At 41.4% G+C, this 72,089-nt stretch overlaps 1 protein-coding gene and 1 pseudogene across 2 annotated transcripts; both read left to right on the top strand.

Annotated features, from left to right (window-relative positions):
- Positions 1-16,753: 16,753 nt before the first annotated feature.
- Positions 16,754-24,399, top strand: LOC306855971 (olfactory receptor 2A12-like; annotated as a pseudogene). The gene is made up of 5 exons: positions 16,754-17,572; positions 17,704-17,805; positions 19,529-19,556; positions 19,628-19,742; positions 24,132-24,399. The product of its transcript is annotated as an olfactory receptor 2A12-like (transcript).
- Positions 24,400-40,807: 16,408 nt separating this feature from the next.
- Positions 40,808-67,164, top strand: LOC306855970 (olfactory receptor 5M3-like; the record flags this gene model as incomplete). The annotated part of the gene is made up of 2 exons (XM_079394938.1): positions 40,808-41,418; positions 66,834-67,164. The coding sequence occupies 2 exons, from the start codon at positions 40,808-40,810 to the stop codon at positions 67,162-67,164; spliced, it is 942 nt and encodes a 313-aa protein (XP_079251064.1).
- Positions 67,165-72,089: the final 4,925 nt, after the last annotated feature.

Genomic DNA, 72,089 nt, shown 5'->3' with positions numbered 1-72,089 from the left:
TAGAGGGGGTAAACTTTTTTTTTTTTTTTTTCTACAACATCTTACGAATGTAAATGTTTTGTCTCACGCAGAGCGAGCAAATGAGAAACTGTGTTGCGCGTCTGGCCGCATGACCACTGAAACGGTGTTATCTAAACTTTCTGGGGATTCAACTCATTTGCAATCTAATGAGTTTTTGAGGGGCTCTGGCGTCATAAACTTTGTTAGAACGTGGTTCATTGATTAAAACAGATCGTCTTTCTAACATGTTCAGCGATCAAAGGATATCCGCTTTAAGCATTTATGAGGCGCACCTGCATGTGTGTCTGTGCCCCTCTGTCAAAGGTTTAGGCAAAAGTTCGCGGCCCGGTCAAAGGAAGCTTTTCATGACACACATCTGGTGAAGTTAGATGTAGTTGAGAATTGTGTATTTATAATGAGATGAGATGGCACAAAAGAAGAACCACAAACTTAAACAAATAGAGGTCCCCAAAGATGATGGTTTTAATAAGACGGTCTTTGTTGTAGGAAAACGTTGTTTAATTTACTTCATTTTACTTTATTTCTTTTTTCACTCATATATTTTTCAACCCTCAGCACACACACACACACACATACACACAAACAACCATACAGTTAAATATTTAGACTTTTATGATGTCTTTTTATGACTTTTAGAATCACACTGGGTGTCTTTACAAGGTGATGAAAAGCAGCATGATTAAACAATGATATAACTTTTGTTTTAACAAATACGTTTTTAGATCTTCCAAACCTAAAACCACAATGTTCTAAAGCAAGGATTAGAAGCAGTCAAATGATCCTCTGATTAACGCAAGACTCTTACAGAGATTTTTCTTTATGAATTTGACCTATATTAGACTGAAAATTACTTAAGGTTGTCTGCAACAAAAGTATAAGGTCCCACAAATGCTTCTCAGAATCTTTACAACAGATTAGACTTTCTTTCTCACCTTAAAAACGGTATTATTAACCGCAGAGTTTAAATGTGGCATTTGTTCACAGTATAATGTTCTATTAAAATAAAAACAACTGGTCTATATAGGTTTATTTGACTAAGATTTGATCAAATAACTGATATAAGAAACATGCAAATATTTGATAAGTCCATCTTATCACACCACAACCTGACGTGTCTGATGGTTTATGATGATATCTTACCGATACAGATGTGTTAAGTGTCTGTAAAATAGTTTAAAAAGTCATCTTTTTAGCTTTCACGTAGGATTTGTGTCCACCCTCAAGTGGTTTTTGTGTAACAGAATCCTGAGACAAATGAAAATAGAATGTGTGAAAGGCTTTACTCTTTAAGATATTTGTAATGACAGACTAAAAGCTTTATAAAACAATTGTGTGTATGCATTTCTCTTGTACATGTATACAGTAACCGATGAATACACAAAACAGTATTAATACAGCGTGATTCTATCATATCAATCAATAATAAAAGATTTAATTTATATACCGCATCTGACTTGCTCTTCAAAACACAATAAACTTTCTTACGACTTTTTTAAATGTGTTGAACAACCGGTTTTGGGGAAAAACCGTATAGTTTTGTGTTTCTAATTTAGGACGCTTGTAGTTAATCCCGTCTTTATCTAAAACATTTTTGTATTCAAACTGTCTCACGCACACACACACACACACACACATGTTGGTTTTAGTGTTTTCTGGGGACTCTCCATAGCCGTAATGGTTTTTATACTGAACAAACTGTGTGCACTATTGCCCTACACCGACCCTACACCTAAACCTACCCCCTCACAGGAGACTTTGTGCATTTTTAGATTTTCAAAAAAACACCATTTAGTATGTTTTTTTTTTTTTTTTTAAGCCTTTTGAATTACGGGGACATAGGCAGTGTCCTCATAAACCACCTCCATATTGTAATAACTCTGTCATACCCACGTCATTATACAAATTTGTGTCCTCATAAACCACATAAACATGTACACACACACACACAGCTTTCCCGGTCACCCGCAAATTGCCAACAAATTATTTTCTTTGTTCTATCATTCAGCTGTAGCTAAAACCCTATAACGGAGTTATGCTATAGATGCTGAAAGAGCTCATTAACCTGTTTAACTCTAAAAATGTTAACAATGTCGATTACGACTAGTTTAACAAACAAGGGAACGTTCATAAAACAAGTCTGGAAGCGATTTGAAGCATTCTAACAACAAGTTCAACCGCTGCAGAAAATAGCCCCGCAGTAAACTCCGGATGTGATATCGACCGACTTATCAGATGTTCAACATATTATTACAAGGTCTTGCTTATAGTTTATGATGAAGCTAGAAAAATATAAGAACACAACCAAATCCTAATGCTATTTCACGAAATAAGGCAACAACGGGTGCTCCGTTTCAACATATACATGTCAAATCTGTTTTACCCTAAGTATATCCTATTCTTCTTATATATTTGTTTAGGCTAAATAGCTACGTTTTAACAATTCTTTTTGTTTTTACAAAGATGTTATATTGAACGCGTGTAACTAATACCTCCTTCAAACGTTGCGGCCTTTCAGATCAGCGAACCACAATACCCAGCATACACCTCAGACTACAAACGTGGCCGTCGGGGATCCATATCCCAAAATGCTCGTGCGTGACAGAGCTCTAAACCGTAGGACTTCTGATTATACGGGCGCACAGATGGCGTATATAAAAAGACACGCATTTCCACACTTTTTGTGAAGTACACGTACCTTTCCGTGTTGTGATGATGTAAACCCTTTTTGTGGTTTCTGTTAGCGACGCGAAGTCCGATTCATTTCTGCGAAACGATTCTTTCCCACAGTTCGGTTCAAATAACCAATTCTTTGTCTCATTAAGTCATCTCGCTGTAATCAAAATGCGTGTGAAAGGTGGGATAACATATTAACGTGATGTTTTGGTACGTGTCTTACACAACTGCGCGTTACTTAATGTTTTTATTAAGTTTTAATGTAAAAGGTAATAGTCTGTTAACAATTTTGATGGTTTTATTATGAAATCGTACAAAGAACCACTAAAGTACGCACTGTTTGTTAACACAGCATTAATAATCAAAATAATATCCTACTACAAGCTTTATTTACAGCATGCCGAATGTAATACAGTTAAACAGAAACATTAAAACATTTCAAACTTGTTAAACAACAGCTTCAATACATACCTCTTATGAAAACGGTTAAAATCGAATGCCGTCAAACAGAATGTTGTCTGCAAGTTCCCGACGTGTAAATTACCAACAAGTTCTCAAAGAGAAACATAGCCTACTTATACCGAGCTTGAAAATATGTTCAAAACACATAAATATCCATCACGCATATAGTTTGTGCGTCGATTTAACACATTCTGTACATTCAATCAAAAACACGACCGACAGACCGACAGACAGACAAAACCTCAACGATAGCTGAGATGGATCGGGAGGGAGGACAAAATTATTATTCTTCGTCACAATAACATACCGGGTCCGAGAAATTTGATACCCTTACTACAGATTTTCGCGACATTCTTTATTCTAGTTGTTATTTTCCTCTTATTCAATCATAAACCTGCAAGAGTTAAATTAATTGATAACATTTGAACAAATTCTCTAAGTGAAAAACATGAAATCCTGTGTTTTACGTTCAGATTTGTCTGATCGTTTTGCGATATTGCATTATTCTGTAATTCGGGTTAACGGGGTTAAATTCTCAAAAGAAATACAATAACGATTAAATGACAGTCCTTCTACATGACACCGCTTAAGACTAAACAACACTAAAGGACATCTTTCTGGTCTGTCTACGATGTGTACGTTCACAAGACAAACCTCCACTTCAAATTATTTCCCTTGAGGCGTTTGTCCACTGAATCTTTTTTCAACACAACGACATTAAACATTAAAGAGTGTTATCGGTCACTATCGCCATCTTCTGTGAGTCAAATAAAGCAACATCTCTGGCGTACCTAAGCATCTACAATGCGTGCATGCGGTAAACATCTTTGTTTCTCCACTTCTGTCATATTTGTTAGATGTAATGCAAACAATATTTTGAGAACTATGATGTTCCACGCTTTTGTAAAGGTTATAGAAAGAATACAAACATAATTTTTACATAGGAATTATCTTTGCGCAAAGCCGATTGACTAAAAATCATTGAATTACAAAATGCAAAACTGTATACACCATTTAAGAAAAATTGCTCTAATGCCTACAGAATACAGAAATCCTCCTGTTGATCTATTGCGACTGGCATTTTACTAAGTCAGACGATCGGGATTACGGATGACGCGGGTCACATTTTGTTTGCTGGACTGCATATGCCATTACTATGACTGTACTGTAGGTGAGGCCCTCCCTCTGAGAACCATCAGCATTCGGTGTTTATAGAAATAAATGAAAATTAAGAAAAATTTATTGTGAGTGTTTGACTAAGTCGGTATTTCTTTTTAGGACAATTATACATCTATTTGATGTGAGACTTCATTAAGGCGTGCTGTTTTACACTGTTTTACACTGCAACGTATCTCACCATCGTACTCAAAGCTACACATTCAGTAAATCTGAAGTTGTACGCGATCTTGAAGAGGCTACAGACACAAAATATTAAGGATTTTTATGCTTCCTATGTAACGCAAGAGTCCGAGTCACTAAGAAAATTATCATATGAATACAGAAAACCCACTCATGATCATCTGGGTTTATTTTTGTAAATGTTGTTTTAAATTACTTTTTTCTCATAACAAACAACTAATACTGAAATCCTCTCTTCTAAATATATTGATACCACTCTATACTTTTTCATTGTTTTTAGATGAAGACTATTCTCTGAATTCGGTCAATCATGTCGCGAGTGCTTGCTGGAAAACATGAACAAATGCATTATAAGATAATAAAAGAATAATCCTTCTACAAGAGTTTGTTTAAACCGAGATTGTGATGTAATGCAGATCTTTTTCTGCTCTGTCTACAAAGCGGCCATCAGACACAAGCATCCCCGATCTTACCGTTTCTCCGTTACATGTACATCTATGTCATTTAGAACACAAAGTTGCACATTACAAGTTGAAGATAGTGTGGAAACACTATTTTCTTTGTACGCGTCTCTAAACAGGTCTTTAATAAATAAATCACAGACGTCATGTAGTTGAATTCATTGAAAGGTGCGCATTTTTGGCCGTTTTAGACGGTCTGCTCCAGCACACAGACACGTTTTAGGTATTCATCTGACCAAAAGGTTTGATCCTGGGGAAACACGCACAACAGCGGCTGTGTTTTGTCACGATTGTCTTCATAATTGATCCGCTTTTATTAAAACAATGCAGTGCGAAGTTACTGTATTCAACAGTACGGTCCCTTGAAATATTTTAGTATATATATTTTTTTTTTTCCCCCTTCTAAATATCTTAACATGTATTTAGCTTAAATATTGTTTGTTAAGCGTTTACAAAGTTGTCATGCCTGTCGTTGAATTTTATAACATATATTTCACCAAACCTAAAGGACAGAAAATTAGGTTTAGCATAAGTCCGCGTTTCAGCTGTTAGCCTGAAAACGCAAGCGAACTGAGATTTCTTCACTGAGATAATCTACAGAATGTGAAACAAACTCATTAGAGTTACATTAGAGTTTTGGATTCTAGCGCATGTCGAATATTGTTTGTTACTGTTTCACAGGTTTAACACCTCATTATTTGAAGACTCATAGGCTACTGTATAAATCACAAAGTTTTCCACTGTAGTAGGGCGACTCTGAAACCAGACCAAAAAAATAAATAAATTAGCTTGAGACTTAGTCGTAGCAGTATGACAATTGTTGTTTTTATCTTTCTATGATTTGTTTGTGTTGTTCCGAACCACGGTTTCATTTTACCTATTGTATCGTCATGTGTGATTGTAAAAGTTTTGTCTGTGAGTGTCTTGTTTTTTTTGCAAACAGTACTGCTGTAATGTTAGCGAACTCTTTGCGTTCGTCAATATTTATGCAAATTTGCTTGATGAAATAAATATAGCCTCTTCATTCGAGACATTTACGCTACAATATTGTATCAGGTATAAGATTCAAGATCCTTTCTTATTAAATTGATAACAAACAAACAAAAAACCTACTATCTGTACCGCTTAAATAGTTACATTTAAACGTTTTAAATAAAGACATTTTTATGAAGTCAGAGAATAGAATAAGGAGTTGAGACAACCTTTTATTTCAACAATATTGAGTATACAATCATACATTGAAGTAGTGAGGAAAATGATCAAATTTACAAACAAGTAGTAACGACATTACTACTTAAAACAGGTGGTCTAGCCAGAAAAGAAAATATCTGCAGATAAACATGTTTTGCTCAAATATAAAATCAACCAGCGATTCAACAATTTCACACGTTATAGAATCACAATTTTTTGCAGCCAACGACGTGCATAAATCTGTTATGCACGTACACAGACAGAGAACCTCGTTAATGTCCATTTCATCCTCACATTCAGACGTTACATCCAGAATTTTTCTGGTTATTAAAAAGGCAGACTCTTTGCTGGTGAGAAACATGCTACTCAAATCAGGCCATGGGTTATTTTTCAGGCTTCTTACAACGTCCGTTTCGTTCTTGAGATTTTTTACACGCTCTGTATCCCCCGCACAATCGTGATTCGGATCGCAAGCATGCTCGATGACCGTTTGCATCAGTATTATCATCTGTCCTCGGTAATGCGGTTTAACAGCGGGGTCTATGACGTCTTTTACAAGACACGTTTTTCCAGTACCGTAGTCGCACTCCAGTCGCACATCCGCAACATCTCCAGAACTCCGGTCACGATCCATTAGCTTTTGCGCAGCGTCAGACGATTTTTTGAGAATTTGATTCTTTCCAAGAGATACGTTTTGTCCCCTAACCGATATAGAGCGTTGTCGCCGTTTCCCAAAATCTTGATTGACCGTTTTAATCCGCGACGGTCCTGTGGAATTTCGCTTTCAGTTTCAGTTTCCGGTTTATGGTTCAGATCCGCCGAAGCGTTATCAGTAGAAAAATTGCGGAGCGCGTCAGGCTCAGATGAATTGGATTCTTGAAGCTGATTCTGTCGATCCATGTATATAACGTTTTGATTGACGCAGCTCCGCCGTCTGCACTTTCAAACCTGGTAGCAACGCCGTAACTGAGTTTGTCAGACCAGTCATCGTCGGTTTTAGATTTCGGAACCGCCCTCAATCTGTTGGCCGGTGTACAGGGTGGGGGTTGTCGCCAGGAATTCCTAAACATTGGCCTCGGCTAAGATAAGTTTTTTTGTTTGTTATCAATTTAATAAGAAAGGATCTTGTATCTTATACCTGATACAATATTGTAGCGTAAATGTATCGAATGAAGAGGCTATATTTATTTCATCAAGCAAATTTGCATAAATATTGACGAACGCAAAGAGTTCGCTAACATTACAGCAGTACTGTTTGCAAAAAAAACAAGACACTCACAGACAAAACTTTTACAATCACACATGACGATACAATAGGTAAAATGAAACCGTGGTTCGGAACAACACAAACAAATCATAGAAAGATAAAAACAACAATTGTCATACTGCTACGACTAAGTCTCAAGCTAATTTATTTATTTTTTGGTCTGGTTTCAGAGTCGCCCTACTACAGTGGAAAACTTTGTGATTTATACAGTAGCCTATGAGTCTTCAAATAATGAGGTGTTAAACCTGTGAAACAGTAACAAACAATATTCGACATGCGCTAGAATCCAAAACTCTAATGTAACTCTAATGAGTTTGTTTCACATTCTGTAGATTATCTCAGTGAAGAAATCTCAGTTCGCTTGCGTTTTCAGGCTAACAGCTGAAATGCGGACTTATGCTAAACCTAATTTTCTGTCCTTTAGGTTTGGTGAAATATATGTTATAAAATTCAACGACAGGCATGACAACTTTGTAAACGCTTAACAAACAATATTTAAGCTAAATACATGTTAAGATATTTAGAAGGGGGAAAAAAAAAAATATATATACTAAAATATTTCAAGGGACCGTACTGTTGAATACAGTAACTTCGCACTGCATTGTTTTAATAAAAGCGGATCAATTATGAAGACAATCGTGACAAAACACAGCCACTGTTGTGCGTGTTTCCCCAGGATCAAACCTTTTGGTCAGATGAATACCTAAAACGTGTCTGTGTGCTGGAGCAGACCGTCTAAAACGGCCAAAAATGCGCACCTTTCAATGAATTCAACTACATGACGTCTGTGATTTATTTATTAAAGACCTGTTTAGAGACGCGTACAAAGAAAATAGTGTTTCCACACTATCTTCAACTTGTAATGTGCAACTTTGTGTTCTAAATGACATAGATGTACATGTAACGGAGAAACGGTAAGATCGGGGATGCTTGTGTCTGATGGCCGCTTTGTAGACAGAGCAGAAAAAGATCTGCATTACATCACAATCTCGGTTTAAACAAACTCTTGTAGAAGGATTATTCTTTTATTATCTTATAATGCATTTGTTAATGTTTTCCAGCAAGCACTCGCGACATGATTGACCGAATTCAGAGAATAGTCTTCATCTAAAAACAATGAAAAAGTATAGAGTGGTATCAATATATTTAGAAGAGAGGATTTCAGTATTAGTTGTTTGTTATAAGAAAAAAGTAATTTAAAACAACATTTACAAAAATAAACCCAGATGATCATGAGTGGGTTTTCTGTATTCATATGATAATTTTCTTAGTGACTCGGACTCTTGCGTTACATAGGAAGCATAAAAATCCTTAATATTTTGTGTCTGTAGCCTCTTCAAGATCGCGTACAACTTCAGACTTTACTGAATGTGTAGCTTTGAGTACGATGGTGAGATACGTTGCAGTGTAAAACAGTGTAAAACAGCACGCCTTAATGAAGTCTCACATCAAATAGATGTATAATTGTCCTAAAAAGAAATACCGACTTAGTCAAACACTCACAATAAATTTTTCTTAATTTTCATTTATTTCTATAAACACCGAATGCTGATGGTTCTCAGAGGGAGGGCCTCACCTACAGTACAGTCATAGTAATGGCATATGCAGTCCAGCAAACAAAATGTGACCCGCGTCATCCGTAATCCCGATCGTCTGACTTAGTAAAATGCCAGTCGCAATAGATCAACAGGAGGATTTCTGTATTCTGTAGGCATTAGAGCAATTTTTCTTAAATGGTGTATACAGTTTTGCATTTTGTAATTCAATGATTTTTAGTCAATCGGCTTTGCGCAAAGATAATTCCTATGTAAAAATTATGTTTGTATTCTTTCTATAACCTTTACAAAAGCGTGGAACATCATAGTTCTCAAAATATTGTTTGCATTACATCTAACAAATATGACAGAAGTGGAGAAACAAAGATGTTTACCGCATGCACGCATTGTAGATGCTTAGGTACGCCAGAGATGTTGCTTTATTTGACTCACAGAAGATGGCGATAGTGACCGATAACACTCTTTAATGTTTAATGTCGTTGTGTTGAAAAAAGATTCAGTGGACAAACGCCTCAAGGGAAATAATTTGAAGTGGAGGTTTGTCTTGTGAACGTACACATCGTAGACAGACCAGAAAGATGTCCTTTAGTGTTGTTTAGTCTTAAGCGGTGTCATGTAGAAGGACTGTCATTTAATCGTTATTGTATTTCTTTTGAGAATTTAACCCCGTTAACCCGAATTACAGAATAATGCAATATCGCAAAACGATCAGACAAATCTGAACGTAAAACACAGGATTTCATTTTTTCACTTAGAGAATTTGTTCAAATGTTATCAATTAATTTAACTCTTGCAGGTTTATGATTGAATAAGAGGAAAATAACAACTAGAATAAAGAATGTCGCGAAAATCTGTAGTAAGGGTATCAAATTTCTCGGACCCGGTATGTTATTGTGACGAAGAATAATAATTTTGTCCTCCCTCCCGATCCATCTCAGCTATCGTTGAGGTTTTGTCTGTCTGTCGGTCTGTCGGTCGTGTTTTTGATTGAATGTACAGAATGTGTTAAATCGACGCACAAACTATATGCGTGATGGATATTTATGTGTTTTGAACATATTTTCAAGCTCGGTATAAGTAGGCTATGTTTCTCTTTGAGAACTTGTTGGTAATTTACACGTCGGGAACTTGCAGACAACATTCTGTTTGACGGCATTCGATTTTAACCGTTTTCATAAGAGGTATGTATTGAAGCTGTTGTTTAACAAGTTTGAAATGTTTTAATGTTTCTGTTTAACTGTATTACATTCGGCATGCTGTAAATAAAGCTTGTAGTAGGATATTATTTTGATTATTAATGCTGTGTTAACAAACAGTGCGTACTTTAGTGGTTCTTTGTACGATTTCATAATAAAACCATCAAAATTGTTAACAGACTATTACCTTTTACATTAAAGCTTAATAAAAACATTAAGTAACGCGCAGTTGTGTAAGACACGTACCAAAACATCACGTTAATATGTTATCCCACCTTTCACACGCATTTTGATTACAGCGAGATGACTTAATGAGACAAAGAATTGGTTATTTGAACCGAACTGTGGGAAAGAATCGTTTCGCAGAAATGAATCGGACTTCGCGTCGCTAACAGAAACCACAAAAAGGGTTTACATCATCACAACACGGAAAGGTACGTGTACTTCACAAAAAGTGTGGAAATGCGTGTCTTTTTATATACGCCATCTGTGCGCCCGTATAATCAGAAGTCCTACGGTTTAGAGCTCTGTCACGCACGAGCATTTTGGGATATGGATCCCCGACGGCCACGTTTGTAGTCTGAGGTGTATGCTGGGTATTGTGGTTCGCTGATCTGAAAGGCCGCAACGTTTGAAGGAGGTATTAGTTACACGCGTTCAATATAACATCTTTGTAAAAACAAAAAGAATTGTTAAAACGTAGCTATTTAGCCTAAACAAATATATAAGAAGAATAGGATATACTTAGGGTAAAACAGATTTGACATGTATATGTTGAAACGGAGCACCCGTTGTTGCCTTATTTCGTGAAATAGCATTAGGATTTGGTTGTGTTCTTATATTTTTCTAGCTTCATCATAAACTATAAGCAAGACCTTGTAATAATATGTTGAACATCTGATAAGTCGGTCGATATCACATCCGGAGTTTACTGCGGGGCTATTTTCTGCAGCGGTTGAACTTGTTGTTAGAATGCTTCAAATCGCTTCCAGACTTGTTTTATGAACGTTCCCTTGTTTGTTAAACTAGTCGTAATCGACATTGTTAACATTTTTAGAGTTAAACAGGTTAATGAGCTCTTTCAGCATCTATAGCATAACTCCGTTATAGGGTTTTAGCTACAGCTGAATGATAGAACAAAGAAAATAATTTGTTGGCAATTTGCGGGTGACCGGGAAAGCTGTGTGTGTGTGTGTACATGTTTATGTGGTTTATGAGGACACAAATTTGTATAATGACGTGGGTATGACAGAGTTATTACAATATGGAGGTGGTTTATGAGGACACTGCCTATGTCCCCGTAATTCAAAAGGCTTAAAAAAAAAAAAAAAACATACTAAATGGTGTTTTTTTGAAAATCTAAAAATGCACAAAGTCTCCTGTGAGGGGGTAGGTTTAGGTGTAGGGTCGGTGTAGGGCAATAGTGCACACAGTTTGTTCAGTATAAAAACCATTACGGCTATGGAGAGTCCCCAGAAAACACTAAAACCAACATGTGTGTGTGTGTGTGTGTGTGTGTGCGTGAGACAGTTTGAATACAAAAATGTTTTAGATAAAGACGGGATTAACTACAAGCGTCCTAAATTAGAAACACAAAACTATACGGTTTTTCCCCAAAACCGGTTGTTCAACACATTTAAAAAAGTCGTAAGAAAGTTTATTGTGTTTTGAAGAGCAAGTCAGATGCGGTATATAAATTAAATCTTTTATTATTGATTGATATGATAGAATCACGCTGTATTAATACTGTTTTGTGTATTCATCGGTTACTGTATACATGTACAAGAGAAATGCATACACACAATTGTTTTATAAAGCTTTTAGTCTGTCATTACAAATATCTTAAAGAGTAAAGCCTTTCACACATTCTATTTTCATTTGTCTCAGGATTCTGTTACACAAAAACCACTTGAGGGTGGACACAAATCCTACGTGAAAGCTAAAAAGATGACTTTTTAAACTATTTTACAGACACTTAACACATCTGTATCGGTAAGATATCATCATAAACCATCAGACACGTCAGGTTGTGGTGTGATAAGATGGACTTATCAAATATTTGCATGTTTCTTATATCAGTTATTTGATCAAATCTTAGTCAAATAAACCTATATAGACCAGTTGTTTTTATTTTAATAGAACATTATACTGTGAACAAATGCCACATTTAAACTCTGCGGTTAATAATACCGTTTTTAAGGTGAGAAAGAAAGTCTAATCTGTTGTAAAGATTCTGAGAAGCATTTGTGGGACCTTATACTTTTGTTGCAGACAACCTTAAGTAATTTTCAGTCTAATATAGGTCAAATTCATAAAGAAAAATCTCTGTAAGAGTCTTGCGTTAATCAGAGGATCATTTGACTGCTTCTAATCCTTGCTTTAGAACATTGTGGTTTTAGGTTTGGAAGATCTAAAAACGTATTTGTTAAAACAAAAGTTATATCATTGTTTAATCATGCTGCTTTTCATCACCTTGTAAAGATACCCAGTGTGATTCTAAAAGTCATAAAAAGACATCATAAAAGTCTAAATATTTAACTGTATGGTTGTTTGTGTGTATGTGTGTGTGTGTGTGTGCTGAGGGTTGAAAAATATATGAGTGAAAAAAGAAATAAAGTAAAATGAAGTAAATTAAACAACGTTTTCCTACAACAAAGACCGTCTTATTAAAACCATCATCTTTGGGGACCTCTATTTGTTTAAGTTTGTGGTTCTTCTTTTGTGCCATCTCATCTCATTATAAATACACAATTCTCAACTACATCTAACTTCACCAGATGTGTGTCATGAAAAGCTTCCTTTGACCGGGCCGCGAACTTTTGCCTAAACCTTTGACAGAGGGGCACAGACACACATGCAGGTGCGCCTCATAAATGCTTAAAGCGGATATCCTTTGATCGCTGAACATGTTAGAAAGACGATCTGTTTTAATCAATGAACCACGTTCTAACAAAGTTTATGACGCCAGAGCCCCTCAAAAACTCATTAGATTGCAAATGAGTTGAATCCCCAGAAAGTTTAGATAACACCGTTTCAGTGGTCATGCGGCCAGACGCGCAACACAGTTTCTCATTTGCTCGCTCTGCGTGAGACAAAACATTTACATTCGTAAGATGTTGTAGAAAAAAAAAAAAAAAAAATTTACCCCCTCTAATTATGACTGAAAACCCAAAACATTTGCTATCATTTCAGTTTCTTCTCGCGCATGTGTATTTTAACCGACACAGCATCCTAGAAGTTTTAAGATTGACAATATCAAAGAGTAAATAAATAAAAGGTGTTAAGTGTAAATAACTAAAATAAAATAAAACGACACTTTCCTGTGGGTTAGAGGTGAATGTTTAAAAGAAAACTTGTGTAACCTCATTTTTAAAACTAAAAAAGTCTGGGTTATATAGTACGATAGAAGTCTTAAGCTTGACAGAAATCGAAGGTCTATTATAGGAATTAAGACGCTTAAATAAAATAAGACAAACAAACAACATTTTTTTTCCTGTGGGGCGTTTGTTTAGAAGAAAATTTGTGTAACCTTTTAAAGTGAAAAGCTTTATGATGAATAGTGAACGGTTTCATTCATTGAGAAATGATAAAGGTTTATTAAAAATAACTTTGTTCTAATGTTAAAACATTACTTTAATTCTTTTAACACGCAAATCTTCAGACCGGTCTCTCCTTACAGCGTTAGAGGGCGGTGATGTGGGTGTGGCCTGACAGCGGCCCGCGAGCTCATTCTGAGTTTGACACAGAAGCGTGAGGTTGTGTAAACGATCGCCGTAAGATAGACATTTGTTTAACTTTTCTAAGTCGGGACAAAGGCTAGGTTTTCAATTGTAATGTCAGAAGATTTTTACAGCTATCTTATACTGTTGTTTAATGGTCTGATATTTTTTATTTCACTTCACGGTAAGAGAACTTGTCTCTATATTATTTAACTTTGTATCTGTTATAAAGTCAAACTTTTTTTAAAAAAAAGCAAGACATAGTTTTTGATATCTTATTGTTTTAACTAACGCATCCGATTCTTTTTTGTTATAGATAAACGAACGCGCTCGCAACTCTTCTATTTATTTAACTTTGTCAAAGGAACTAGTTTTAAATTCTAATGATAGGAAAAATAGTGTATCTAATGCTTTTTTTTGTTTGTTTTAGTTTTTCCTAAAACTGTTTTAACAACACTAGTCTCCACTTGTAGGGGAAAAACAGGCGTACCATCGTAAGATAAAAACGATTCTATATTATTTAACTTCGTATCTGTTATAAACTCACAACTTTTTAAAAACCACAAAATAGGTTTTGATAAACGAACGCGCTCACTACTTCTATTTAACTTTGTCAAACGAACTAGTTTTAAGATAGGAAAGATAGTATCTAATGCTTTTTGTTTTATTTTCTACGTTTTCCTGTTTTAACAACAGTCTCCACTTGTAGGGAAATAAACAGTCTTTGTACGTTTTACGTACATGTTTGATGTTTTTTCTTGATATGTATGTGAAAACACTTTAATAAAAACTTCCCTTTACCCCATTTAACACAAATTCACCATTTAAAGTTTAAACCACATAACATCGCCCCCCCCCCCCCCCCCCCCCCCACACACACACAAACACATTGTCATAAATTCTTAAGTTCACTATAAGGTCAATAAGATGGCCGCTTAGACGGGGGGGTGTACAAAACAGGTGTCCAAACAGGTGTCCAGTTATGGGAGGGGGGTGGAATTTTTATGAGGGTAATAAATCAATAATCCTGACACAAAGTATACTACATCCTCTCTTACCTTATACTACAGTTCTTTCTTGGGTTTCTGACACATCAGGTGAATTTATTAAAATGTTACATTCAACACAATGAATTGAAAGTGCCAACACTTACTTTAAAACAATATTTAATCAGCTAGACAGACAATTCAATTTAACTATATTAATAAAATTATTATAAGGCTACCAGTGGCAAATATTGTTTATTCTGAATACTATGCATCTAAATATATAAAGGAAAAAAGACTGACCAGGTTGCTGTATCGTAGATGTTTATTGCATAGCTCTGAAATCTCAGTGATATAATTCATTAAAACTGATTTGATTTACTTCTGAGTACATGAATTCTATGATCCTCAGGTGCTAAACAGTTGCTAATTGAAAGCAAAATGGTTAACTTTACATGTTTATTTCAATTTCTGTAACGTACTGTATTGCAGCATGGCATACTAGATGGTATGATGACTAAATTATTAAACCCAAACGGATCCATGGTCTTATGATACATTTAATACATTTTATGGTAGACATTTCCTTTGTTTTATTTCAAAAATAAAATACATATTTAAATTGCTTAGATATAGCTTATGTATAATACAGTCTTTTACAGTAGATTAAAATGTTAAATGTCAGTAGATCTCAAACAGAGCTCATTTAATATTCTCTCAAGTTTATTTTCTACAGCCTTACACATAATTTGCTTGGAATAGTAATGTTATACATGCCAGTAGTCAGTTCTAAATCAAACAGACATGTATATTTTACATGCTTTTTGTTCCTTTTATATTATGAAACTGTTTGTGAACATTTGGCTCAGTGTGGTCATTGTCTAGGAGAAAGCCCTTCGTGAACCAATGTACATTTTTGTACTGTAATCTGTGTAAATGGAACATGTGGAGCCACTGGATTCTTTCCAAAATTCCTGCATGATTTAATTATGGAATTCATATGTGATTCCTTGTATGCGTGCCTTTTTGTAATCTACTTCAGCAATGTGTGAATATTGTGCATTAGCAGTGATGGCATATTCCTTTCACTATCACTCAAAGATGAACACATTTTCATATGGCATATTACTTGCCTTCTGTTGAATTGCACAATTCATTATGATGCTCATTGCACATTTATTGTCAAATAGGATAAGACTGTGTTAATTTAATAGTGATCAAATATATTGTGACAACTGGTCAATGGTAAAACTCTCAAATGAAACAATTTTCATCAATATGGATTCTTTTCGGTGTCAATTTATTTGGGCCTCTTTGTTGTAATTATCGTGTATGTAAAGCATCATTAGAATGCAGAAGGAAATTATGGCAGACACGTGTGCCTAATTTTTCTGTTATTTTAATTCCTTTAGCTTGTATTTGAGAATACATGAATTTATTTAATCTTTTAAGAATTTTTTTATGAATATGTAATTAGAAAAACTGATTTTATAGTCAAGGCAAAACGGGACAATAGAGAAACTGAATTTAAATTATATTTCAATCCACTTTAGCACAGCACAAAGACTAGCAACGTTTATTGAAACCCTGGGGTTTATTAGGGACCTCAGAGAATTTACCAGAGCATTATAAAAGTTATTTATATGCACATCAATGAACTTTAATGCCTCCATTTCATGATTTTCAACATGCAAGATAGCAACTCACCAGCAATGGTTTACTAATTGTGTTTATAGAGAATGTGTGTCATTTTTGTGGTCATATTTTCAAGCTGGAATATTGCTGTTAGTGTTGATCAAGGACTGTTGGTCTCAACCTGGAAACATTTAGGAATCCAGTTTTAGGATTAACATAAATAGACTATGGACAACCAGACCTATTTTGCAATCTACAGTCTGATGGAACCAAAAGGCTCCAAATCATATCGGCATATATATTTTACATTTTTTTTTGCTTCTCTATGCTTTGATACTGTTAATGAACATTTGGCTCAGTGTAGTCATTGTTTTGGAGAGAGCCCTTCATGAACCAATGTACATTTTCCTGTGCAATTTATGTGTCAATTATCTATATGGAGCAGCAGGATTTTATCCTAAATTCCTGCATGATTTAATTCTGGATTCATATGTGATTCCTTCTTTTTTGTGCGGCCTCCAAGCTTTCGTGATCTACAGTTCAGCTATGTGTGAGTGTACAACATTAGCAGTGATGGCATATGACAGACATGTCAACCTTTGGCCTATCACTCAAAACTGACCAAAAATACATGTGGCATATTACTCCTATTCTGTTGGACTGTACCATTTACTTGTTTGCTCATTGGAGTAGTGCTGTTAAATAGGTTGGCAGTGTGTAAATATCATATTGACAAATTATACTGTGACAACTGGTCAATTGTAAAACTCTCATGGGAATCAGTGGATATTAATAACCTCATGGCATTGATTGTTTTATTATTTTATATTTGTCTTACAGCTTTAATTATTTTGTCTTATATAAAACTTATTGTTGCATGTAAAGCATCTCTAGAAAACAGAAGAAAATTTTGGCAGACATGTGTTCCACATTTATTTTCAATAATGAATTGTAGTTTTACTGTGTTTTTTGATGCAGTGTATGGCTCAAGCAGATATGGCTCAAGCAATGTTCCAGAGTGTTATGAACGCAGCCAGACAACACGGGTAAGTAAAAACACTGTGACTTTTATTTATAGGTGCGGGTGCTGGAGATCGTGGAAAGAGGTGAGTGGCTTCCAAGTGGACAGTTTGGATGTGTCCGATAGTCGTTCTGACTTCGTCTTCCTGCTTTACAGGTTCGAGGTTCGGGGCAGAGGATGAGGACCAGAATCCGAGGACACCGTTCTCAGATGAGGCAGGTCTGGAGACAGAGGAGACAACGAGGCGGAGAACAGGAGGTAAGTCTAAGAGGTAAATGTATATAAGGTATACTCATCGATCCGTGGGATGCGGGAGTAGAGTCCACGTTGTACAAACGAGATCGGACAGGTTCTGTGACTGGGGTGAGTGCATATGTAGTGTCCATGATGAGGGTGATGACGAGGTGCAGGTGCGCGTGATTAATGACTGAGGGAGACCAGGTGAGGGCGTGCATCCGGATTGGTCCCGCACCGTAACAGTGACATCGGGGAGGGGGGGGGCGGGCGCCCTGGAGGCCGGAACAGGGCCAGGACACCCAGGAGACTCGGGAAGCCTCCAGGGTGGATCAGGAGACTCAGGGAGCCATGGCGGGACTGGAGACTTGGAAGGCCATGGCGGGTCAGGAGACTCAGGGAGCCAGGGCGGGACTGGAGACTTGGAAGGCCATGGCGGGTCAGGAGACTCAGGGAGCCATGGCGGGACTGGAGACTTGGAAGGCCGCGGCGGATCAGGGAGCTTGGACGGCCACGTCGGATCGGGGTCCTCGGGAGGCCATGAAGGATCGGGGTCCTCGGGCGGCCTTGGCGGATCGGGGCCCTTGGGCGGCCTTGGCGGATCGGGGCCCTTGGGCGGCCTTGGCGGATCGGGGCCCTTGGGCGGCCTTGGCGGATCGGGGCCCTTGGGCGGCCTTGGCGGATCGGGGTCCTTGGGCGGCCTGGGCGAATCGGGGTCCTTGGGCGGCCTGGGCGGATCGGGCGCATGAGGGCGCTCTGGAGGAGCGGACTCTTGGGGGCGCTCTGGAGGAGCGGGCACTTGAGGGCGCTCTGGAGGAGCGGGCACTGGAGGGCGCTCTGGAGGAGCGGACCCTTGGGGGCGCTCTGGAGGAGCGGACTCTTGGGGGCGCTCTGGAGGAGCGGGCGCTTGGGGGCGCTCTGGAGGAGCGGACTCTTGAGGGCGCTCTTGCAGCGCGGACACTTGAGGGCGCTCTTGCAGCGCGGCCACTTGAGGGCGCTCTTGCAGCGCGGACACTTGAGGGCGCACGGGAGGCACGAAGCTGGATGGTACCAGCGGAGACGAAGGAGAGCTGGACGGGACCAGCGGAGATGCAGGAGGGCGCTCTTGCAGCACGAACACTTGGGGGCGCTCTTGCAGCGCGGATTCAAAGGGGCGCTCTTGTAGCGCGGACCGTAGAGGGCGCTCTTGCAGCGCGGACATTAGAGGGCGCGCTTGCAGCGCGGACATGAGAGGGCGCGCTTGCCGCGCGGACATTAGAGGGCGCTCTTGCAGCGCGGACATTAGAGGGCGCACGGGAGGTGCGGGGCTGGACGGGACCAGCGGGAAATCAGGTGGGCTGGACGGGACCATCATCGCCGTAAACGGCGCAACGTTCATCGCCTGTTGCGGCGGTTTCCACATCGCCGCGGGTGGAACATCCTTCGCCGTGGATAAGGCTCTGGCTCGGGGTCGGAGACTCTCCAGACACCGGATGATGGCTTCTCTCCAAGTGAGGTCGGAGGTGTCTGGGAGCTCTCGCTGCTGGTGGTGCGTGAGCCGGAGCAGCATCTTGAGGGTCCCATCTTCGAGTGAGCTGGTGAGGGCAAGAGGTGCAAAAGCCAACAAAAAACTCACTGGATCCTGGATGGCGTGGGCTAAATCAAAAAACTGTGCGAGTTCGCCCATCTTCTGTGTAGGTCCGATCTTCTGTTATGAACGCAGCCAGACAACACGGGTAAGTAAAAACACTGTGACTTTTATTTATAGGTGCGGGTGCTGGAGATCGTGGAAAGAGGTGAGTGGCTTCCAAGTGGACAGTTTGGATGTGTCCGATAGTCGTTCTGACTTCGTCTTCCTGCTTTACAGGTTCGAGGTTTGGGGCAGAGGATGAGGACCGGAATCCGAGGACACCGTTCTCAGATGAGGCAGGTCTGGAGACAGAGGAGACAACGAGGCGGAGAACAGGAGGTAAGTCTAAGAGGTAAATGTATATAAGGTATACTCATCGATCCGTGGGATGCGAGAGTAGAGTCCACGTTGTACAAACGAGATCGGACAGTTTCTGTGACTGGGGTGAGTGCATATGTAGTGTCCATGATGAGGGTGATGACGAGGTGCAGGTGCGCGTGATTAATGACTGAGGGAGACCAGGTGAGGGCGTGCATCCGGATTGGAGAGAGGGAAGGACAGGCAGACTCGTGACACAGAGAGTGTCTATGTTGTTTTTGCCTTGCTGCTGCTGATATTGCCACCTCTTTTCAATCCTTTAGTCTATGTATTAAAACTCAAAGAGATTCGTAAAAGAAGTTTAAAATCATGTGTAAATACTATATCATGAAATAAAGAATTATACTTAGTGAATGACATGTCATAATAATATATACAGGTAGACTTAAATTCAGACTGATGAGGCATTTAATGCCAAAATGTGCTCTTTATGTGAGTGAAAAGATCATAGAAAGCTGGTCTGGAGAGGCAGATGAATTTTTTTTTTTTTTTTTTTTTTATCTAATACCAAGTTCTAAGACCAGTATCACAGATACGACCCCATTCCCAATATATCTATTAAACTGAACACTTATGTAAGTTCTGGATATAGATCATTTTATATAGCCATTTAACATTAAATATTGACCCTTTAAATATTCCTAAACTATCCATGTACATTTGAAATATTTTTGAACATACTAAACAACATTATAGAACATGATCAGTAGTTTATTAATTGAAAAATAAGTTATTTTGACTTATTTAAATAGCATAGTTGTTATTCTAAAATAAATTGTACGTAACCTCTCAATACAATATCATTATTGTACGTATTGATAATTTTGCCCACCACATCACCGATTTAGTTTGTTTTGTTTGCGTCTTCCATGAAACATAGCTTTCTGTTAATAATGTATATACTCAAATTAAATTCTTTTAAATAAGGTGGTGGGCAACGATTAACAATTTTAATCGCAATTAATCACATCGTTATGCACAAAAGTCAATAATGAATTCAAAAGTAGTGTGCAATTTTTTTATTTAAACGTACTGCTATATGAACAAAAGTGCAATAACATTTGGTTTGCAAACACTTTAAACAAATAAGGTGCTTTTTTTACAGCAGTATTCCTTTTACATAGTGGCAGTTCAAATATTTATTGTAAATCTGAACTTATAACATTAATGTAATCAAATTAAATATAAAACCAAAGTTATTTGCCACTGCCAGTGTACGTTTTCATAGAAAATATTTTATAGCTTGTTATAGAAAAACAAGTTATGCTCAGAGTCTAGAGCCTCAATCATAACATTTTAACAGGAACCTTCCGAGTAGAGACCTGCTGGACGTACGGGACCCAACGCAGCAACTGCATTGTTGTATAATGTAATATTGTATAATGTTGTAATATATAATATAATTGTAATGTAAACGTCACGGGTTGGTGTGCTAAACAAGGCGCACGACAAAGGAGTATCATCCAAGAGAGTTCTTTAATAATCCACAGGAGAAAACAAGCACAACCAAACTCAAATCAAATCGATAGCAGACAAAGGAACAGGGGAGAACACAGGCTTTAAATACTAGGAACGTAATCAGGGAGAAACAGAAAGTGTAGGATATCAGAGACCGAATCAGACAAATTTAAGATTCGATCAGAAACATGAACATAGAAACATGAGGATCTGAAATTCCACAGAGAGGCCCCAAGAAAACAGGACAACGTCATAAATTAGATTCTGGCGCCACTAGTCTGAAGCAAGCGAACCAACCAACTCTTTCACAAAACAGCTTACAACATTAAAACAAAAGAATACTTATTGATAATTCCAACCAGGAAGGAGATCGTCAAATTTGGGGGCAAGTAATCAAGACTGATGGTCAAAGAGATGGCCATCACGTGTTCCACGATTGAAATCACAAGCTTCCTTAGACTGACTGTTCCCTCACACATAGAAGACGAACAACCAGACTGACATTCCTTTGTTCACAGAGACTATCTTTTACATATGCACCTAAAATCATCTTAAAAGGACTCATGAGCAACTAATTATTTTCTATGCAGAACCCCATATTATGTATGTAACCCACACATTAGACTATCATGTTTTAATCAAATATTATGTTTGTCTTTTTAATCATTATTGAATAGCTGAAGGATTCATATGCGTGTTTGGTATGTATGAGTTTGAAAAATCATGCTTTAAATGTTTCTTCCAATCAATTATTTGTCAAATGTATCATAGTCTTGTTATAGAAATCATGTCCAAAATTATACTTTACAAGAGCGGGAAAATTAGGACCATGTGACTGATACAGGATTTATGATGGGGAAGAAACAGAGCAACACCCCTAGTTAAGATCATTTCTAATTGGTAAAGAAAAGCATCTGGAAGTGTCCGCAAGTCGAGTTTAAAAACTCAGCACACCATAAAATCACTCTTCTTTTTTTTTTTTTGCTCTACTTTGTTTGCTTTTGCCACCGCGTTTTGACGCTGCTCTTTGAGCGCCATTCCAGCATGCTCTGGCCTACATGCCAGCGGCTCCTTGCTACCACAATGAGAAGATTACACCGAATGAGAATATTCTTTTTACTTTAGTTTATTTTCTTTCTGTGGAGTTTTGTGTTCTAACCTGTTAACCTTCGCCCCCCATTTTGGGCCTCACAGGTGAAAATAACCTACCTAAATTAAAATGGTAACAGTTCCTGACAAAGTGTGCTACACAAACAAATTAGGTATCTTTGGAAAGAAGACACTCTAGGCTTTACTATCCATCATCCAGAGTTGATAATGCTCAAATAGATAAAAAGTTATAGACACTGACGTGCCTTGAAAAATGTTTTTCCACACTGAATGTTTTTTTTATTTCATAAACAAATACATGAAATAAGTCAGAAAAGTAATGGGTTGAAAGCCTCATGTCTCATGAGTTTATATTTCAAATTTGAAGACGAGACCATGAAAAATGAGATTCCTGCAATATTTTTTTCTGAAAATATTTATAGTCCCCCCAGCCCCTCTGTTTGAGGACAAATAACCACCAGAATTGCAGTATTGCAGAATTATACAAACTATTTTAGTCATTATACATATTCATGACATGGTCATACAGTCAGTAATCGCACGCTGATGTGCTTCCATACAGATGATAATCATACAGATGGGCCATATAATCAATAATAGCTGATCAATGAATCACAATGATAGCCATCATAGAGTCGGTAATAAACACGCTGATGTGCGTCCATACATATGATAATCATGCAGATACAGCTACATTCCCCACACACACATATAAAAAATGTAGAACAAAAAAAAAACAGTTTTTTATGTAAAAAGCAGATCGCTAAGTTACGGCACCCTCAGATGACAGCGTCACAGCGTGCGTCACGCTTTCAGGAGAGAGCGCCAAATTCAAATAATATATATTTCGCTTTTCTGAGACTTTTTTTCCGTGGATGGTCTCATTCTGTTTGTAAAACTGTATGCTACAGCACCGTGTTGTTTTTTTTTACCACCAAGACGCTGTTTTTGAGCATAATTTATTCCATAAGGGATGCAAACAATAACTCTCCCGAAGAAATGAAATGTAAACAAAGGAATATTCATCCTTATTACAACGATATTGTTTTGCTGGACTAAAAGTGCTCACTGGGATGTTGTTCTGTAGACCCTTACCTGTCTAACTAAACTGGGATTTCAGCAGTGGACTCGTTTGTGACTCGTTATTACTATGAATCTGGTACGTACTGCTTTTTTATTCTGCATGTTTTGATGTGTACTGCTTACACAAATGTAGCAAATACATTCCTTATAAGCTTTCCATCGGAAAACAGCGATCTGTCGTCGATGCTTGAGGCTTAGACCTTCAGAATGATATATAGTTTGTCAAGATTAATGATATTCTTTCATGTTAAATTCATTCATAAACATTAAACTAGTGGAGAAAAAAACGCTTCAGTGCGCCGTCGCTCTGGCAAACGTTAACAGGCTAATGTAAGTTTGCTCCAAAGTTCAGCTCCGACTGCACTCGCTTCAAACTTCAACCAGACCAACTCCGCATCTTCAGCCAATGCCCAAGAAGTCACTTCAAAGACTATTGAACTTCCAGCCAATCAGCAACTTTGGGGAACCCCCTTTCTGCAACAAGGCCGACATAAGGGAACGTCTCGGTTACGTATTGTGACAAACGTCCCGAGCGCCTATCAGCGTCGCCCTGGCAACAGAGCAGGAGCACCTGCACACAATCACCGCGGGCTGGTCGGCTACACCTGAAGCTCGTCACGGGAGAGCTTTATAAGCAGACCAGGCAACCACGACGGTGAGCAACGACTCCAATGGTGGAAACTCTAACCGTGTGTCTCTCTTGCTCTCTTAGACAGCAGTGGCTAACCGACCAACCCGACACCTCACTCACCGAAGCGGCACGGATCACGGAGGAACGGGGCACAGGACGGACCACTCATCACGGGGCACAGGACGGATCACTCATCACGGGACAAGGACACGGACCTCATCGGCCCTTCCACCCCTTCTTTGGCACCAACCCTTCAATAAAAACACCCTCCGGGGATTTTTCTTCAGCCCCCCTTTGTCGTGTGATTCTTCAGCCCGCCAGGAGGGAACGGAGACATCACGTCGGATGACTGACGAAATTGGGATCTCGCCAGAGAGACCAATCCACTTTGAGTGTAACTAAACGAGCCAATGGACATCATTGCATCATTGCGTCATTGCATCCAGCTGCCGCTGATCACAGCGTGAGCATAAGAGGCAGCAGGTGCACCGCATTAATTCATGCTTTCGCTGAGGAGCCGAGCCGGTGACCCAGCAGCTCAGCGGTGGTACAACGACAGTGGCGACTGGACGTCACATCTCCGTTCCCTCATTCAGGGAACGAGGGTTACATACGTAACTGAGTCGTTACCTTTCAGTCGGTCACTCCGAGACGAAATTGGGATCCCTACCAAAGCGTCACAGAAGCTGCCCCTTCCAGTGCCCTGTGTAGGCCTCCTGATCCTTACTATAAGGCAGACGATAGGACTGGGCTCTACACAGAGAAGGTCGACTACTGTTGTTCCTTGAGCAACCCACCAGTAGGACTTGGATAACACTGGGAAGCGTGCCCTTCTGCTTGGAAGAGGCACACTGCGGAGTCACTCCCTCCCAGAGGGGGTTAAGTGACATTTAGACATGTGAAGTAACCCCGTAGGGCCCTAAAGCACATGGAAGTCTCTGAGATGGCTTGGGCTACATCATTAGAGAACGTGGTCTGCCAGGGGAAACATGGCTCTAATAAGCATACCGTGGGATAAACATATGGGATCCCGACAGGGTCTCTCACATGGGCACTAGACTCACACCAGATTTCAAGAATTCATTGGCTGAAAGGCCTGGCGCCGGACGCTCCGCCACGTCTGGACGCCGGAGTGCTGGAGGACTCGACAGGGTTTACCTGGTTAAGGAACTCTCTGGAGAATTAGGCGTAAGGACACCGCAAGCCGACTCTGAACCGGGCCTCTCAGTGCCACTACCTGTTTGAGGTGAGAACACAGGAGGAAACCAGTTCGACACGTAGGCTAAAAAACCTAGCGAACGTGTTGGGAGTCGCCCAACCCGCAGCTCTACAGATGTCTGCTAGCGAGGCACCACGAGCCAGCGCCCAGGACGATGCGACACCCCTAGTCGAGTGAGCACGCAAACTGAGCGGGCAGGGCACACCTTGTGCTTCATAGGCCAAGGTGATGGCATCCACCATCCTGTGGGCCATCCTCTGCATTGAGACAGCCTTCCCCTTCTGCACGATTCGTCAACCGAAAATTGCCTGCAGGTCCCCCACCCTCTTGATCAAGGCCAACGCAGTCAGGAGTAGGGTTTTCATAGAGAGAAACTTCAACTCGACTGACTGTAAAGGCTCAAAGGGGGCAGTTTGTAGGGCTCTTAGCACCAATGCCAAATCCCAAGAGGGTGGGGAGGGAGGCCTAGGAGGGTTTAACCTCCTGGCCCCCCTAAGAAACCTGACAACCAGATCGTGCTTCCCCACTGACCTCCCCTCCACAGGGTCGTGGTGAGCGGAAATGCCAGCAAAATAAAACTTAAGGGTGGAGGGGGACAGCCTACGCTCCAACCCTTGTTGCAAAAAGGAAAGCACGGCTCTGATCGAACATCTCCGGGGGTCCTCATGGTGAGAGGAACACCAATCGCGAACAGGTTCCACTTCAGAGCATAGGCCCGTCTTGTGGATGGTGCACGTGCTGAAGCGATAGGGAGTGCTACCTCCTGGGGTAGGTCACCTAGAACCTCCGCGTCCCATCCAGGGACCATACGTGGAGTTTCAGGTCCGGACGCAGGTGCCAGAGGGTGCCCCGTCTCTGAGAAAGCAGATCCTTTCTCAGAGGAATCGGCCAGGGAGGGGCTGTCACAAGGAGCATGAGTTCCGGGAACCAGGTCCTGTTGGGCCAATATGGAGCCACTAACAAGACCTGCTCCTCGTCCTCCCTGACCTTGCACAGTGTCTGTGCTAGTAGGCTCACTGGGGGGAACGCATATTTGCGCAGGCCCTGGGGCCAGCTGTGTGCCATTGCATCCGTGCCGAGTGTTGCCTCGGTTAGGGAGTATAACCACTGGCAGTGGGTGGTTTCCGGAGATGCAAACAGGTCTACCTGAGCAACTCCGAACCGACTCCAAATTAGCTGGACCACCTGGGGATGGAGTCTCCACTCCCCTGGAAGTGCTGGTCGAGACAGCTCGTCGGCTGCCCGACTGAACACTCCTGGGATGTGGATGGCACGAAGGGACCTCAGATGCTTCTGACTCCAGAGGAGGAGGTGGCGAGCGAGTTGCGACATGCGACGGGAGCGTAAACCGCCTTGCCGGTTGATATACGCAACGGTCGCAGTGTTGTCCGCATAGACCAGAACGTCCTTGCCCTGAAGGCGCCCTCTGAGGCGGCTCAAGGCAATGCGTACTGCCAGCAGCTCGAGGCAATTGATATGCGAACACAGTTGGGGACCCGTCCAAACACCAGACACTGCATGCCCGTTGTACGTGGCTCCCCAGCCGGTGGCTGAGGCATCTGTGACTACCACAGCATGCCTGGATACATGCTCCAGGGGCACTCCTGCCCGAAGGAACAAGGGATCTGGCTGAGGCATCTGTGACTACCACAGCATGCCTGGATACATGCTCCAGGGGCACTCCTGCCCGAAGGAACAAGGGATCTGACCACAGACTGAAGGTTTTGCGGCAGGCCGGTGTAATCTGAACCCGGTGAGTACCGCGTTTCCACGCCCACCTCGGGATTCAGCCAGTGCTGAAGCGGTCTCATATGGAGCTGACCGAGCGGAACTATGGCCGCAGCTGCAGCCATATGCCCTAGGAGCCTCTGAAAGAGTTTCAGTGGGACCACCGTCCTGCCTGATAAAGTCTTGAGGCAGTTCAGCACCGACTGAGCACGTTCCTGGGTGAGGCGTGCTGTCTGGTTGACCGAATCCAATTCCATGCCGAGAAAAGATATCCTCTGCGTTGGCACGAGTTTGCACTTTTCCCAATTGACCCGAAGGCCCAACTGGCTGAGGTGCCTGGGCACCAGGTCCCTGTGTGCGCACAACTGCTCTTGAGACTGTGCAAGTATGAGCCAGTCGTCGAGATTGAGGATGCGCACACCCTGTTCTCTCAGGGGAACAAGGGCCGCCTCTGCGACTTTGGTGAAGACGCGAGGCGAAGGGGACAGCCCAAAGGGCAGGACCTTGTACTGATATGCAATGAAGTAAGGGCTATAAAAGCCAGACCTCATATCGGCTGGAGGGACCGGCTCTATCACGTCCTTCGCCAGCAGGACTGCGATTTCTTCATGCAAGACAGGGGCATCGAAGGCCTTGAATGAAGTGAACCGCATGCCCCTGAACTTGGGGGGACGCCGGGCGAACTGAATCGCGTAGCCGAGTCTGATGGTCCGCAGGAGCCACCGAGACGGACTGGGGAGCGCTAGCCATGCTCCGAGAGACCATGCCAGCGGGACCAGCGGGGCCACCGACGTACCCGTGGAGGGGCAGTGAGGTGGAACACAGGGATCCGCCCAGGGGCCTGTGACGGCCTGGCCTGTGACAGCAGGAGGCGGGGTCTGGGTGTGTAGTGTAACACTCACCTGATTCCTCCTCGTGCGGGAGGAAACACAGGAACCCGGCTTGAGGCTTGTGACAGCCCGGCATTTGACGACTTGAAGCGGGGACTCGAGTGCTACCACCCTTACCTGGTTCCACGAATGTGCAGGAGGGGTGCTCTTGGGCGAGAGAGGAGGAGGGAAGCGATCCCGTGATGCACGGTTCACTATTCTTCTTCTCTTGAGACCCAGAGATTGAGGAAATCGCTCTTTTATTGATGTTTTGGGTACTGCTGGCTGCTGGGCCAGCAGTGGAACAAAAACAAAACGAAACAAAAGATTCTCCACCTGGCCCTCCTCCGGGTGAGGGAGTGGTGCGGTCACCATCTCCCGACGAGCAATCTCCTCCATCTCTGGGTCGCCCCTCTCAGGGCCTCTTGCACTTGCGCTTGCCACCAGGTTTGGCGGGGGCCTGGACGGGCTGAGCGTCCTGCCTGCGACCGGCTCCACGACGCTGCCTGGTGGAAGACTGCTGCGGCAGCGCGGGAGTGGGGGCGGCCGCAGGTGGGCGCCCATGGCGACGAGCAGGCTGAGGGGCTGCAGCCGGGGTGGAAGCAGCAGGTTTCCTCCGGTGCATGATGTGTTTGATCGCCTCAGTCTGCTTCTGTACTGCCGAAAACTGCTGGGCAAAGCTCTCGACAGCGTCGCCGAAGAGGCCGGTCTGTGACACGGGAGCATTCAGGAACTGTACCTTCTCCTGCTCCTTCATGTCTGCGAGACACAGCCAGAGATGGTGCTCCTGGACCACTAGCGTGGACATCGCACGAACCAGAGACTGTGTGGTCACCTTCGTCGCTCGAAGCGCAAGGTCCGTCGCAGCACGCAGCTCATGTAGAACCACCAGGTCGTGACCTCCCTCGTGCAGGTATTTCAGGGCTTTGGCCTGGTGGACCTGCAGTAATGCGATGGCGTGGAGGGCAGAAGCCGCCTCCCCACAGGCTCTATAAGCACTGCCAGTTAGACACGGGTCACCCCGCAGGGTGGTAGTGGCTGTTGGACATAGTTGCATGACCACAGACCGCTCCACCGAGGGGATGCCCGCGTACCCCAAAGCGGCCCCACCATCGAGGGTGGTGAGGGAGGAGGAGCCACAAGATTTGTTTCGGGCAGTAAAAGGTGCCTTCCACGATCTTGTAAGCTCCTCATGCACTTCCGGTAAGAATGGCACCGGAGGGGGGGGGGGGCGCTGAGAACCAGCGCGACCTCCCCCCGAGAAACCACTCGTCCAACCTCGAAGGATCGGGACGCGGTGGAGGATTCCACACGAGGCCGACATTCTCAGCGGCCCGGGAAAGCATAGCCATCATCTCCGGGTTGGACAACGCTACCACACCCGAAGGGGGCAACGCAGCCGAGTCGTCATCCCCGGAGAGAGAGGGCTCGCCCTCCGATGCAGCGATCAACATCTGGTCGTCAGAGGGTGCACCGAAGGAAACGTATGGTGCACCCCATCCAGCAGAGGGCCCAGCACGCTCCTTCAGCAGCTCCACCAGTGCTTGAGGGGTGAGGAGCTCCACTTGGGGAAGCCCTCACCGTGATCCTCAAATCACCTCTGACTCCACCCGACGCAGCGTCACCCAGGGGGGCAGGACGAACGCTGGATCGCGGCAGAGGGACTCCGCCATGTTTGACATAACGGAGTCTATTACGCAACTCCAAGATGGTCATGTCCCCACAAGAAGAACACGAACCATCCACGAAAGCTTCCTCAGCGTGCTGAATGCCCAGTGAGGCAGCAATCGTGACTGTCCAAAGGCGCCAGGAAACGACCACACCCAGAAACGCACTGGTGATAAGACATCTTTAAAAAGACCCGTGTTACTCTTTCAGAGAAATGCTCTTAGTGCTGAACCACGCAGGGGAGCTGGTCACCGCACACTCTTAGTGTGGCTGTCAGCCGGAAGACGATCTTTTTTCCTCCCGTCTGACGTGACCACCGCTGCTGTGCCGTAACGCCCGCACTCGTTCAGAAACACTCTCTAGAAAGCTTTTGGAGAGCAGCAGCTTGACCACTGCCGCTCGGCTCCGAAGCGAAAAAGCATGAATTAATGCAGTGCACCTGCTGCCTCTCATGCTCACGCTGTGATCAGCGGCAGCTGGATGCAATGATCGCATGCCAATGTCCATTGGCTCGTTTAGTTACACTCGAAGTGGATTGGTCTCTCTGGCGAGATCCCAATTTCGTCGGTCATCCGACGTGACTCGGAGTGACTGACTGAAAAGGAACCCCTTAACACAGGCAATGCAAGCTAGTAACTTCCAGAATTTTGCTGAGCTGGTGCATTTAATATAAATTTTAGCCTCATTGAGAAACTCAAATGCGAGGGTTAATTAAGTGATTGATGGTTGTTCAGGTCTATGCAATAGCACATATTGCTGTAAACTTGGGATATCACATTTTCATTCTCTTAAACTCATCCTTTCCTCGCTTTCTCTTTTTCTGCAACGTGTTAATGTGTGAATGCTTGTGTTCATGTGTTAGATTGTTTTATGTCTTAGGTTTATATAAATAAAATCTTATTTATATTGAGAAGAGAAGTATCTTGTGTTTTGTGGTCACAAGTTAATGTCTTAATCTGCTGATCTTGTTACTGTGCTATTAAACAGTGTTTTCACTATATTTTGGATTTTAATATCCAGTGCAGAGTTGCTGTTATACGGCTTGTTCAATTAATCGCTGCTGACTCGGTAATCAGCTGTGAAACAGCGATTCTGTTCAAATTCCCTATAAAATCATAAATTATTCCCTTTGAGCTAAATTAAACAGTTTACTTTGAATTACATGTTACCCGTTACATATTATTGGTGGAGATGCTGGGGATGAGAGATGAGACGCTGAGCCCAGACAAGCGTGTGTGTGTGCGCGCTTGCGTGTGAGTGACGTCAGCTGCGTGCGCCCGCTTGAATGATGAACGCAGAGAAGGCTGTAACTCCGAAGGATGCAGACCCTGAATTTGGACACAGCCGCAGACTGGAGTTACAGCCTTCTCTGCGTGCGCCCGCTTGAATGATGAACGCAGAGAAGGCTGTAACTCCAGTCTGCGGCTGTGTCCAAATTCAGGGTCTGCATCCTTCGGAGTACTCATTTGAAGGATGTTACGTCACAGCGCCGCGACGAAGGCTGTCCAAATTCGTAGGATCCTTCAAATGCGGCCCACAAATACGTCCTCCTTTTCCCCGAATTGGAAGGATGGGTGTGGTGGATCCTTTCCCGTCCTACCTATCCCATAATTCTTTTCGGCAGAGCGTAATGGCGGACGAAGCGAGCGGTAGCGGAGTGGGAGAGGAGTTTCTCTGACAAAACAAGCTAAAGTTTATGCTTCGGCTCAATGAATTTGTAGGAGAAATTAGTAGAATACTTAAAAACAAATAAAAATAGGCTATAATGGCTTACCTGGATGTGACTGTCTTGTAGTCTGATATAAAAAACTCTCCGACAACGAGCAAAGAAAGTATTTAATTTATTTAATTGCTTTATTTCTTCCAAAATAATTAAAATGAGGAGAATAACTCTTTGTTTGTCCATTTTCCCGCTTCTTGCTTGGCGCTGTCACGGTTGCTAGGCGACAGGATATGAGCAACGGGTAAGGGAGGGAACTGAAAGAAGGGTAGGCTGTCCAAATTCACAAACACCGACTTCCGGGTTTTGCGGACGTCGGAGGATCCCTCCTCCTTCAACCGGGTAGGAAGGATCCTAAGGAGGATGCAGACCCTGAATTTGGACACAGCCTGCATCTCCATTGTTCAACTGCAGTAAGTGAACTTAAAGTTATCTGAGATCGTACAATAAGGTCGAAATTTTCCTCTTTTTCTGTAATGCATTGTTTATAGCTGAAGTGATATCATTGCATGTTCCAGTGTGTTTCATTCAATAGGTATACACCCTGAATCTCAGTTAACTGTTAGCCGAACGAAGCTAAACTGCATCAATTAAACGGGAAATAAATTGGTGGATAAAGAATAGTTTTGAGCGTATTTCGCAATCTATTTATCAAAGCCTTATAATTCATAGTTTGATCAATACTGCGTGTGTCCGAGAGATTTTAATGGGAGTTTTTAAAAGCTTTATCAAGTAAAGTTGAACTTTGAACCAACAGTGAAGGAAACCTGTTGTGTTTACGTGTCCAGAGAAACTGGCACGGCTTTTGATATACCGATCACTGTTTTCCCCAACTGCAGCACGAAGCTATTATTTGAATAAAGTTTAATCAAACCCTGAACGAACTTAAAGTTTAAGCGCCACATCGCAGAACCAACTAAAAGCAGTGTTGTTTATTTGTACAGTGCTGAAATGCACCGACATTTCATGTAACATGCTTAAGTTTACTGGCAATGCAACAATTCATGTGCTAGTCCACTGGTTTGTTTTGGTTGCCACAGTTAGGGAAGTCTTAACCTACTTCCGGAAGCAACTTTGAACTGCGCACGTGCAGCACATCTATGCTATTGTAACTCCTGCTGTTGCTAAGCTAATGAAACGGTTGTGTTTACATTGAAGTATATGCTAAAGCCATTAGCCTCAAAGGTTAGCAGTTAGCATTAACATCCAGTGGTTTAATACAGTGTTTGTTTGAAAAGTTAAAGTGGTTTAACCCTTTAAATAACTAATAAACTTGTTGGTCTTTCTTATTTCTCTAATTTCTCACTTCTTACCACCTATTTGCATTTTACTTGAAAGGGAAATACTAGTTCACAGTTATTAATTGTGCCAAATTCTAAATTTAATTAAAACATTAAATGTATTTGGAATCATTCAAATTTCCCCCTCAAATCATTTCATACGATCATTACTTCTAATATTCTCTTCTGGGCCTAATCATTTTAGGTACAAATAAGTCTTGAACTTCGAAAGTTTAAGTAAACTTATTCTACCTAATTGATTTATTACCCATAATAATAGATTCTATTCAGACATACTCACTCATTACTTTATTGCGTTTACCCCCTCATTCTTCCTGTTTTGGTTATACACTTAGCCACTATTTTTGTTTACTGATTTCCTCTTTTATTTTATTTAATTTCATTTGTTTTGTTAATTTTGCCAGGTATTACTTTTAATTTTACTTTGTCTCACCTGAGCATTAATAGGAAACCTTGTAATCCCTCACTACGAGTTCAAATAAATTAAAGAGACAAATCTCTTTCACCAAAAATGTATTTTTGTTGATTAGTTGTGGAGCAACTGACAACAACGCTCTACTCGTAGTCGGGCATAACCGCTTGCTAGTGGACCCGATCCACTCAATTTACCCTGCTGAAAAAAACTATAGAAAATGTAATGGATTTAATGGTTATAATGGGAATTGTATTGGTTTTAATGGAAACTATAATGGTGTCTGTATGTGATGGATTCTATTAGTGGGATGTTAAATCCTATTGGAAAAATGCCCAAAACACACTACAAAAAGGAATTTTGAAATGGTTATACAGGAAAAAGCTAATGGTTTATAATGGTATTTTAATGCAAACCATTGGAATTTCTGTGATGGTTTCTATTAGGCTTCTATTGTTTTTTTAGCAGGGTACTGTCTCTTTCTCTTCTCTCCTGTTCTATCCTGCTTTCTTTCCTCTTCACTTTTCACATTTGTGGGGACCTGTAAGGACCATCAATCAATTCAAAGTGAATGAGATACACAATCTTGTAAAAAAAAAAGGAAAAGAGTAATCATCTTTACGAATTTGATTGTAATCAAACCCTCTTTCGTTCTTCCTAGCTTCTCCGCATTTGAAAACGCAATCCAAATTTTAACATCTCATCCAAACGCTCTATTTACATCTCAATTTAATAGAGACGTTTTGAGCAACTGTTGCCTTCGCAGCCTCGCTGGTGAGTGGTCCAACTGTAAGGTGTACGTTGTCAATCCTGTCAGACTAAGAAAATAGATATCAGAATAATTTTTATACTCGTTTGTCTAAAACAGAGATTTAATAATATTGTTTGCCTCCTTGATGATAACATTTAATTGAAAGAAAAAATGACTAAAATTATTTTCCTCATTTGAAAAAAAAGAATAGTTTATTTGAATTTAATTTGTTTTTCACCCTTATCTCTCTTTTCCCTCTTCCTCATTAGAGTGACGAAGTCTTCACATCTTTAGTCTACCACCTTGACACCCTGAGACCAACACGGGCATCACCACATTTAACTAGTAGTTCAAAATCACCGACACAACAATTAGTTGTCGCACCACACATAGGTTTTTACTCCACACAGATCTGTGTCAGTCTCTCTTCTCGCCAGCGTGCCAACATGCCGCAGACTGCAGACCCCTTTGCCCAAGGGGAAGATGGGAACACTTGGCTGAGAGGCACGACAGACAGCCTCACCCCCAAGACCCTTGAACTGTTATTATTTTTAATAATAATCCTGATCCTGAGAAGATTCCTGACACAAGAATCAAGCCAGAACAACAACCACGAGGAGCTAGTCAAAATCACCAGCTCTCTAAGCTATGCCTTCACGACACATCTGAAACTGAGCGACAAGCACGTCACCTTACTTCAAAAGGAGCTGACATGTGCTCAGCGCCGCATAGACAAGCTGGAAGTGAAAGTTCAAGATCAACTTAAAGCACCCAACGAGAGGGAGCAGGAAACAACGGAACAAGTTAAGGAGCTCCAAGCAGCCCTGACAGCAGCTCAGCTCGACCAACAAAATGCAAAGGCTGCCCAGAAAGACCTGGTAAACAGACTCCAGTATGCTGAAGAGCTGCTAGGAAAAGCCAAGAATGACATCAGCGACAAGAATGCTGAAATCAGTGCCTTGGAAGACCACCTTGAAAGGTACAGAACTGAAATGGACAATCTGACTCAACAAATAGACGATACCAACGATGAGCTCTACATGGTCAGAAAAGAACTTGAACATGCTTATGAGCAGAAACAAGAGGCAAGGCGAGAGAAACATCATTCAGTCCCACATCCAAGAACTGGTACGCAACGAAAGAAGCAAAGGGCCACAACCCAAACCCCACCTGCCTTCGCCACAGAGCTCTTTCCTGTCAACGGAAGAAAACCTTCCATCCAAGCAGACCTTGGAGCTGCACATGGGATGACCATCAAAGACCTCGACAAGCTGTCTAAAAACATCAGCAAATTCAACCCGAACTCCACAGAGGGCCACACCATCCAGGCCCATCTTCAAGATATTGACTTCTATCTCGAAATGAGACCTCATGTGATTGACAGAGACAGGTTTTCCTCCTTAGAGCCACGTCCAGTTCCGAGGTACGAAATTTCCTAGATCGACAGCCCAGTCGAACAAAGACAGACTACCAGCTACTTCATGAGGTCCTGATTAAAGAGTTTACAGACTCTGAATCTGAACATGGACTGTTAACTGCCTTAGAAACCAAACAAGGTCGACAAGAGGCTCTGCAAGCTTACTATAACCGACTCCGACAAGCCTACTTTGGTGCAAACAACGAACCTGACCTTGAAGAGGATGTGCACTTCAAAAGCCTCTTCCTAAGAAATCTGCACCCTGGAGTCAGCCACCATCTAGGCGTCATGGCCTGTCCACGCTCCATGACCATCCAGCAGTTGCGAGACCTAACACAGAAGGCCTACAACAAGCAGAAGATGGCCTCAAAGAAAGGTAACAAAACATCCACACTCTGGAACTGATGTCAACAAAGACTCAAGCCCTGCACTGGACGACACCCAGTTGCATCACACCACCAGAGTCCTCTATCAAGAGCACAGAGAACGTGACCCCCATGTCCACGACAGCTATCAGCCCAACCGCTGGAAAAATCCATGGGACCACCCACGCTTCTCAAGAAACCCAAAAGATAAGAACAACTGGAAACCTAACCAGACATCCAAAGATAATCGCCTGACTCATCCAAGAGCGACTCGTGTGGGTGAGCGACAACGAAACCCACCTCAGCACCACTCAGACATACACAGAGCTGAGTATGCACAAGAACAAGACCACTTACCATCAGAAGACATGGAACAAGTCATGAGACAACTGAACGAGTTCCTTCAAGATAAGCTGAACATGGATGACTACAAAATTGAGTCATACTCGCTGTGACAAGCGACAGAACGGGAGGCCAGTGATCACATGGTACACCACCATATCAGAGATGACAAGCACCTGTTCAACAACCACACAGAATGAGCAAGTCTCTCATGGCCAACCGTTGATGAAAACTGAGGTACCAGAGAACATCACCTTAGTCAGCCATCACTCACTAACAAACTGCTAAATGAACTCCAACTCCAAGAACCACATTCATGCCTGTGCAACAGAAACCACCAAAGCACAGAAGGTCAGAACGTCTGCCACATCCAGAAGGCATCACAAGAGGAATGCAACAAAGGAGACAAAGTTTGCAACCCAGCTTCACACAGCCATGCCAAACTACCTCCAACTGTCTGATAAAGAACTTCCTGCCTTGCTGGACTGACCCCCCATTAGATCATGGAAACGCCCTCATCGAAGCCAAGGATGCAGAGAGCCAGTCTTCACTGACATACCCAAAAAGGGGGGAGACAACACAGACTGAAACAGATCTGACCGCACTTACACTACGCCATTAACACATACAACATTACCTACACCCAGAGGTAACCACATCTACTGATAACACATTCAACAAACATATTCTTCCCACAAGTAGAATATCCAAATTTTAGCATAACATAAAGTTACATACACCACCATGAAGAAACATGCAGCTATCCTCACAATAGGTAGAACACCTGACACTAAGTTAATGTACAGGACTCCCTAGCTGCAAATGACATCCTAACTCAACAGTAGTTGCAAACCATGCTAGGAAAACCCACAGCAGCTTTGTTTTGTTTTGTTCTTCTTTTACCTTTCCTTTTCCTTCCCCTCTTTCTTTAGTAGGTGAAACACCTAGACACCCTGAAAGGATCACAGGTCTGATATTAGGATTGACTCACCACACCTAATATCCGCAAGCCACTCCAAACTGAATGGAAGCCAGAAAGCTCCATGCACGATAGGTCAATTCATTTTACCACAAATGATATCACCAGAAACTAAAGGTGAATATTTTTAAGTTAAGACAACTTAGAAGAAACAAACCAAACTAATCACAAAATTTGTTCGAAGAATCAACGTACTAAACCAAATTAGAACAACAATTTCCAAAATTGAACTAAAAACTATTCAGTTTACTAAACTAGATTGACTAATTGAATATAACCGCCTGTACCCAAATAACCTGATGCCCTGTACCAGTGCAGTAACTGTCATGGAGGTGTTGTCTTGTTGTTTGCAGTTTTTTTTCTTCAGTGACTACAAGCCATGCAACTCCACTCCGACGGTCACAGACGTCTCCTTCCTTAATGAGCTAAATTACTTTTATGCTCGCTTTGACAATAACAACAAGGAGACAGCCACCAAGATCACACTCTCAGGAGACCATCAGACCCTCAAACTCACTTCCACAGATGTCTGCACAGCATTGAGCCGGATCAATGCATGCAAGGCTGCTGGCCCCGACGGCATTCCTGGACGTGTGCTCAGGATATGTGCAGAGCAGCTCGCAGGGGTCTTCACAGACATTTTCAACCTGTCCCTCACCCAAGCAACTGTGCCAACATGCTTTAAGTCCACATCCATTGTGCCAGTGCCGAAACACTCCTCCCAGACATGCCTGAATGACTACCGCCCTGTAGCACGCACACCCATTGTTATGAAGTGCTTTGAGCGACTGGTCCTGGCACACCTCAAGAACTGCCTCCCACCCACACTGGACCCACACCAATTTGCCTATCAAAGTAATAGGAGCACTGAGGATGCAGTATGCACAGTACTGCACTCGGTACTCACACCTTGGATAACAACAACAACACGTATGTACGGATGTTGTTTGTTGATTTCAGCTCAGCATTCAACACTGTCATTCCCTCCAAGCTGACCACTAAACTTGGAGACTTGGGTGTTAACACCTCCCTCTGCAGCTGGATTATGCACTTTCTGACAAACAGACCTCAGCATGTTAGGTCAGGCCACACCTGCTCCACCACCATCACACTCAACACCGGCGTACCACAGGGCTGTGTGCTGAGTCCATTTCCCTACTCCCTCTACACCCATGACTGCAGGCCTGTGCATGGATCCAACTCCATCATCATGTTTGCTGATGACACCACAGTGATTGGCCACATAAGAGACAACGATGAGACTGCCTACAGGGAGGAGGTACAGCACCTGGCTGTATGGTGCGCTGACAATAGCCTGCTCCTCAACACCAGCAAGACAAAATAACTTATTGTGGACTTCAGGAAGAAAAGTGGCACGCATGACCCCATCCACATTAACGGGATGGTTGTTGAACGTGTCTCCAGCTTCAAGTTCCTGGGAACCCACATCTCGGAGGACCTGACCTGGACCACCAATACATCCAGCCTAGTCAAGAAGGCTCACTAACGCCTCTTCTTCCTTAGGACACTGAAGAAAGAACCACTTGTCTCCAGCCATCCTGGTGAACTTCTACCGGTGTGTGATCGAAAGCATCCTGACCAACTGTATCACAGTCTGGTATGGGAACTGCTCAGTTTCTGACCGCAAGGCACTGCAGAGGGTGGTGAAAACCGCCCAACGCATCACAGGGACACCACTTCCTGCCATTGAGGACGTCCAGAGAAAACGCTGTTTACGCCGAGCTCACGACATTCTTAAGGACCCCTCTCACCCTGACCATAGACTGTTTAACTTACTGTCCTCTGGGAGGCGCTTCAGGAGCCTCCGAACAAAGACCAGCAGACTCAGGAACAGCTTTTTTCCCTACAGCTGTCTCCCTACTGAACTCTGCCCAATGATACCCCCTCACACACCACTACAAACTCTTCACCCCTCCCCATCACTAAATCGGTTAAAAAACAAAAACAAAATCCATCTACACACTGAGTACTATGTACTGGAATTTTTTATTTTCTATACACTTTCAGTGTTCATTGCACTAGTGTTTATATATCTTAATGTATAGCTTATTCATATCATTTGTAATTATGTTCATAGTTTTTGCTCATAGTGTACATACATTTACTGCATAATCCATCTGTATAGTATGTTCATATCACCCATCTGTATATCATACTGATAGTATTTAAAAATTTGTAAATTATGTCCATAGTACTGCCTTATCTGTATATTTCTGTACATATGTAACATATTGTAGGCACTGTATATCCTGTACTTCTGCTTATTGCACTTCTGGTTAGATGCTAACTGCATTTCGTTGCCTTGTACCTTACATGTGCAATGACAATAAAGTTGAATCTAATCTAATCTAATCTTATTGATAATTCCAACCAGAGATCGTCAAATTTGGGGGCACGTAATCAAGACTGATGGTTAAAGAGATGACCATCACGTGTTCCACGATTGAAATCATGAGCTTCCTTAGATTGACTTTTCTCCCACACATAGAAGACAAAGAACCAGAGTGAAATTCCTTTGTTTTAATCAAATATTATGTATGTCTTTTTAATCATTATTGAATAGCTGAAGGATTCATATGCGTGTTTGGTATGTATGAGTTTGAAAAATCATGCTTTAAATGTTTCTTCCAATCAATTCTTTGTCAAATGTATCATAGTCTTGTTATAGAAATCATGTCCAAAATTATACTTTATAAGAGCGGGAAAACAGGATTTATGATGGGGAAGAAACAGAGCAACACCCCTAGCTAAAATAATTTCTAATTGGTCAAGACAAGCATCAGGAGGTGTCCGAAAGCCAAGTTTAAAAACTCAGCACACCATCAAATCATTCTTCTTTCTTTTTTGTTTTTGCTCTTCTTTGTTTGCTTTTGTCACCGCGCTTTGACGCTGCTCTTTGAGCACCATTCCAACATGCTCTGGCCTACATGCCAGCGGCTACTTGCTACCACAATGAGAAGAAAAACTACCTAGTCTCGTTACATCCTTTTATTCTTTTTACTTGTTTCTTTTCTTTCCGTGGAGTTTTGTGTTCTAATGTAAGTTTGCTGCAAAGTTCAGCTCCGACTGCACTCGCTTCAAACTTCAACCAGACCAACTCCGCATCTTCAGCCAACGCCCAAGACAACACTTCAAAGACTATTGAACTTCCAGCCAATCAGCAACTTCGGGGAGCCCCCTTTCTGCAATGATAATGACACAAGGGAACCCCTTAACACAGGCAATGCAAGCAAGTAACTTCCAGAATTTTGCTGAGCTGGTGCATTTAATATAAATTTTAGCCTCATTGAGAAACTCAATGCGAGGGTTAATTAAGTGATTGGTGGTTGTTCAGGTCTATGCAATAGCACATGTTTCTGTAAATCTATCTATCCTATATATTGTTACTGACTCTGCCACCATTTACTCACTTTCATGTTGTTCCAAACCTGTATTAGTTTCTTTCTTCTGTGGAACATAAGAAGATATAAAGAATGTTGGTAACCAAAGAGTTGCTGGTCCCCACTGACTTCCATGGTGTGAAAATAAATGAATAAACAAACAAACTATGGAAGTCAATGAGATGAGCTCATGAGAAGAGATTTTCCAATGTGGAAAAGTTAAGCATAATGATTGCAGAGTTTGCAAAGACCATAATTATAATGAATCCCAAGATGATTCATAATATCTTCACATGATTTCCCAACTGAAAAAAAAGATGCTATATAAACAAAAACTTTCAGCTTTCCACATGCAGACACACAGCTTCCGATTTGTTGATCTGATTGTTTGCTTTTTTCCCCCAAACTCCAACTTTGTATGATTTTCCACAGCAAACAATGGACATTGAAGTCTAATTAACAGATGATAAATGGATATATATAGCAATTTTAGCATAAACTTATTAATATTGTCTCATGTGCATTTATTTTTGTTGTTGCAGAATATTATTGTTTTGTGCAATTTGGAGGAATATCCTCACCTTGATGGATAACATGTCTTATCCTTTGAGACTGACTCTTATGGTGCCCAAAGAATCTAAATCATATTGGCATATATATTTCACTTGTTTTCTTTTCATTTATCTGCTTATATTATCAATTAATATTCGTCTTGTTATGGTCATTATCATGCAGAAAGCTCTTCATGAACCAATGTACATATTCTTGTGTCATTTGTCTGTAAATGGAGTTTATGGAGCCTCAGGTTTTTATCCTAAATTTCTTTCTGATTTAATATTGGATTCATATGTGATCTCTTCTCAAATGTGTGCTCTGCAATCCTTTGTTATTTACAGCTCTTTACTGTGTGAGTTTACAATATTAACAGTGATGTCTTATGATAGATATGTAGCCATATGTAAACCTTTAGACTATCATTCCAAATTAACTAAAAACACCTGTGTGAAATTAATTATGTTCTCATGGATTGTTCCCAACTTCTCTGTGATTCCAGCAGCCCTGTTATCAAACCTGAGACCATTTTGTAAATATAATATTGACAAATTATATTGTGACAACTGGTCAATTGTAAAACTGTCTTGTGCATCATCTTTTGTTAATAATGTCTATGGATATATTGTTGCTGTTATATTTTGATATAGAGTTTTTGCCTCATGCATTTTCTGGCAAGAGTGAACATTTCGAAAGCTCAAAAGGGCATAAAAACCTTGAATTTTCTTTACATTTTACGGTGACACCAACAATGCAATTATTGCCAATAATCAGACTTAATAGAATCTCATGAAGCAACCATTTAAACCATTATTCTGATAATAAATTAAGTAATTAAACTATTTGTTATGTGTTTTTATTTTTAATTATGCTGCCTTCAAGCCCTTCACACAAACCTGGCTGCCTAGTGTTTGGCCTCCCTCAATTTATATGGAAATGCATTTAAAGGCATAGCTCACCCAAAAATAAATATTAGCGGAAAACTTAATCACCCTCAGGCCAATCAGGATATAGGTGATTTTGTTTCTTCATCAGAACAGATTTGGAGAAATTTAGTATTACATGACTTGCTAACCAATGGATCCTCTGCAGTGAATAGGTGCCGTCTGAATGGGAGTCCAAACAGCTGATAAAAACATTGCAATAATCCACACCATCAGCCATAATCACCATAATCCACCATAATCCACAAGTAATCCACATGTTTCCAGTGGATCAATTAATGTCTTGTGAAGTGAAAAGCAACTTCATTTCAAACAAATCTATCATTAAGATGTTTTTACCCTCACACCATTGTTTCTTGCCAAAATACATGGCCATAATCGATAATAATGTTTCCTCCAGTGAAAAAGTCCATTCTCTGTTGTCCTCTGAAAATGCACCAATATATTAGTTTAGAACTGTTTTTTAACTGTTTTCATTATTAAACAGTATTTGAACTTGTATTTTAGCTGGAAGCAATGGACTGAAGGTAAAAACATCTTAAGGATTGAATTGTTTCTTACAAAAACAGATCATTTTCACTTCACAAGACATGAATTTAAAGACTGGAGTCATGTGGATTGCTCATGAATTATTGAATGGATCCATTGTGAACAAGTGATTTAATGCAAAGAAGTGATTAACTGAGGATGAGCAAATTTTCATTTTTGAGTGAACTGTACGAACTTTGGTGTTATTTGTCACAGACCAACCAGGCTCTCCACCCAGCCAATCACAATGCCCGATCTCACCAGAATATTAATCATACACACCTCCATTTCATCTCACTCATAACCAGAACTGCTATTTATGCACACATCTCGCATCATTTCAATTCTGCTCCATGTCTTGTCTCCCTTGCGTCTCCAAGTCCTCTCTGTGTGTGCGTGCGTGCTTGCTTCTTACCTGTTAGCAAGGTGTGTGCTCCATCCTTCTGTTCAGTAGAGCCCTGCATGGGCTTCAAATTTAGGCCCTGGCCCGAGACGCTCAGACCCTAGCCCGGCCCATGTCCGACAGCTTATCAGAATTACCGGCCCGAGTCCGACCGGAGCCCGTCTTTTTTCCCCCTTCTCCCAAAACAGCTTATACTACTGTTTCGGCTATTAAAATAGTTTTGTATGTGTGGCAGCACTAAAAGAGGGGGGATCAACGTTGTAAGTACGTTTGAACACACCCAAATACACTCCGACTACGCCACCCCGTACAAACGGGGAAATAACCAAAATAAGGGACACAGGTTCACAGGCTAAAGTAATCCGAGAGAGACGTGTGAACAATGTACAAAAAGACTTTATTCAAATCACCATAAGTAGTTAAAACATTCAATGATAATCAATGTCAAAAGTCAGGTCACAATCCGAAGCTCTGTGTACTGGACAAAATAAAGATATCAATTTGAAAATACTCACAACAAAAAAATAATAAAAAAAATAATAAAAGACCCAGGCTTTCCAGTGGCAGGGGCAGGCTAGATGGAGTAAAAACCCTATCTGTGAGTTCGTGTAACACACACACACGCACGCACACACAGTGAGAGGTGAATCCAAACAGCACTGCACTCCACACAACTGCACCACCACCCGTACTCCAAGCTAGCTCGTTAGCCTCCCAACCTCGGGCCGGCAGTGCCTAGAATACACCAAAGCCAATTAAATTCAATACAGCGGAAATATTTCCATCAAAGTAAACAGAAACATTTATAAAGAAACACTATTACAATATCAAACCTAAACTATTGAAACTAAACAACACAAAATACTAATAAACAATGACATCAACACCACACAAAATGAAATACATGCAACAGTCCGAAGGCTCACTGGAGCGGGTCCCAGAGTCAGAATTCCCCAACAATAACGTGGAGACACTTGTCAGGGCACAAACGATGACATTAATGATGCCCCAGATGTAAACCAGCCCTTTAATAGTAATAGAGCAACTCGGAACCCTTACGGTATTTGGCAATTAAGCAGCAAACAGAAGCCCAGCTAAAGCTCGGCTGGACACCAATTAACATTCAAATACAAAAACAAAAAGAAAACGACCACAGTACAAAAAAACAGCAGCGCATCCTCCTTTAACGACAGGTATAAACTTCCGCCTTCAAGAAACGCGACGAGAGAGAGACAGCTCAGCGCACCAAAGCAATTCCTCGTGCCACACGAAGTGTATAGTCGCTCACAGCTCATAATAAATTAACATGCAGGGAGACTTTTCACTGATTTCACGGCTGACATGCAGTGGACAGTCTATGACCCAACCAGACATAAAACACACGTCTACACCAGCGCACTCAGTATAATACCATCAGTGCCACTTCCAATAGGCTATGGTGGGTGACAATCATGCACCAATGAGCCAATGAAACTGAACTACGTCACCCACCTTGTCACAAATGTAATGGCAAAATTATTATATTTCGTTTAGCTTTTTTATGAACTTAATTTAGAGAAAAGTTTCGAGCATTTTTGTTCGTTAAATAGTAATAAGTCCTAAGTTTTTGTTTTTTAAAGTAACGACCAAGTGGCCAGCGGCAGACAGTGAGCTGATCATAGCCTATGTTTGATCAATTTAGCCTTCTCAAATCATCACGACATGCCTAAAATAAAATCTATTGATAAACTAAAACAGTTCAAGCAAATAACAATGTTTAAATGTTAAACCTGCGCTATAATAATATTGTGCGCTAGCCTATATCCAAGTTTGTGCTGAGAGTGGAAGCTAAAACGTGCTCTGCAGGACATGGAGGCACCAGAGCAAACGCTTGCTTTTTTTTTTAGTGGAAACAACTTAAAATAGCCTATGACATCATTTATTTATTTTTTCTGATAAAGGTAAGAGTAATACATCATTCGGAACTGTAAAGGGTCTACTTTTATTTGTGTGCACTCACAATATCAACAAAAAGTCGTGCTTTTATAAAACAAAAACAAACATGATGTGCCTTCTTGTCTTGAAAAGGAGCGCTTCACAAAAATGAACCGAAGCTGAGCGAATACATGCCTCACAGATATGATAAATATATCTATAGGAAGCTTTAAATTATCACTTAATGAAAAAAAAGAAAAGAAAACAAACTCTTATAATCTTAATCATAATCAATAAAGATGCATTTCTCTCTAAATGCGCGTCTAATGAGGAGATGCGAGTGAGGATCAGCAATTTCATCCTTGCAACACGGACTCAGAAAACATTAGTTTATTATTCAATAATTCAAATATCTCCTTACTATTTCCCGCAGACACATTCATGGTTATTATGTTTGCTGGGGCTTTGCAGCAAGCTTTAGCCTATTGCGTGCATTTGAACGCAGAACTCTTCAGCTGTGCTGTAGTCACTTTGCGCTCGCTGCTGCTGCGAGACACTAAACACTGTCGAGCCGCTCTCAGTCGCGGCAGCATGGTCTCCTGTTGTTTCCACCAGCGCGGCAATTTTTTCATCATGGATGTCTAAAATATAAAAATAAGAAGAGACCTAAAACAGGCCCGAGGCCCGGCCCGCGTCTGAATTCTGACGCGAAAATTGGCCCGAAGCCCGGCCCTAGGGGCGTAAAAAAGTCGGGGCTCGTCGGGTCCCGGGCCGAAATGCAGGGCTCTACCGTTCAGCTCCAGCCATCCACGATCTCCTGCAGCTGTAAGGAACAGACATGTCATTATTCACCATTTCAAGTCTGTACGAACTGTTACAGTACTGCAGTATTCTGCTTTGATGCTCTGTGCTGCAAAATAAATACCTATCTCTGTATTTCTGCCTCCTAGTCTGTATTCCATAACAGATGATCGGAACAGTAGATGGCACCATTGGCACACCCGATCCGTTTCAGGAGAATATCGATGGCCTGCGTTGAGTTCTCCACTCTTCAGCCCCATTTTTCACCACTGTGTCAACCACCACCACCACCACGACTCTTTTACCGACAGTTGTTGCCAGTCCCATGGCTAACCAGGGGTTAGTTGCATTAACTTTTTAGACTATTCTTAAAAAGTTAGTCGTCTAATTTTTTTTCTTGAAGACTGGTCATAACTTTTTTAATTCAGTTATGAAAAGGTAGATTGGTCTTATTTGTATTGGAAAAGTAAGACTGATTTCCCCTTGGCAGCTGCTAGTTGGCCAAACTAGTTCTTAAGACACAGTCTTAACATGGTGGCTAAGTTTAAGCAACTGGCCCCAGAGCCCCACTCTGGCTCAGCGGAGAATTGTAGCAGATGGCTTCTCCAGTGTTCATTGGCCCTAGAGGTGCAGCCACATCTTACCCCACCAAGCGATCTAAGGGAGTTTTCACACCTAGTTTGTCTGAGCCCTCCAAACACTCTTGGAGTGGTTCAGCTCATATATGTGAAGAAACCAAGTGATCTCAGATCCCCTAAAAGGACCCAAAAGGGTCCGGAGGTGGTATGAGTACGGTGTCAGACGATATGGATTTATTTTTTTTGTTTCCCTGTTCTCCCTCCTTGTTTCAGTCCCTTGACATAGTTTCCCCTTGGTTACTTGATTTAGTTCACCTGTGTCTAGTTCATTTAGTCATTAGCTCCTTTCTTGCATTTGTATAAAGGCACAGGGATGTCTGTGCCCCCCCACAGATATCCCCTTTGTCCCCCCTTCGGCCTGAGGGGGATGGCCGGACTTTAGCTTAGCGTGTATAATATAACTGATTGCTTGTAGATGGAAAAACTGCCCATAAATCCTGGTCTAGGATCTGTTTTCTTCGTAATAATAGCATAACGAAATAGATTTGGGAAACAATCCAATGCATCATCTGCTTTGGAAAGCGTCAAATGATTTTACCATGCATTTTCGCAAAGGGGAGCAAAGTAGCCAATCACAGACATGTTTGTTGATTTCAACAATGCAATAGCCAATCAGAGGTGTTTAGGTTGGAATCCACGCACTCACCGCTTTTTGTCCAGCGCCGAATTCTATCATGCTCGTTACTTCATAAAAAAAAAAAGTTTCATTGTGTGGTCACATTCATTGTTATAATGGAACTTTGTAAGATCATGATGAATGAGTTACAGTTTTTAATGAATTTAAAGGGAGCGCTCTTTGCATGCTGTAAACGATAATATATTGAGAATTGAAATAAAACTTCTGTTTTTCATGCTTAACAAGCGGCCACGTACAACACAGAGATAGCTATCTACTACACTATATAGATAAAGGTAATTATTTCAGAAGCACACAGTGATGTGATTCTGCAACCGAGCCTGGTCTAAACACAGGATTTAGGAAAGGAAACGGTTATTAATTATTTGTATTGGCTGCTATGCCAAATCATGCACCTGTTTAATTTTTAATGTTTAATTAAATTTTCTGTTTAATTTAAGTGTTTTTGTGAACGTATATGCTTTAATACATATTGCCCCCCCCCCATGTCGTGGGGCCTGCTGCCTGTTCAGTTCTTTGAGTTGCCAGTTATTAATGTGGATTTGCTTTTGCTTTGCTTTGTTGGATTTTCTCTGTTTCCCTGTCGATTTATTAAAGACTGTGGACTGACCAATTCTTCTTTGTCGTATGCTTAAACTACCCTAAGCTTAACATGATAGAATAACTGGCCAAAAGTAAGTTGTGTAGCGGCGTTTCCCTACCCGTTTGTTTCTGTTTCGTTGTTTGGTTTTTATTTTTTTTCCTCATGGATATACCAACCGTCCTCCACTGCATGAAGCAGGGGGAACGCTCCCTTGAGGGCCACACAGGATACTTTCTCGAGCTCGTCCATCTAATGCACTATCCAGACAACTGCCTGTGTACCTTCTACAAGGCCAGCCTTAACACCTCGACACAGGCTAAGTTGTCTGCGTTTGGTCCTCGGCGGAAATTCGCTGCCTTTGTGGAGTGGGTGCTGTTGAGTTGCAATTCAGCTGATGAGGATTGCACCAGCCCCACTCCTGACTCAGAGCCCAGCCAACCATCACCGCTGTGTGGAACGTTAGCCAAAGCCCACTGCAGACAGATAGCCAAAGCCCGCCACGATCGATGAGCAATTGCCAGAAAGAGCGACAGAGCTGAGGGTTGCCCGGAGCCAGAGCCTCACCAATTGTCTGACCAGGTGCAAGAGCTGGCAACCAGGCACACAACAATAGATGTTTCAGTGGAGAGCGAGGGCGCGGAGGAAAGCCCTGTCCACTGCACCACCACTGGCAGGGGCGGACTGGAACAAAATTTCAGGCCGGGAAATCTCGCACTCATCCAGAACATCCAATACACCCACAAAAAAATTCTGAAACATGGACAACCCTATTAGCCTATTTGTATGACCATCACATAAAAAGGTCTAAGTCTTTAGTCAGGGCCCAAAAATAATTGAAGGTTCTCTTTTGAACTGCACCTTCACTTCACTTCACTTCCCTTTTTCTTTTCTTCATTTTCTCCAATATCTCTGTCACTCCATTTTTTCTTGTACCTGTCACTTCTTTACCAGCAGATCTACCGTTATTAACAGAACTGCAAAACAATCACCTCGTTGCAATTTGTTTGCACATAATGTTTTTATTTATCTTAAAATTACTTAAATATTCAAGATTAACAAACCTATAACTGTAACACCAAACCAGCAGAGGGAGCCCTCACCCGAGTACTGACTGCAGGCTGCTCCCTCTGCTTTCACTTCCTGTTTGATGACCTTATAAGCCAGATACAGAGCACATGGCAGACTGCGAAGTATTGCCAGTTCACCTGCCTTACTGAGTGTTCTCGATTGTTATTTCCCTGACTGATTTCCTGTGTATTACTCTGCCTGATTTCTACAACTTCTGATTTCCTGGATTTGCCCTTTTGCCTGATTGGACTGATGTTTGTGTTTGATCCTTCTGCCTACCTACTGACTCTCGTCTTCTGGATTGCCCCTGTGTTGGTAAACGGATTCAACTGTTACTCTGGTATTGACCCTTTGCCTGAATTAACGTTTCTGTCTACTGCTAATCCTTCTAATAAACTTCTGCGAATGGATTCTAGTTCTGCCTCAGCATCCTCCTTACAATAGCTCATACAAATATATTAAAACAAATTTTCTAAAGTGCCTAGATGCCAAAATTAGTACATTGAAAATCCTAACACTGAACACACTATTGCATTTTTGGGCTGACTGATATTTTTGTGTTGCTGTTTGCTCTAGCTCCCTCCCTTTCTATACAATAAATCCATGTGAATATCTGCCTGCTAAATTTATTAATGTAACTTTCCAATCGATAATGATGTCCTTTAGCACAGTATTCTGACTGATGATAATAATGGGGTGCTACTGACAGCCTAACAGGTGCTAGCAGTTTAATACTCAACTAGGTTAATAAAGACAAAACTACAGTAGCGTATTACAGATGAAACTGACCTGCACTTGAAGCCCTGAACAGGTTAGTAATTTTGCTACATTTAACTGTTTCTTCTGGCCGCTTCCTCTCCTTCCTCGAGTCCTGCACATCAACTCCATTTGACGGAGGCAAGGAACAGACGTGAAGCATGGTGCTGCCAGTCAAGACTAACAGATTTATTATTGATTAATTAGGGAATGCCACAATCAGAAATGATCACTTTGGCCCATTGGGAAGGCAAAAAAAACTAAACTCAGGGCAAATCAGCCGCCAGACCACCGGGAAACGTCCTGGTGCTCCCAACGGCCAGTCCGCGCCTGACCACTAGGGATGAGCAGCCGCTGGACTCCTTGATTTGTATGTTGACATGCCGCCTCTTATCCATCATCATCGTCAGGCTGCTCTATTACGACCAAGGAGTCCAGTTTTGAACTGTCTGTCTGCCCTGAACTGTGTGTTTATCCTGTCACATCCACGGAGGTCGTTCCTCTCTCCACTGCGCTCCTGGTATTGGGGGTCATGATTTGGTATGTGTGGGCGGCACACACCATCCCAGCAGAGTTGGCGCCACGGCACCTCCATCAGGGGGGCATTTTATATTTCTAGGGGGGGGCACAAATCACGTTGTGTGTGTATGTATGGAGGGGGGTTCGGGTGGGAAGCGTGCAATCTGTGATCGCGTGCAGTTGCTGACGCTCGCTAAAGCATGCAATTTATCAGAACCTCCTGATTATCTCAAACTCCCACCCAGTCTCCCTCTCCCACCTCCTCTCATGTGTCCTCGGTCATCATCTGCTCCTCTGCCGCTGCATCCTGCCAGTCCCAAAGCTCACCCTCAGCCCACCATCAGTGGTGTGGTTTCGCTACGGTTCTGCCAGTCTCCATCAGTGTCATGGCTGGAGGATCCCTCATTTCCACCTACAGCTTCTGAGTCCTGGACTCCACCTTGGCCTGTCGACCCAGCGGCTCCACCATGACTCCTGGCACCCTCCTCGCCACCGTGGCCCATCAGTCCACCAGCTCTGCTGGGCTCCCTTTGACGTAGATATGTGGAGGCGTGTTTAAATGAGCTGTTTTAGGAGGACGTGGACAAGTCTTAACTTTTATAAAGAATATCTCTTTGGGTTTGAGACTTTAGTCTTTGCAACTTTAAGGATCTTATCTGTGCATGGACAGCTTATAACACTCCAAAGAGAAAGGAAAACTTGAAATAGCATCATATGACTCCTTTAACATTAGCCAATGTGAGAAAGGCCTTTAGTTGCTTAGAAGTTACCCTGGGAAATTTTGCAACCTCGCAGACTATTACACGTTCTCCTTTGGAGTGATCTTTGTTGGTCGACCACTTCTCGGAAAGGTAACAGTGGTCTTGAATTTCCTCCATTTGTACACAATCTGTCTGACTGTGGATTTGTGGGGTTCAAACACTTTAGAGATGGTTTTGTAACCTTTTCTAGCCTGATGAGCAACATCAACTCTTTTTCCGAGACATCAACTCCTCACTCCTTTGTTCGTGACATGATTCACTTCCACAAATATTATCAGACTTTGATAGATCCCTGTTCTTTGAATAAAACAGGTCACGTACTGACATTTGATAGTCATTGCACTGACTGAAAACACCTCTGCACAGAGGTACTCTAATTTCACCTTTAAATTAACTGCTAATCCAAGAGATTCACATACTTTTGCCACTCACAGATATGCAATATCGGAGCATTTTCCTGAATAAATAACAAAGAAAATATTTTTGTCTCACTTGTTTGATTCACTTCTCTTTGTGTACTTTCAGGAATTAAATGAAAATCTGATGATGTTTTGGGTCATATTTATGCTGAAATATAGAAAATTCTAAAGGGTTCACAAACTTTCAAGCAGCACTGTATGTTGCAGTCAAACTTATAGCAAAATTTGGTAGTTCTATGTGTTGTTTCAGTGTTGGCATCATCTGAGGTCCTCTGAGTGGTTGGCATAATCTCTTCTCAGGTGTTAGGTCATCTCAGATCTTTTAAGGGTTGGATCCAGGCTGAAGCTTGTGCAATTCCTAGTTACCACGGGATGTGAATCCCGTGGCAGAAACAGAGAAACAAATAGAGACATAATTAGCATAGCTGCTGTTCCAACCAAGTAAAAATTATTTGTTCAACCCAAGCTGATTAATAATAATGTGCATTTTATCAGATATAACTGCAGCACAAGATTATGAGATGCATTATATGAATGCTTGGCTAAAGAGATGCATCTTTAATCTAGATTTAAACAGGGACAGTTGTCTGAACCACAAACTTTATCAGGAAGGCAATTCCAGAGTTTGGGAGCCAAATGTGAAAAAGCTCTATCTACTTTCGTGGACTTCGCTATGCTAGATACTACCAAAAGTCCAGAGTTTTGCGACCTTAGGGAGCGTGATGGATTGTAGCGAAATAGAAGACTAGTTAGGTACTGTATGCAGGAGCTAAACCATTAAGGGCCTTATAGGTAAGTAATAATATTTTGTAACTGATATGGAACTTATGTTGGTAAGGGGCGGAGTCCGGCGGTCACACGCGCTCCCCTCTCGGGACCAGGGCGTGAGGGGCGGCGGCTTCTTCTAGCGGCTTCATCCTTCTTCGGCCCGCAGCACTTCCGGGGATAGTACGGCCCGGCATCCTGGCCCGTCAGCTGTCTCACGGGTGCGGAACTCGATCCATTCTCGACGCTCCCTTCCTGGACCCACGAGGACACCAGCGTGCATACACGGGGAAGAGACCGGTCTCCCGAGGAGAGGCGCGCTCGGCATTTAAACAGCAGCGGTGATGAGGCTCTATTCTGATCAGGTGCGCCTCATCACACGCCGCCAGCCCTGGCTGTTTCAGTGCCCCTCCTCTCTCACACACCCACTCCCGTCGCGAGCCTGGTGAAGGGCAGCGAATACGGGATGGGGTGGTGATGATAATAAGGTGGGAGGCAGCCGACTCGTTACAATATTTAAAAATAAATAAAAATGAATAATAGTAATTTTTCCACATTTAGCCATATATTCCACACAATCAAAATGTTTTTGTTTCTCTGTGTTCTGATCTGGTTTGTGAACATTTGGCTCAGTGTGGTCACTGTCTTGGAGAAGCCCCTTCATAAACCAATATACATTTGTGTGTGCAATCTGTGCATAAATGGGGTATATGTGTTACCCACCGCAGACCAGGGAAGTCCAAGTGGGTAAGGTAAAGTATAAATAAACTGTAGGAACTGGGAGAAAGACAGTGAGGTTTTGTAGGTGCAAACTCAACAGTGTTTAATTGGTTCTTTTTTAGGGGTTTCTCCTATTCAAGTTCAAGGAAATAATCTCTTTTCAAAGTATAAACAACACTGACATTCACAAATACAATCCAGCTCCAAACAACTTGCTGAAACTTGAGAGTTGCTGAAATCGCGTTTGGTCTCGTACTGTATCGCGTATCTTGTCAGTGTGTGCACTTGCTTGGCCATTTGTTGTTGATAAACAGGAAAGTGGGTTCAAGCGCCAGCAGAAGGCAGTGTAATGAAGTGGTCTTTAAGAGAAGCAGTCTATCAACGGAAGTTTAAAATCAGCTCGTAAGTGTGTTTACTTGTCTCAGTGTTTAGCGCATTTGCCGTTGTTAGGAAACGCTTATTTTGTTTACTGGGATGAGAGTTGCTGAAATCGCGTTTGGTCTCGTACTGTATCGCGTATCTTGTCAGTGTGTGCACTTGCTTGGCCATATGTTGTTGATAAACAGGAAAGTGGGTCCAGCTGAATTGAAATGATGATTTGTTGGATTGGTATAAAAAAGGTTATTATACCGCGGCAGCGGTCACGGCAGTCGTCGTGTGAAGCCCTCCTAGTGTGAAGACCAAAGAGTGTAAAGACCATCGACTCTACCGCGCGACTCCACCGGGCAGGGACAACGGCAAGGGATAGTAGTAGCGCTTTTTATTTAATTTTTTCATTTATATGTTCATTATTGAAATGTTGTTATATGCATGTGTCAATTTTTTTATTTATTTATTTATTTTCTTAAATATGTGGGTATATAGTATGTATAGAGTTGTAACTTTTTAGTTTTAGTTACTTTTTCTTATTTGTAAGTCGCTTTGGACAAAAGCGTCTGCTAAATGACAAAAGTAAAGTAAGTAAAGTAAACAACTTCAAATGCCATACTTTCATCAAAATACATGACTTGTAATGACAACCAAAACTCTGAATTCAACAGAATAAAATCCTATTATCAAAATTTAATTGACTCTCTTTTTTCTTTCATATTCATCACTCTCTAGGCATTCGTCAATCACACCAGATGAGGATCACTGGTACAATGTCAGTTGTGACTCAGAAGAACTCCAATTTGGTAGTAGCAGTCTCTGTCACAAAACCTGCAGATGAACTCTGGGGCAGGTTGGATAATTTGGGTCCTCCATAGATGCTTTGCCTAAAACAGATTTTTGAAGTCTCCTCAAAGTTGGAGAGGCCATTTTGCACAATCTGTCTCCACTGTTGTCTGTCTGAATTTGGGTAAATTCTGAGGGCCCCAAGATCTTTTTTAAAGATATCTTTGTACCTCAGGTGGAGTCTACCTGTTGGTCACGTTCAGTGTTGGGGAGTAGTTAACTACAAGTAGCGACGCTACTAACTTAACTACATTTTTCAGTAGCTTGGCAGTAGCTCAGTTGCTTTTTAAACAGTGTAGCTTTTCCAGTAGCTAACTACTTTTTGCAGCAAGTAGCGGTGTAGCGCGAGCAAAAGCTACATTGCGTTTTGTCGAGCCTGCGCGAATCAGCGCGATGCAAGGATATTCTTCTTGTTAGATTACAAACTCATTTTTTGCCATTACCGCCACCTGTTGTTTAATCACGCATCTTGCGGCTAACGGTTCACTGACGTACAGAAGTGGGTTGACACACCCATATTATCCATGATGGAGCAAGACGTGGCGGCAGATTTGGAGGATGGAGAAACAACTAACGTTAATTACCCATGGCCTTATTTGTCCAAGTTCATGTCTCTCAAAGAAACGACAAGTAAAGTTTACACTTTTTGTAACAGTCTGAGATATTTGAGTGTTGTGTGTAATAAAACAATACTCTTTGAAATCATAATTGTATTGCATTGTTTTAAACACTAAATATTTTACTTAAAACATTCCTCAGACACTTATTCAGTTATTTATAATATATGTTGTTCAAAAAAATCAAAAGTAGTTTCAATGTAGCTAGCTACTTTTTGATAGTAACTTGTAGTGTAGCTAACTACTTTTCCAAAAGGGTAGCTTGACTGTAGTTTAACTACTTTAACTTATGAGTAGCTTGTAGCTTGTCAAACTACAGTTTCAGAGTAGCTTCCCCAACACTGGTCACGTTCCTTGTAACAGCTCACTATACAAGAGATCCTTTAGAATGCGCTCATCATCCATTCGGACAACATGATCCATCCATTGCATGCGTCTGTGTTTGAGAAGAGCGTACATACATGAGCCCCTGGTCTCTCAAGGAAGATGCAGTGTGGGGTCATGTGCTACCAGGTTATACTTAGGATACGATGGAGGCAATGCAAGGTACTTCCCGATGTGCCATTTATCTCAGTGTCAAGAGAGAGTGAGTCAGAGATAGAGGATACAGGCACACAAAGTTGTGTACAACCTCAAGCTTGTAATTAGAGATTAAGATGCTGGGTGGAGGATTTACATCTAGTCCCATGACTTGCGTCTTCTTTAGGCTGATGGTGAACCCAAACTCCTGGCATGCCTTGCTGAAGCAGTTCAATTGCTGCAGATCCTCAGCGGAATGTCTGGTGACAGGTGCATCATTGGTAAACAAAACAAGTAATCTGGATTTTGGTCTTTGCTCTTAGTCTGGGAAGTTTAAAGGGCTTTCCATCTGATCCTGTGTTGAAGTAGATGCCTTCAGTAGCAGACCCAAAGGTGTGCCATAGCAAGACAGCCAAAATAATGTTGAACATTGTGGGAGCTAAAACATCCCTGTTTCACTCCATCTTGTATGTTAAGAGCCTCAGAGACTGAGCCATCAAAGACAACAGCTCCCAGTCGTGGAAAGACTTGATGATACTGAGAAGTATTGGTGGACAGCCTATTTTGGCCAAAATTTTGAAGATAACTATCTCTGCTAACAAGATCGAAGGCTTTAGTGAGAACACACTGTGCCCAGATTTTCTCCTTAGCTACAGACATTGGATCTCTCACATTTGTCTCTTCAAAAGCTTTAGAAGAGATCTCAACAACATCAGACTGTGCTTAGATTTTTCTCCTCAGCTAAAGACTCTGGTGGTCTCATATTTGTCTCCTCAAATATTTAAACAAGATCTCAACAACATCACACACTGTGCTCAGATATTTCTCCTAGTCTAAAGTGTGCATCTGTCACGTTCGGTATGTTTTGAGTTTGTTTTCTGTCTGCGCATGCTCCTCTGACCTAGTTTTTTCCCTCGTGTTTGATTGTTCCACTGCTTCAGCTGTGTCTGATTAATTATCTAGTTTACTCCCGATTATTTAAGCCCTGTGTTTCCAAGTGTCTGGCATCTGGTCTCTATGTCATTTGCTGTGCTACCCAATGCTGTGATTTGTGTTATCGCCTGCATCTCCTCTCCTTCGTAGCGTGACAGAAGACTGGACTGAAACCAAAAAGTAAGCGGTGCCCCTCTCCTCATGTTTGTTTTCCATTTTTGAAAAGTCTTTTGTCTTCCTGTTTGTTTCCCCTCCGCAGCTATGGAAACTGCTGTGAGGTTCTCCGCCCTGGCCTGCCGAGATCTCCCTCTGGTGGCGTATGCACGGGAGTTCTGTGGGCTCACCGTGCGTACGACTCTAGATGACGCAACGCTGAGCTCTTTATTCTGGATCGGGGCCAATTACTATCGTGGACCTCCCAGACAACACAGGACTGAGCTAGAGGGAAGGGATCCTCCAGTGTCTGGAGAGTGTCCGGCCCCTATTCAGAGCCAGCCTGCCGTCCAGCCCGTCAGCCGTTCCCCAGTCAAGCCCATCGGCCGCCACAACGTCAAATTTTTATTTTTATTTTTTATTTGACCTTTATTTAACCAGGAAAATCTCTCTGAGATTAAAAATCTCTTTCACAGGAGAGTCCTGGCCAAGAATGGACAGCAGTTACAGTCACGACTTACAGATTGAAACAACAAATACACAAATTGAACAGTTAAAAACAAGTACAGATCAATGAGTCTTCTTCGAGTGACCGAATAATTGATTTAAAATGTTCCATAGGCACCAAAGTTTGTAATTTCAATTTCGTTTGGAGTAAGTTCCATTCAAAAGGAGCTGCGTACATAAAAGCCCTTTTCCCCAGTTCAGTTCTCACAAATGGAACAGAAAGAGAAAAACAGTTATCAGACCGGAGGGAATATTTCCCAACACTTTTCTTTTGAATTAGACAACCTAGATACAAAGGCAACAACCCCAGAATAGTTTTATAAATGATTAGGTAATAATGGATTTTCCTTCTAATAGACAAAGATGGCCAGGATACTCTATTATACAATATACAGTGATGAGTTAAAGGTTTGCAATCTGATATAAATCTCAAAGCACTGTGATAAACAGCATCCAGAGAAGAAAGAAGTTGAGAGGAAGCAAATTGATACACCACATCACCATAATCGAGTACCGGCAAGAAAGTAGCAGAAATTAACCTCTTTCTTACATTAAAAGAAAAGCAAAACTTGTTTCTAAAATAGAACCCAAGCTTTATTTTTAATTTTTTCTTTAAATTAGTTATGTGAGACTCAAAAGATAATTTATCATCGATAGTGATGCCAAGATATTTATATTCTTTCACCAACTCAATCACATTACCTTGCAAAGTCTGGAGAGGAATGAAAGTGTCTACTGTCTTTTTCGAGCTTGAGAATAACATGATTTTAGTTTTATCTACATTCAGAACAAGTTTTAGTGTTTGAAGCCGGGACTGAATAACATCAAAAGCTGCTTGAAGTTTAAGCAAGGCTTGCTGTTTCGAAGGTGCACCACAATACATAACAGTATCATCTGCATAAAAGTGAAAATGAACATCTTGATTATCATGATCTATACTGTTAATGTAGATAGTAAATAAAAGAGGCCCCAACACGGATCCTTGGGGAACACCTTTAACAATCTCCAATAGTCCTGAATTTTTACCCTCAGCCTGAACACATTGAGTTCTATTACTTAAATAATTTTTAAACCAGAAAATAACATGATTTGATAAGCCAACACTCCTTAGTCTATGCAGCAGTATCTCGTGATCCACTGTGTCAAAAGCCTTTGATAAATCAATAAAAAGGGAAGCGCAGTAATCACCTTTATCAACTAATCCCACAATGTCATTCAAAACTTTCAGAACGGCTGTTGTGGTACTATGTTTTTTACGAAACCCAGATTGATTACTCGATAAAACTTTGTGTAAATTCAGATAAGAAGTCACTTGATCACTAATAAAACTTTCTAAAATTTTTGATAGGACACAAAGCTTTGAGATTGGCCTATAATTATCTAATATAGTAGGGTCTCCCCCTTTTAATAAAGGAACAACAAAAGCTGATTTCCAGATTTCCGGAATAACACCGGTATCTATAGAAAGATTAAAAAGATAAGTTAAAGGGGTCGAAATAATATCAGCTGCCATTTTCAAATAGATAGTTTCCACACAATCAGGACCTGGTGATTTATTTGTATCAAGCGATTTAAGTGCTTTATGGACATCAGAACTCTTGATGTGTACAAAAGTGAACTCCTCCTTTTTAAGAATAGTTTCTGCACTAACAAAATCATTATTTGAGGACCAAAAATTATGTGACTCAAATAAAGACCCAGAGTCAATAAAATGCTTATTAAAATGGTTAAGTATTTGCTCTTTATCAGATATGATAATAGAATCCATAGTTATACGTGAAGGGAAATCAGATGATTTTTTGTTCCCTGCTATATACTTTATATTCTGCCAAAAATTTTTAGGATTATTTAAATTTGTCGTTGTATTTGCAATAAAATAATCTGCTTTAGCTTTTCTAATGGCAACCGTACATTTATTTCGAAGCTGTCTAAAACAAATCCAATCAGAATCTGAATCAGATTGCCTGGCTTTTGCCCAAGCAACATCCCGCTCACGTATAAGAATAGACAATGCTGTAGAAAACCAAGGATTATCCCTGCCTTTAACTCTAAATTTCTTCAATGGTGCATGTCTATTAATAACCGATGTAAGACCATCATAAAAATATTGCCAAGCAAACTCGACATCGGGAATGAGGAAGATCCTTTCCCAATCATAAGTAGCAAGGTCTTGAAGAAAATATTGCTCATTTAAATATTTCAAACACCTTTTTGTAATAATACGTGATTTCTGTTTAGGTAATTTTGTATCTCTAGCTGTGGCAACAACACAATGGTCACTAACATCATTTGCATATACAGAAGCCAATTAATATTTGTGTGGAACATTTGTAAAAATAAGATCAAGTAATGTTGACTTTTTATAATCCTTCAAATTTGGTCTAGTCGGTGTCTCAACTAGCTGAGAAAGGTTAAGAGTATCACAAATTAATTTAAGACCATCAGAAGCTGACTGCAACCAATTCACATTAAAATCACCCAGAAGAAGAAGCTCCTTGTAATCCAACGATGTCACTGTGTGCATCAGAGATGAAATAGCATCATTATTAGCTGAAGGAGGTCTGTAGCAACCAACTACGGTGAGATGTATAGTTTTAGAGACAATGATATTTAAAGCTAATAACTCATATTGTTTAACCACTGATTCGGAAAGTAATACGGTAGCTTCAAATCTATCCTTGACATAAATTGCTACCCCCCCTCCTCTTTTTGGCCTATCGGCCCTATGGACAATATAGCCATCAATACCAATAGCTTTGTCCGGAACAGATTTATTAAGCCACGTTTCAGATAATACTATAACGTCAGCATTGGTATTTTTTACCCAGATACGCACCATGTCCAACTTAGGAAGCAAGCTTCTCACATTAATATGGATAAAACCCAAACCTGATCTAGATTTAAAATCAGTAGGAACATTAAAAACTGAGGTATTGTCATTATAAGGTCCGGGATTTGGTAAAACATTACCAGATATCAACAACATGAGAATTATAAAACTCCGTCGTCTAACTGTTTTACTTTCATTGCTAACAGATGGAATCAAACATGTAGAGTGGTTGACAATGCTGATTTCCTTTCCTGCATGAACAGACTTTACAGAGTCCTCATACACAAAGTTCGAAAATAACAACCTCAGTCGACAGTCCCTAAACACATGAGTGTCTGTGTAAAAAGTTACTCCAACATCTGTCCAATTTATCCCTTTTAGGACTGTAGAGGTATTATGATGCGAGTCATACCTGTAGCTGAAGTTTTCCAGGTTGGATATCAAAAGGAGTAAAGCCAACAAAGCCACTCCATCAGAAGTTATAAACATCATTGTCAAGCCACAGTCCACATGCAGCCACAAAAGTCAGAGTAAAATCGTTAATCTCCAGATGCACGCCGAAATCCACCGCGCAGTACGCGCACGTCCGACTCGATGAAATCAACCGGCCAGGTCCCAGTGGCTGGTGATAATCGACAACACGATCCACGAGAAATTCCCACAGAGTCCAGTAAAGCACCACAACGCCAACAGAACACTGAACTCTCAGTCCCAGTCCAGAGTTACATCCAGAAAACAGCAATAAAACTCGGATCAAGAGTAGAATTGCCAACCCAAGCAGACATGCCTAAATTGGCGCTGATCCGTTGTAGAAAACAGTATTTCCGCCAGGCCGTGGGCAGACTCAGGTAAAGTTGGAGAGCTTTGAGTTTAATTGCGTGGTGGATACAGTGCTTATAAAAGTAAATTTCATAAAATAAAATAGATCTAAGGTGCGCTGAACATCTCTGCAAATTCACCACTACCAAAGTGAGACTCAAAAATGCACAGGACGCCAAAATTAATTTAAAACAAAAAAGACAAAACAACAAGACGTGTTAGGCTGCCATCTTGGATTGCAAATTAGTGCAAAAAGCAAATTAGTGCAAAAAATGCTGTCATACATCATCTTAATGTTTCCAGAGTCTGCGGCAGACAGTATGTGGGAGCAAAGCTGGAGCCAATAATCATTGCCACATCATTGAGCCACCTTCTGAACTCTGCTTCTCAGAATCAGAATTAGCTTTATTGCCAGGTATGTTTACACATACAAGGAATTTGTTTTGGTGACAGAAGCTCCACAGTGCGACAGTGTCACGGAACGGCGAAGAAGCGCCGCGAAAAGACGGAGTCAGGGTCCAAGTGCAGGTGAGGGTATTTAATGGAAACAAAAAGGCCAACACGGCACAAAAAACTAAACAGAAAAGGTCTGGGATACCAGACGGCAGCACAGTGCATGTATCCCAGACCACAGCAGACACTAGAAACAAAACACTGTAACACATTTACACATTCCAGAGTAGTAGGAGTGTGGTGCATAAATGAGCTCCACGGCCTCGGGAGCCTCGTGAGCGAACTCCGCTGTCTCGGGGGCTTCGTGAGCGAACACCGCTCTCTCGGGAGCCTCGTGAGCGAACACCGCTCTCTTGGGGGCCTCGTGAGCGAGCACAGCTGTCTCTGGAGGAACGTGAGCGAGCACCATCGCCTCGGGAGCTTTGTGAGCGAGCACAGCTGTTTCGGGAGGAACGTGAGCGAGCACCATCGCCTCCGGAGGAACGTGAGCGAGCACAGCTGTCTCGGGAGGAACGTGAGCGGTCACCATCATCTCGGAAGCTTCGTGAGCGAACACCGCTCTCTCGGGAGCTTCGTGAGCGAGCACCATCGCCTCGGGAGGAACGTGGGCGGGCACCGCTCTCTCGGGAGGAACGTGGGCGGGCACCGCTCTCTCGGGGGCTTCGTGAGGGAGCACAGCTGTCTCGGGAGGAACGTGAGCGAGCACAGCTGTCTCTGTCTCGGGAGGAACGTGAGCGAGCACAGCTGTCTCGGGAGGAACGTGAGCCAACACCGCTCTCTCGGGAGCCTCGTGAGTGAACACCGCTCTCTCGGGGGCTTCGTGAGCGAACACCGCTCTCTCGGGAGGAACGTGGGCGGGCACCGCTCTCTCAGGGGCTTCGTGAGCGAACACCGCTCTCTCGGGCGCTTCGTGAGTGAACCCCGCTCTCTCGGGGGCTTCGTGAGCGAACCCCGCTCTCTCGGGGGCTTCGTGAGTGAACACCGCTGTCTCGGGAGGAACGGGCTGTCTCGGGAGGAACGTAAGCGGTCACCGCCGCTCGCACCGACATCAGCGGGGGCTCCCAGGATCACCCCCTCGGGAGAACTGTGAACGGGCTCCGCAGCTAACTCCACCCTGAAGGCCGAGCCACTCACCTGCAGAGCCAGGTTGACGTAGTCCTCCAGCAACTCCCCGGGGTCCCAGTATGGTACCAGGGACTTGAAGGGCTCAGCCAGGCCTCCCCAGAAGAAGACCATGAGGCAGGTCTTCTCCGTCTTCACCCGCCGAGCCACTCCAATGAAGTCCCTGGCATACTCCTCCATGCTCCGGTCTCCCTGGCGGACGTTGAGCAACCTCCCTGCTGGACCCATGTCTGCTGGTTAGATTCTGTCACGGAACGGCGAAGAAACGCCGTGAAAAGACGGAGTCAGGGTCCAAGTGCATGTGAGGGTATTTAATGGAAACAAAAAGGCCAACACGACACAAAAAACTAAACAGAAAAGGTCTGGGATACCAGATGGCAGCACAGTGCATGTATCCCAGACCACAGCAGACACTAGAAACAAAACACTGTAACACATTTACACACGCCAAATACAATTAATCTAACCAGACAGAGTAGTAGGAGTGTGGTGCATAAATAGTCCATGGAAATTGGGAACAGCTGTGGGTGTAATGAGTGGGACAGGTGTGTGTGATGTGACAGGTGTATGTATTTACATGAGATGAGTCCGGGAGGAAGGGAGATGGTGACCTCTGGTGGCGACAGGGAGAAGCGCAGGGCCCGGACTCATGTTAGACAGAATGACAGCGCCAGGACAGGACACAGATAATTTAAAAAAATGTACAAATATACAATATGGACAATGTGCAAAAAAGCAAAAACACAATATACAAAATAGACAATTTGGTATGTACAGATATGTTAGGTGCAAAATGTACTAAGTATGTGTGCTAAATAAAAAATAAAAAGTATGATAGTGTTGTGTGTTTCATGTTTATTGTTAAGAGTTCAAATGTTCATGAGATGGATTGCCTGAGACTTTTGCAAGTTTTCTTCTGCAAGTTTTGTTGACTGGCGCGGGTCTTATAAGTGGCCAGTGCCTGCATCTTTGCTGCAATGACTGGCATCATCTGATATCATTGGATTCAAACCAGTCTAAAGAATTGTTTATCTTCTTGCCGAAGAAGAAAATGGCATCACTACTCACAGCATCCCTGAGATGTTGCCATGTCTTACTGGCATTGCTATTCATTTACCTGGGAGGATATCCTCAAGCGCTTGTGCAAACTCTTCCACTTTGTCTTCAAATAATTTCTTATTGGTGTTGATTTGAGACCTGTCTTTCTTCTAAGTGTGATGCAAGCCCATCGGCAGCAGCTTGACCTTGAGACCAGATCTGAATCACAGTCAGCACTCTGGTAGCCAGAAGTAAGCTTAACACTAGACTGCACTGGGCGTCTGTTCAGGATCGAGTCTTGCTGGTGCCAGTGCTTAGACCTTGGGTGTCTCCAGGAAACTTTGTACTGTGATTTGATGTTGAAGAAGGTGTTGCTGATGCTCAGATCTTGGTGGCAGCAGAACTCAAAGTAGGTGTTTCCCATTTTCGTTCTTCTTGCCAACACCACATTTTCCCAAGCAGGTTGGACATGAATTGTGGTCAGTGCCCACTCTAGTATTAAAGTCACCAAGGATAAACAGTGGCTAATTTGATGGGATACTGTTGACAATGATGTTAAGATCATCATAGAACTTGCCTTTTGCTTCAGCTGTGGATATCAGAGTTGGTGCATAAACACTGATGATGCTGACTAATCATGCTGTAGTGTAGAGCTGCATGAAAAAGAACACGCTCTGATCCCATTTGGAGGGTCAATGCTTCCCAACAGTCTGTTCAAAAGCCTACAACATGTTCTCTTTGTTCTTCTTCTGTCTTGCCCTGCCTGAAAAAGGTGAAATCCTTCTCCATGATGGATCTAGAGTCTGGGAGCCTGGTTTCCTGAAGAACAACTATGTCTAGCTGCAGCCTCTGCAGCTCCTTGTTGATGACCACCATCTTGCGATTGTCACTCACTTGCTGATGATCATCTGTGATGTCTGTTTGTATGATTTATCCTCTTCGTTCTTTTCATGGTGCCTGTAGTTATTGATTCACTTGTCAGGTTTTCACCCTAAAACCCTTGCACCCAGTGAGCTTAGCAGACTGTGTTGAGCTAGCAATCAACTGGCTGAGGGATGCCCAGCTTGAAGCAGGCATTGGCTATCCAATGAGATGCAATGATCTCTCCCACAGTTGGAAGCTATGCCGGGTGTCTCGCTCTACGCCAATTAAGCAGTTGACTTATAACCAGTAGACTGTTGCTTCCCACATTGTTCTGACGCTGACATAGCAAAGCTGGAGTGACCTTTCCAATGTGCGAAGCCTTGTTAAAAGATATAAGATAAGTTCTGGAGGATGAGCTGTTAACCATACAGCAGGTCCCCCCTCTTCATGTCATCAAAAGGTCCAAGGGTTACAGCTTGGTTTTGATGCTGTGGCATAAGTTGCCAGATCGGAGCTGTAAACAGCTGTGAACTGCCTTCGGGTCTCAGATTCTGGATTTTTCCTCAGGGTCGACTCCTGAAGCCTTTCCCACAGCTGGGTGTTTGGAATCAATGGGTCTCATTCACTAAACATGCGTACGCACAAATTTTTGCGTGAAACGTACGGACGTTTTCACAAATAAATCATGATTCATCAAAAAAAAAACCTTTCGTACTAAAATTTATTCTAAATGTACGAAAAAATTCAAGAACAACTTATACCACACGTACGCAATAATCATGTACGCCCAGGGCCTTATAAGCATGTATAAAGAACCCCACATATAATTAGATATGTTATGTACAGGGTGGGTGAAAAGTAACTAGACGTTAAAATTGATAATAAAGTATAATTAGAGGTCCAATTATATAAATATATATATATATATATATATATATATATATATATATATATATATATATAAATAAAATTAGAGGTCCAAACAACAAATCACCTGATCTATCCTTATATAAACGGTGATTATTGTTTCTCACCTTGTGTTTGGAGGCATGGCACACTTGGTAGCCTACTGCTTGAAGACATTGCGACGCGTGCTCTAAGGAGAGAGCGCGTCTTTAGAGAGCGCACAGCAGGGCCGGCGCCAAGGGGGGCACTCGTGGGCCGTGGCCCCCCAAACGAGTTACTGTGCCTCCCCACTTTCCATCCTCTCCCATCCTTGCTGAACGCGATCGATTTTGAAAGCGAAAGTACCGATAAAACAGCGCACATAAGAAAGCAATTGAACGCTTTAGCGAGCGTCAGCAACTGCACGCGAACACAGATTGCACGCTCTTCACGAATACACCCCCCCCCCCCACACACACACACACAAAACGTGATTTGTGCCCCCCGCCTAGAAATTTAAATGCCCCCCGATGGAGGTGCCCTGGCGCCGGCTCTGACGCACAGATATGTTTGCTGAGAGTGACGAATGGCTGTTCAGTTGCTTTTAAATAACAAATTTTTTCTGGCTTCCACCTCCGACAGCAAAACCTCACGTTCATTATCGTTAAAGTTATTTTTCTTTGTCTTTTGTTTCGATGCCATAATTGTCTTTCTCTAGACGAGTGCCGCTTTGCGGAAAGCCCTTATATGGAGCTGGTTTGGGCGTGTATTATGCTAATCACTAACCTTGTGCACGCGGGCGCTCTTTTAGAAGACTCCAGATTCACTAACAGAAGAACGAGTTTAAGAACAAGCTCATGTGCGTACGCACGTGTTGTGAATTAGGCGGAAAGTTTTCGTGAGAAGTTCAAATGTGCGTATAAATACGAAAAACGTACGCACTTATTAGTGAATGAGACCCAATGTTTTCCTTCTCTTAGATAAGCTACATTTCCAGGTTAAGAAGTCCTGTCTGCCCAAAGGAAACTGTTGTTGAGGTGCTAGTGGCTGGCCTTCACCCCTTCTCTTATTTGTGAAAACAGTTCTGCTGAGTTTAGTTGCTAAACCACATGTGAGGGCCAGGAGCTGGACTTGGTTGTCAGAGGCTAATTGAGACACGCTTTTGAGGATCACTTTATAGGCAGTAGGAGCTTATCCCCATTACCACCTCCTTGGCATCAACAACCTTTGGAAACATCAGTGTCTATAGAATCAATATTTAAAATGACATTCACATAATAATGTTATAATGTATAACATTTAATGTATACATTGAATAAGGTAAGGAAATATTTTCCTTTTCTTAGTATCAGTGGCACTATTCACAGTACAATAGCTGTGAGAATAAAGTAAAATATATATAAAAATACAGTTCATGTAAAATAAATTAATTTTAAAAATAAATAAAACAATTATAAAATGTATAAATGATAAAATATAAAATTTAATAAAAATAGAAATTAATTATAAAATTAATAATAATAATAAAGGTACAATGGTGTTTATTTTTTAATTTATTAACTACAAGTGGAAATTAACTGAATGAAAGCTACATTAATTTTTATGTAACAGTCTGCTGAATGTTTGCCTTCAGTGAATATTTTAGACTTTTAGATCGGTTAACTTTCACATTTCTTTTACATGTCTTACAGAATATACTAAGAAAAAAAAAAGCTAATTTAGACTGAAAATCACATCTTTATAATAAATAAAGTTTGTAAATTAATCCCTGAGGTGTGTCTGCTCGAGTCTCTCTGAGAATTTGCTGTGAGGAAAAAGGCATTTATAAGCATGTCAGTCGTCTTTAGAGCCACTTCGTGGTTGTAAACATGCAAGATGAGGACTCTGGCATGGTAATAGTTGGCTATTAGCAGTTTTGTGTTATATTTTTAAGCTTGGTGAAAGACATTGATGCTTATCAGTTACTTGAGATTTAATTGTTATTCTTAATTTGTAACATTTGGTGATTGTAAATAATCAAATATCAAATTAAATTTGTAACATACAGAGATAATGGGTAATACTACTTATTTTGCAACCTACACCTTGATGGAACCACAAGGCTCTAAATCATATAGACATACATATTTCACATGCTTTTTCTTTATTTATAGTATAATATTGTTTTTGAACAGTTGCCTTTGTGTGGTCATTGTTTTGGAGAGAGCCCTTCATCAACCAATGTACATTTTTCTGTGCAATCTGTGTTTAAATGGAATATATGGAGCCACTGGATTTTATCCTAAATTCCTACATGATTTAATACTGGATTCATATGTGATTCCTTCTTATATGTGTGCTTTTCAATCTTTTGTTATCTACAGTTCAATTAAATGTGAATATTCTACATTAGCAGTGATGGCATATGACAGACATGTGGCCATATGTCGACCTTTAGACTATCACTCAAAGATGAACACATTTTCTTGTGTCATGTTACTTTTCATTTGTTGGATTGTACCATTCATTTCAACACTTATTGCTCTACTCCTATCAAATAAATTGGTATTATGTAAAAATCACATTGATAAACTGTATTGTGACAACTGGTCAATGGTAAAGCTCTCATGCGAATCAACTGTCACCAATAACATTTATGGATTAATAAGCATTTCATTTAATGTTTGCATTTTCGCTGTAATTATTGTGTCCTATGTAAAGCTTGCCATTGCATGTAAAGCATCATTAGAGTGCAGAAGAAAATTTTGGCAGACATGTGTGCCTCATATAATTTCATTAGTTAATTTCAGTGCTGCAATGCTTTTTGATACAATGTACAACAGATACGACTTAAGCGATTTCCCAGATGACCTGCGTAATTTTTTGGCTTTAGAAATAATTATTGTACCACCTCTTTTAAATCCTGTAATCTACGGTTTAAACTTAAAAGAAGTCCGCAACAGAATCTTGAAATCATGTATAAATATCTCAAAGAAATAATGATACAATTCTGTTGTATGTGTTTGCAGTGTTGTATTTTATCTTAAAATAGCATAAATTAAGGATTGCTCATGTCATTTCATGCTGAAAAACATACACCAAAATGTTCATAGTTACAATTTACTATGAAATATGCTTAATTCAGTTTATTTTCTGTTTAGTTTAGTTTTCTCTGTCAAGCATCATCAGTTGATAATAACAAACAAAGAAAAACTTCTCACTCATGTGTCATGTCATGAGTGAATGCGAAAATGCAGTTCATTATTATTATTATTATTAGTTCAACATAATTTATATTACTGTGAATATTGTATTAAATAATTTTATTTAATTACCTCAGATTAATTACCTCTGCCTCTATGAAAGTTATTGCAACTTTTTATTCTCCTACCAGATTTTTTGGAAAACTGTCAAACTTTTGGTAATGAATACTGGAATACTGCATGTGAGCCTTTTATATTTAGAAACAGATACCTTGTATTTAAGTTTTTTTATTATTATTATTATTATTAAACTAGCCTGTAACTGTAGTATTTGATGCAGGGTCTTTGCACTCCCTTAGACATACTAAGTACTTTGTCTTTTTAATAAAATTTACATATTAACAGACATGACATGCTACATAATGTTATACAAATATATATTTATATTTTAAAATCTAAAAATAGTGGCCTGTGGAACATTACCATAAAGGGCACTGTGACATTATTGGCAAATTTGTTTTTAGTAGTCAAACTAAAGTGAGTGCTTCCACCTAGTGGACCCAACAATGGTGCAGTCAGTTCGAGTTTCTGCTAATGATGAGTTTTTAGACATGTTCACTGTGCACAAGGCACAGCTGCAAATGGACATATATATGTTGGACATACAAGCAGGGGTTAAATTGGGATTTGTTATGAATACAATAAAAATACTATAACAAAAAGTTAAGATTACAACTGTCTTTTTATTTGTAAAATTAAACTGTGATTAGGCCTTGTAGTATTCAGGTACTGCAGAAGTTGAATTAAGAAATCAAATACAAAATAACACTGTATAATCTTCAATGTATAAATAAACACACATAAATCCTTGCAATAAAGTTAAACAGTTATTCACGCAAGGGATTTTCTCTGTCTTTTTTTTTTATTATTATTATTATTAAAATTAATGACACAGGCCCTGTCCCAAATCACACCCTAAACCAGGGGTCCCCAAATCTGGACCATTCCTGCAGAGTTTAGCTCTAACCGTAATCAAACACACCTGAACATGCGAATCAGAGTCTTCAGGATCATTAGAAAATCACAGGTAGGTGAGTTTGATCAGGGTTGAAGCTAAACTCTGCAGCAGATTGGACCTCCAGGGTAAGATTTGAGGAACCCTGCACCCTCACAGTCTTCCTCTGAGTCCACACTTTCGTCACATAATTCAGCTTTGACTGTTGGGTGGATGTCTGCTGTAGAGTTTGCTTCAGTGCAGGCAGGCAAGTGCACATGAAGTGTGTCATTTGGGACAGGGCCACACCAGACAGCAGCATGTTTTATAGGCTGCTGTCTCTTTAAAGGGTAATATTTGAAAAATGCTGGAAAAGTGGGCAGAGCCCAGCGGAGACAGAGGGGATGAACCGAAGGCGGGGCTGAGTGGGGGGCGTGCACCTGAGACCCACAGTGATGGATTGATTGAGCTCGTGCAGGGGCGTGGTTAGTAAGTGCCATCATACGTCACAGGGGTATGCAATGTCCAATAGGAAAATTCAACTGTAGTAGCCACCGTTCAACCTGAAGAGGCCAGCACTCAGACGTTTTTACACCATATATTGTAGAATTAAAACACTTTATAACCAAATGTCAAAACATTTACTCGAATCAATGCACAGCTCTAATAAAGACACAGCCTTACAGATCATTAACTCAAAAAAGTTGTTTTAGGGTTTAGTTACCCTTTAAGACCAAAATAGGCGGATCTACTGTTATACATGTGTTTTCTTTCTCAGTTTCTTTTGTTCATTTAAGATATAAATGACTGTGTTTACGTGAATAGGCCTACTCGCCAAGATGGGCATTTTCAGAACATTTATGCAATAAGACGCAAAAACAATGCAATTCAGTATTGGCACACTGTCTGAGAGTGCTTTGTGGGTGTCTGGGTACTGCAGTCTTATGCATTTTATTGTGCAAAATGGTTTAAAAAATCTTGAATGTTTAAACTTGTAAAACATGTACAGATATATTCAAATAACTGTCCCAAGTGTCTTTCAGGCCTAAATGTTTGTGGGAATTTCCCATATTATAAGTGCTTTTTCATGAATATACAGTGCCCTCTGCTAATATTTGCACCTTGTTAAATATGAACAAAGGTGGGTGTGAAAATAAATCTTTCTTTGATCTTTCATTCACAAAATTCGAACCTACAGTGGTGTGAAAAAGTGTTGGCCCCCTTCCTGATTTTTTATTTTTTTGCATGTTAGTCACACTTTAATATTTCAGATCATCAAACAAATTTAAATATTAATCAAAAGATAACACAAGTAAACACAACATGCAGTTTTTAAATGAAGGGTTTTTTTTATGAAGGGAAAACAAAATCCAAACCCACATGGCCCTGTGTGAAAAAGTGGTGAACCTTCCCAGGAGTGGCCGGCCGACCAAAATTACCCCAAGAGCGCAGCGACGACTCATCCAAGAGGTCACAAAAGACCCCACAACAACATCTAAAGAACTGCAGGCCTCACTTGCCTCACTTAAGGTCAGTGTTCATGACTCCACCATAAGAAAGAGACTGGGCAAAAATGGCCTGCATGGCACAGTTCCAAGATGAAAACCGCTGCTGAGCAAAAAGAACATAAAGGCACGTCTCAGTTTTGCCAGAAACCATCTTGATGATCCCCAAGACTTTGGAGAAAATATTCTGTGGACTGACGAGACAAAAGTTGAACTTTTTGTTGGAAGGTGTGTGTCCCATTACATCTGGCGTAAAAGTAACACAGCATTTCAGAAAAAGAACATCATACCAACAGTAAAATATGGTGGTGGTAGTGTGATGGTCTGGGGCTGTTTTGCTGTTTCAGGACCTGGAAGACTTGCTGTGATAAATGGAACCATGAATTCAGCTGTCTATCAAAAAATCCTGAAGGACAATGTCCGGCCATCTGTTCGTGACCTCAAGCTGAAGCGAACTTGGGTTCTGCAGCAGGACAATGATCCAAAAGGCACCAGCAAATCCACCTCTGAATGGCTGAAGAAAAACAAAATGAAGACTTTGGAGTGGCCTAGTCAAAGTCCTGACCTGAATCCTATTGAGATGCTGTGGTATGACCTTAAAAAGGCGGTTCATGCTCGAAAACCCTCCAATGTGGCTGAATTACAACAATTCTGGCAAGATGAGTGGGCCAAAATTCCTCCACAGCGCTGTAACAGACTCATTGCAAGTTATCGCAAACGCTTGATTGCAGTTGTTGCTGCTAAGGGTGGCCCAACCAGTTATTAGGTTTAGGGGGCAAGCACTTTTTCACACAGGGCCATGCGAGTTTGGATTTTGTTTTCCCTTCATAATAAAAAACTTCTTTAAAAAACTGCATGTTGTGTTTACTTGTGTTATCTTTGATTAATATTTAAATTAGTTTGATTATCTGAAACATTAAAGTGTGACAAACATGCAAAAAAAAAAAAGAAAATCAGGAAGGCGGCCAACACTTTTTCACACCACTGTATATTGAAGTAAAACAATAAAAAGTGTGTGTGTGTGTGTGGGGGGGGGGGGTCTTATTATGAAATAAATGTTTTTCTCTAGTTCACACTGGCCACAATTATTGGCACCCAATTATTGCAACATCTTTTTCCCAAAATAACAGCTCTTGAGTTTTCTCCTGTAATGCCTGATGAGTTCTGAAAACAGCTGACAAGAGATCAGAGACCACTCCTTCATGCAGAATATCTCAAGATCCTTACCAGCTCCTTGTTGGTGCTTCTCATCAATTCACCCCACTCATTTTCTACAGGGTTCAGGTCAGGTCAGGCCATGGCAGAAGTTTCATTTTGTGCTCAGTGACACATTTTTTGTTTACACTGTCCTGATGGCAGATCCAACCACGGCCTATTATGCTTTGGTTTTACTCCTTATGATGGATGATCAAGGGAATTTGGCCTTTGTGTTCCTCATATTTAAAATCCCGTGGAACAGGAAGTCGGCTGGATAATTTCATGCTCCTAGTCACCCATGTGTACTAAAAAAAAAAAATATATGAATGGGAATATACTTCATAGATATTTTACTTATAAGAATTTCTAGGGGTTTCAATAATTGTTCCCAACATGCATTGGAGAAAAACATTTATTTAATAATGCGAGTTTCCCCCCACATTCAATGGTTATTCTTTAATAGAAGCTTAGAATTTTGTGAATATTTTGAATGAAAGATCAAAAAGATAAGCAATGCAGATTTATTTTCTCATATGGGCACTGTATATGACGTGATGCAGGTAATTGCACATGCTCAGCTCTCCTGTCATAAAGAAGATGAGGCTAAATGTTGCTGAAATTCCTGTTGGTGAATTCACATGTACTTGAATATGTTTTTTGATCTATTCATTAAGGCTACCATATTAACATAGCATATTTAAGTTTGTGAATTAATAGCAAAATGAAAAAACAAAATAAGTGTTTTCAAAGCTTTTTTTCCATGAGCAAATAATTAAACCCAAGAGATTTGAGTACACCTCTTACAGACATCCCTAATGATAAAAAACATGTCTTATCCTGTGATATTCACCCTTATGGTGCCAAAAGATACTAAATCATAGTAGGTGTAGCATCTGCTTATGATCCTTGATGGTCATTGGGACTTCATGTCTTAAGAGACCCTTTTAGCCTTTTGACATTTGCATATAATTCACAGCCTGGCCCCACATTCTACATTTACAGGTCCTTTTCAAAAAATTAGCATAT

The sequence above is a fragment of the Barbus barbus genome, assembly GCF_936440315.1.
Source record: "Barbus barbus genome assembly, chromosome: 36".
Lineage (NCBI taxonomy): Eukaryota > Metazoa > Chordata > Actinopteri > Cypriniformes > Cyprinidae > Barbus > Barbus barbus.
Note: the sequence above shows the minus strand (reverse complement) of the source record. Positions and strands in the feature narration are given on the sequence as shown.